Genomic DNA, 72,089 nt, shown 5'->3' on the forward strand with positions numbered 1-72,089 from the left:
AGGCAGACTCTAGAGCAACTGGTTAGAGTAAAATTTTCTCTGAATAAATGATTTTATTCACTTGTTAGAAAAAAAAGTTCTTTGAATATATATACACATATTCAAATATATATACATTAAATTTAATAAAGTATATATATTTAAGTACATTTAAATTTATCAAGTGAACATGAAGAATTATTTGGGAAAGAAGAATTTATTAAACCGGTAAATCAGGAAACAATTTAGTGCCTTCTCTGATTTAAAAACTGACAAACATCCGGCATTTAAGTGCTTATATACCTAGTGTCATTAGAGTGCCAAAGAACAGTACTCAATGAGGAATCTTTCCATAATATTTATATCCGTGCTCCATGTGATTATATAGGAATTTGCCTAGGATGATTTTCAAAATATTCAGGCCAGATGTGGTGGCTCATGCCTGTAATCTCAATATTTTCAGAGGTCGAGGAGGGAACATCACTTGAGCCCAGGAGTTCAGGACCAGCTTGGGCAAAATAGTGGGACCCCCATTTCTCCAAAATTAAAAATGAAAAATTAGCTGGGTGTGGTAGTGCACACTTACAGTCCCAGCTATTCAGGAGACAGAGGCAGGAGGATTGCTTGGGCCCAGGAGGTTGACGCTGCAGTGAGCTGTGACCAATTAGAATGAACATGGGTTAATAACCACTGATGTGTCCACCTTGTTGTGCCCAGGCTAATTGGTCCTGATATAACAGAATCAACAAATAACAAGAGCTAACAAATTTCCTGTACACTTACTATGTGCTGGTGTGCACACTTTTGACACCTTTGTTTACATTAATTGCTTTAATTTTCACCAAAACCCTAAGAATCAGGCACTATTTTCCTCACTGTACAGCTGAAGAGACAAACACAGAGGGGTCAAGAAACTGTCTCAAGGTCACACAGCCCATTAGTGGCAGAACCAGGATTCAATCAGCATCCCCATGATACTGGGCTCCAATCTCAAACATTATGCCTAATACCCTCTCAATCAATGCTTACTTTTATTCCTGACCTATCATTTTGGCTTTGAATTTTCTGACTTAGTAGAAGTAAAGAGGAATTTAAAAACCACTTTTTGATGCTTAGATAGTATATGAAACTTGATTTTTGGTCCAAAGTACTTTATTAAGTCTGAAACAAATATCTTGATGAAAGGTTTGTAACTGCTCTCATGACTTAAAAGAGCTACTACTTTTACTTTCAAATTGTTTACTTCTTATATTAAAAGCTATGATGGATCTTGATATGGTTTGGCGCTGTGTCCCCACCCAAATATCACCTTGAATTATATCTCCCATAATTCCCACATGTTGTAGGAGAGACCCAGTGGGAGATAATTGAATCATGGTGGCAGTTTCCCCCATACTGTTCTCGTGGTAGTGAAACAGTCTCATGAGATCTGATGGTTTTATAGGGGAAGACCCCTTTCATTCGGCTCTCACTCTTCTCCTGCCTGCTGCCATGTAAGACATTCCTTTCACCTTCCACCATGATTGTGAGGCCTCCCCAGCCATGTGGAACCATAAGTCCTCTAAAGTTTTTTCTTTTGTAAATTATACTATCCCAACTATATTAGTTCATTTTCACAGTGCTATAAAGACATACCTGAGACTGGGTAATTATGAAGAAAAGAGAGTTCATTGACTCACAGGTATGCCTTTATCAACAGTGTGAAAACAGACTAAAACAGTAAATTGGTACTGGTAGAGTGGGGCACTGCTGTAAATACCCAAAAATGTGAAAGTAGCTTTGGAACTGGGTAACAGGCAGAGGTTGGAACAAGTTGGAGGGCTCAGAAGAAGACAGGAACATGTGGGAAAGTTTGGAACTTCCTAGAGACTTGTTGAATGTCTTTGACCCAAATGCTAATAGTGATATGGACAATGAAGTCCAGACTGAAGTGGTCTCAGATGGAAATGAGGAACTTATTGGGAACTGGAGCAAAGGTGACACTTGTTATGTTTCAGCAAAGAAACTGGTGGCATTTTGCCCCTGCCCTAGAGATCTGTGGAACTTTGAACTTGAGAGAGATGATTTAGGGTATTTTCTAAGGAGCAAAGCAATCAAGATGTGACTAGGGTGCTGTTAAAGGCATTCAATTTTATAAGGGAAACAGAGCATAAAAATTTGCAACCTGAAGATTTGATAGAAAAGAAAAACCCATTTTCTGAGGAGAAATCCAGGCTGGCTGCAGAAATTTGCATAAGTAACCAGGAGCCAAATGTTAATCCCCACGATAATGGGGAAAATGTCTCCAGGGTATGTCAGAGGTCTTCACAGCAGAGCCTCCCATCACAGGACTGGAGGCCTAGGAGGAAAAGATGGTGTCGTGGGCTGGGCCCAGGGTCCCCATGCTGTGTGCAGCCTAGGGACTTGGTGCCCTGTGTCCCAAATGCTTCAGCCATGGCTGAAAAGGGTCAACATAGAGCTCAGGGCATGGCTTCAGAGGGTGCAAGCCCCAAGCCTTGGTAGCTTCCATGTGGTGTTGAGCCTGCAGGTGCACCGAAGTTAGGAAGTGACGTTTGGAAACTTCCACCTAGATTTCAGAGGACATATGGGAACACCTGGATACCCAGGCAGAAGTTTGCTACAGGGGCAGGGCCCTCATGGAGAACCTCTGCCAGGATAGTGTGGAAGGGAAATGTGGGATCAGAGCCCCCACACAGAGTTCCTACTGGGGCACCACCTAGTGGAGCTATGAGAAGACGGCCAGCGTTCTCCAGCCCCCAGACTGGTAGATCCACTGACAGCTTGCACCATGCACCTGGAAAAGCCACAGACACTCAATGCCAGCCACTGAGAGTAGCCAGGAGGGAGGCTATACCCTGCAAAGCCATAGGGGTGAAGTTCCCCAAGGCTGTGGGAGCCCACCTCTTGCATCATTGTGACCTGGATGTGAAATATGGAGTCAAAAGAGATCATTTTGGGATTTTAAGGTTTAATGACTGTTCTATTAGATTTCAGGTTTGCATGGAGCCTGTGGTCCCTTTGTTTTGGCCAATTTCTCCCATTTGGAATGGCTGTATTTACCCAATGCCTGTACCCTCATTGCATCTAGGAAGTAACTAACGTGCTTTTGATTTTACAGGCTCATAGGCAAAAGAAACTTGCCTTGTCTCAGATGAGACTTTGGACTGTGGACTTTTGAGTTAATGCTGAAATGAGTTAAGACTTTGGGGGACTGTTAGAAAGGCATGATTGGTTTTGAAATGTGAGAACATGAGACTTGGGAGGGGCCAGGGATGGAATGACATGGTTTGGGGCTGTGTCCCCGCCCAAATCTCATCTTGAATTGTAGCTCCCATAATTCCCACATGTTGTGGGAGGAACCAGTGGGAGATAATTGAATCCATGGCAGCAGTTTCCCCCATACTGTTCTGGTGGTAATGAATAAGTCTCACAAGATCTGATGGTTTTATGAGGGAAAACCCCTTTCATTTGGCTCTCACTCCTGTTTTCTGCCGTCACGCCATGTGAGACATGTCTTTCGCCTTCCACCATGAGTGAGGCCTCCCCAGCCAGGTGGAACTGTCAGTCCATTAAACCTCTTTCTCTTGTAAATTGCCCAGTCTCAGGTATGTCTTCAGCAGCATGAAAACAGACTAATACAGACCTAGTTTTATTTTATTTAAATTTGTGGTCTGTATGTACATCATCATCCATTGAGTGGTCTATGAATTCTGAAAGTTTCAGAAACACTGATTTAAGTTAACAATATATTTTCTTATTGGATGATTAAAGGATATTAAGTTTTCACAGCAACTGGAATGAAATAGACTGTAATTATTAATCAGTCACTTACAATGTGGTTTTAAATGCTATTTAATGACCAGCATTAAACTCATTTTAATCACTCATTTTAACAACTAATTTCCAATACTTCCTCACTTCCATTAGAAAAAACTTAAAATTTCAGTTACTATGAACTTTATTCAAATCTAAGCCTAGAGGTTCGTCTTAAAAGAGAGATCTGTATGCTTTGCATCATGGAAACCCTATTCTCCATTTACACTTAGAAGATAAACAACTGATTTTCAGTAAACCAAATGTGGCAATTGTGGCTCACAGTCATAAGCTATTAAAATATCATGCCATCATCTAGGTGACACTTTTAGGTACATGCAAGTTCAAATTGTTTTGTAATACAAAAATTCACAAACTATAAATTTTAAAAAACTATAAAAAACTGTCAGTATAAAGCATTTATCTATCAATGCATTTTCTCAGTTTTTTTTTTCTTTTTTTATTATACTTTAAGTTCTAGGGTACATGTACACAACTTGCAGGGTTATTACATATGTATACATATGTCATGTTGGTGTGCTGCACACATTAACTCATCATTTACATTAGGTATGTCTCCTAATGCTATCCCTCCCCCCACGCCACAACAGGCCCCAGTGTGTGATGTTCCCCTTCCTGTGTCCAAGTTTTCTCATTGTTCAATTCCCACCTACTAGTGAGAACATGCGGTGTTTGGTTTTCTGTTCTTGCGATAGTTTACTGAGAATGATGGTTTCCAGCTGCATTCATGTCCCTACAAAGGACACGAACTCATCCTTTTTTATGGCTGCATAGTATTCCATGGTGTATATGTGCCACATTTTCTTAATCCAGTCTATCATTGATGGGCATTTGGGTTGGTTCCAAGTCTTTGCTATTGTGAATAGTGCCGCAATAAACATACGTGGGCATGTGTCTTTATAGCAGCATGGTTTATAATCCTTTGGGTATATACCCAGTAATGGGATGGCTGGGTCAAATGGTATTTCTAGTTCTAGATCCTTGAGGAATCGCCACACTGTCTTCCACAATGGTTGAACTAGTTTACAGTCTCACCAACAGTGTAAAAGTGTTTCTATTTCTCCACATCCTCTCCAGCACCTCTTGTTTCCTGACTTTTTGATGATCGCCATTCTAACTGGTGTGAGACGGTATTTCACTGTGGTTTTGATTTGCATTTCTCTGATGGCCAGTGATGATGAGCATTTTTTTATGTGTCTGTTGGTTGCATAAATGTCTTCTTTTGAGAAGTGTCTGTTCATATCCTTTGCCCACTTTTTGATGGGGTGGTTTGTTTTTTCTTGTAAATTTGTTTGAGTTCTTTGTAGGTTCTGGATATTAGCCCTTTGTCAGATGAGTAGATTGCAAAAATTTTCTCCCATTCTGTAGGTTGGTAGTTTCTTTGGCTGTGCAGAAGCTTTTTAGTTTAATTAGATCCCATTTGTCAATTTTGGTTTTTGTTGCCATTGCTTTTGGTGTTTTAGACATGAAGTCCTTGCCCATGCCTATGTCCTGAATGATATGGCCTAGGTTTTCTTCTAGGGTTTTGATGGTTTTAGGTCTAACATTTAAGTCTTTAATCCATCTTGAATTAATTTTTGTATAAGGTGTAAGAGAGGGTCCCAGTTTCAGCTTTCTACTTATGGCTAGCCATTTTTCCCAGCACCATTTATTAAATAGAGAATCCTTTCCCCATTTCTTGTTTTTGTTAGCTTTGTCAAAGATCAGATGGTTGTAGATGTGTGGTATTATTTCTGAGGACTCTGTTCTGTCCCATTGGTCTTTATCTCTGTTTGGGTACCAGTACCATGATGTTTTGGTTACTGTAGCCTTGTAGTATAGTTTGAAGTCAGGTAGCGTGATGCCTCCAGCTTTGTTCTTTTGGCTTAGGATTATCTTGGCAGTGCAGGCTCTTTTTTGGTTCCATGTGAACTTTAAAGTAGTTTTTTCCAATTCTGTGAAGAAAGTCATTGGTAGCTTGATGGGGATGACATTGAGTATATAAATTACCTTGGGCAGTATGGCCATTTTCACGATATTGATACTTCCTATCCATGAGCATGGTATGTTCTTCCATTTGTTTGTGTCCTCTTTTATTTCGTTGAGCAGTGGTGTGTAGTTCTCCTTGAAGAGGTCCTTCACATCCCATATAAGTTGGATTCCTAGGTATTGTATTCTCTTTGAAGCAATTATGAATGTGAGTTCACTCATGATTTGGCTCTCTGTTTGTCTGTTATTGGTGTATAAGAATGCCTGTGATTTTTGCACATTGATTTTGTATTCTGAGACTTTACTGAAGTTGCTTATCAGCTTAAGGAGATTTGGGGCTGAGACGATGGGGTTTTCTAAATATGTTATCTGCAAACAGGGACATTTTGACTTCCTCTTTTCCTAATTGAATACCCTTTATTTCTTTCTCCTGCCTCATTACCCTGGCCAGAACTTCCAACACTATGTTGAATAGGAGTGGTGAGAGAGGGCATCCCTGCCTTGTGCCAGTTTTCAAAGGAAATGCTTCCAGTTTTTGCCCATTCAGTATTATATTGGCTGTGGGTTTGTCATAAGTAGCTCTTCTTATTTTGAGATACAGCCCATCAATACCTAGTTTGCTGAGAGTTTTTAGCATGAAGGGCTGTTGAATTTTGTCAAAGGCCTTTTATTCTTCTATTGTGATAATCATGTGGTTTTTGTCTTTGGTTCTGTTTATGTGCTGGATTACATTTATTGATTTACATATGTTGAACCAGCCTTGCATCTCGGAGATGAAGCCCACTTGATCATGGTGGATAAGCTTTTTGATGTGCTGCTGGATTTCGTTTGCCAGTATTTTATTGAGGATTTTTGCATTGGTGTTCATCAGGGATATTGGTCTAAAATTCTCTAGCTCTAGTGATTATTTCTAGTTGACATAACACTAAATTTCAGATGCTGTGGATGTAGAAACTAGAAATACCATGGTTGCCTCTGCTTCACTTCTTGCCTTCTCTTTCCACACTAAGGTATCAGAGCAAGGAGGCCCAGCAATGCTACACCCTGATTACAAACATACTGGAGCTTTTCTGGGGAGAATATATGTTCAGTAAGATCCATTTGAAGTCACGCCATTTTTCTTTTGAAGTACAGACTTCTGTATGACAAATAACAAAGACAAATAAAGTTTTAACACTGCAATAGAAGCAGCAAAGCATTCTAAATATATCTTCTGAGCTGTTACTCTTTTTCACCAAAATGGTTATGATGGAATAAAAGTCTTTGCAGCAGTGTGGTCTTAAATCACCCACACTCTTCCTGTCTCATCATCCTTGGGCTATGGCCATAACACTTTCATGCCTTTACTAGAAAAATATTTTCCTTTCCTAATTCTGTCCCTTAGGCATGATTTCCAAAGCTTCACATTTGCAGAAATGATTCCTTCCAAAAAAGAAATCTAATCAAACCATTTATAACATCCCCCTCACCCCCCAAAGAGTAGAATGACAAATTAACTCTGTGGTCTACCATACGGTTGATCGATGGGAAATAGAGATGTAGAGTCATTTATTTTAGCTGCAAACTTGGGAATGAAACACTGGTTGGGCTACAGGCCAAGAGTTTTCAGAGATGATAGCTTATAGGATGAGGGGAGACCTGGCATTGAAATGTCTACTTCTATGTCCAAAGGGATAGAATTCACTGTCTTCCACCCCTAAATCACACCAATAACCGAGAACTGAGAAATCTAATCTGGTATTATACCACAAAACATATGTTTGATTGGTTTTAAAAGATAAAATGAATGTTGCATATGATGGCAAATTTCATAATCATCTTATTATAAGAAAATGAAATTAGCCAAAAAGTATGACAATAAGCCCATGAAAAATATATGATACAAAGCAATGTAAATTATTTGCTAATTCAGTTAATGTTTATAAATAAAAAACTGAATGCCTTAATTTTCACGTGTTTGCTGGGTTTTATGATTAAATGTGAAGGTAAGTGTTTGGATGACTGATTAAGAAACACAGAAATCTAATTGGTTTCATAGTTTATTGTTCTCTAGAATATAATTCTTATTATTCAAATCACACAGACAAACTTAGTTTCCTTGCCAATAAAGTAACTTTTACATAGTTGTTTAATCAACATTAAAATTCAAAATTCTCCCACTTGCTAGTTTATTTCGAAGTTTAGTTTAGAAATTGTCTTTTCTTATGGAGAAAAGAAAAATATTTTAATCCTTTTAAAAATACAATAAATATACTGAATACAAGCCTGTCTATCATAGGTAAAAATATAAACCAAAATACATGAAAATCCCACAAAAATTATAATAAATGTCAAAAAGTGTTATTATTTGCTAAATAAGTGATGAGGGAACCATCACTAAGGGTTACCCAGGTTGAATTTATATAAGGGAAGAAATTGAACTAGACTTTAAAGGAGGATTGGATGAAAAGGGTAGAAAGAGGAGACTAGATGTGATGAGCAATATAGTGCCAAGAAATTTCAGTGGCTTAGCAGGGAAAAGTTTGCTTCTTGCTCTCATATCACAGTACAAAGTTGGTGTTCTTAGGTGCTTTCCACTGTGGTTATGCAGAGACTAAGGGGTCTTTCACTTATTGCTCTGCTATCCTTTAGGACCTTATAATTGTTTGAAATAGGCAGAATGGTGGGGGGGGGGAAGCACCTACAAAAAGAGGCATAGACTTCTTAAAAACCTTGATTTAGACATGGCACATGTAACTTCTACTCACATTCCGTGAATGAAAACTAGTCATGCAGCCACTCCTAAGTGCGTAGGAAATGTAATCTCTGGCTAGACACTCACTTGCCAGTGACACAGAAAGAGAAAATGCACATATGTGAGTGTAAGCACCTAAATATTGGTGTTACACTGGTCTCTGCCTTTGATTATCTTTCCATTTCTGTCTGCATGCTCTTCCCCAAGAAAGAGAAATTGATTAATCTCCTAAATAAAATAGTCTGTATCCTTTTTAGCTAAGAATTTTCTGGAGATTGAGATCTATAAATCCACTGCTTGCTAAACCTATCTTTCCACTTGGGTATCCTACAGACATCTGAAATACAATTTGTACAAATGGATATCACCAGCTTCTTTCCAAAGTCTGTTCTCAGGCCATATTTTCTATCCACTGAACGGATCCACCATCTTACTAATTGCTCAAGCCATAAATTGTGAAGACATAGTTGATAACTCCCAATCTCTTGCTCTTTTTTGAAACCATGTATCCTATCCTTCTTCTCATCCCTATTTCTTTATTTTTTCCACGGATTACTGCAAGAACATTCTGACTGGCCTCCTTGAAGTCATTCTAGATGCCCTTCAATTCAACCATCATAATTTTCTCAGGGTGATATTTTCAAAATGTCTATCATATCTTGTTAATCTCCTGTTAAATCTCATAAGATAAAATTTAAACACTTAGCTTGGCACACCAAGTTCAGCCTCTACTTATTTTTTTAGTCTCTTTTTCCATTAGGTTCCAATGTGTTCATCTAGCTAGGGTAATTCCTAACTGCATATTTCCATGTATCCTTTCCTCTTTCAATAAAAGCTCTTCCTTCTCCTCCTTCTCCCTGCCTCTGCCAGCTGTTCAAGTGTCCTTCCTTTCCTGCCCATCTCAAGGATCATTTCTCCTAGGAAGAGTTACCCTACCATCCATCCTGAGATTGGGGTAATGTGCTCACCCCAATGCCTACTGACTTTTTCCTTATTGATCTCCTATGACTATGTCATAATTGTTTACTTGCTTGTCTCCTGATTCTGTACCCATTAAAATATCCTAGGAAATTTTAAGAAATACCAATGAGTAACTGTCATTCCACCTCATTGAAATCAGAATCTTCAGAAAGTTTTAAAGGCTTTACTAGTGATTCTAATGTGCAGCCATGGGTAAAAACTACTGCCGAAGGTAATTAAGCATTGGTCACTGCTATAAGGCATTAACTATTGAAAGACTCATGAAAAAGAAGAAGAGAGAACAAAAGAGGGAGGAATGAAGGAAAGAAAGGAGAACATTTATTAAAACTAGATTACAGAAGAGGAAGAATGGAGATACATATTTACTAAATACTCACTTAGTCCCAGGTATTATACTGCATGAATTAAATATGGAACTAAATGATTTGAAGTTTATCACAGCCAATGGCAAAACCCTTCAGTATTTCTTGAACTCCCTTAAATATTACACTGAAATAATCATTTTGATTTTAAAAACACGAATTAGTGATGGTGTAGCAGATGAACTCAAATTACAAATAGATTGAAACTAGCAAAAAGTATTAAAAGCTTAATAGTATTAATTGAATCAGAATGATATCATAGTTTGTTTTTATTAATAAAAAACCAAAATATACATTTTGTTTACATTTACAGTATACATTTCACCAAAGTCTTTTTTAACACCAATTTATATGCATGTCTTTGTCTCACCCAGTTCTTATGTGTAGTGGCACATGCATTTACATTTGTCTCTAAAAGTTTGTAAGCAACTATACAGATTAGGTAGATGGAGTAAAATCATTGTTGCCTCATGTGAGTACATGAGTCATGCAGGTGGAGTAGGTTGGAATGGTATATACTGAGAAAGCAAACACTTGAAATGGAACAATAAAAAAGTAAAAAGAAAAGAAAAGGAAATTTAAAAGTGTTTCCGATTTCAGTAAGACACATGATATTTAAATATTAATTTTAAAATTCCAGAAAGATGATTGGCATTTAATATTTGTCTAGTTGCTATTTCAAATCTTTTCTAATGTTTCAGATTGATTAATTTAAAGGTCAAAAGAAGTCACAGTTGATATGTTCAAACACAAAGCCAGAAGCCTGTATCCAACAAATTATAAAAGTCTAAGTAGATAATAAGAAAATATAAAATATTGATATTATAGGGAAGTGACTATTGGACCTCAACTACAACTTGCTCTTTATTTCAGATTCTCTAACTGATATTAATAAAAACCACAATATTCTACTGTTGAGCCACTGGATCAAAGTTGAAAGCCATCCTACTGCAAGACTTTCCAGATAAGAGATAAGGGAGCATATGACTGCCCTGTTTGTTGAATCTACACTGAGCTATGGTTTTTGACACTTGTTACCCAATTGTTTCCTGCAAATTCTGAACAGATACTACAAATACCTTTTATTCTAGCTCCATGATGGTGTTGATAGTCTCAATAGTCGTATCTAATTATAAAGCTGGATCTCTTTGTACATAAAGGTGGAGGGAGATCTAATAATTCAAATATCAATAACTCTTTCAGTGGTCAGAATGATCAAGGCATGGCTACTTTATTTAAAATAAGTTAATTTGCCAGTTATCATATGCTATACATTTCCCTGTTATTTTTCAAAGTAAAGGTAGAGACATACTTGCTTTTCCCATGGTTGATTCAATTAATGAAATATATAAAATCTTCAACACAAGGAAATAAACAGGTGAACTGTCAGGTCGTACTGGAAATGTAGAAGTATGCTAAACAAATAATAAATATGGTGTATTTACTATCCAACGTATTTGTTTACCAAGGAAAGAGACATATGTATTTGCGTGTATATTACATTCTTCAACTCACAGTCTTATTATTTCCCTAAGTGTGTGATCACCAGTGTTCCTGCAGCAATATCCCAAGAATGCTGAAAGTTATGCTAAATGCTAAAAGATAAATCTGTATATTGGATGGATTTTGAAAAATCAGAGTTTCTGTTGACTTCTGGGTAAGTAAATTCTTTCTAATATTATTCCCAATAAAAATGCCACTTAAATCCTTATTTTTCTTTTTCTACTGTTTGCCGAATTCACACATTACATAACTGACTTCCCTAAATGTTTATACAATATACCCAGACATAGAAATATCTTTTAATTCATTTCCTTCTTTTCTGAAATGACATGACATTTAGGGAAGATATATCTAATTATTATTTATTATGAATACCTTCGTTAAGCCTCAACAAAATATTGTCAAAAATAAGTATAAAATTTCAATTTCGTACATAGTTTTAGGTTATATCTATTAGACAACCTACATAATAGGAAAAGGTGATGCTAGCTTATTTTTTTCTTTTTGGTTACCCGAAAGAAAGATAAAAAAGAATGACCAGTTATGTTTAAAGCAAAAACAAAGTAGCCAGTGATTTGGCTACTTCTGCTCTCTGTCATCTATCCATTACCTGCACTGGACAACCACCTGGGCTCACCAGATGGTCTACTGGAGGAAGCTGTTTAATCAGCTATCCTTTTTATTATGCAAATGCAATGTAAATATATGATGATGTATAGGATTTAATCCAAAATACACTAGAACCTTCCTCAGGCTTAATCATTTATCTCAATACACTTGGGAATAGCTCTCAAGAGGTCTGACTTGGGGGAAGGTGGAGGCTGAAAGAACAGTTTTGTGTGGTAGTGTTGGGTCCCTTCAGAACACAGCAATCTGAGGTTCGCTTGTTTTTTTTTTTTTATTAATTGATGAATTTGTGACTCATCACTGTGCCCAAATAAACAGAATAATGGACTTTTATTCATCATTTGAGTTGGTCTCACTGCAGGGTTTTCCTCTGCCTTGAAAGTTGCTTCTCTAGAGCTTTTCTTTGCTCACTGCTGTCCGTCATCCACAGCCCAGAAACCCCTGGACACCTCAAATGGCAACCCCTGCATCCAGCACTTCTATTCCATTACTCTTCTTGCTTTTTTTACTGTAGTAAGTAGTACCTGAAGTTATTTGACTCATTTTTTTTCCTTGGCTATTGTCTGTCTCCCATGATTAGAATGTGGGCTACAGGGCAGCAAGTATGTTATGTGTTCCAATTTTTAAGAGCTGAAACCCCCACACCTGTAATTTCAGGAGATCTCATATTCCTCCAAAATTCTAGCAATCAAGACCATCTGGGTCTGCCTCTAGCACAATGACTAGAGGCATTCTCTAGTCAGTAGAAAAGCTACCTTCTATGGTAAATTTTTCACAAAGGCATCCCCTTTTGGTGAGATGACCCCATGGACACAAAGTTTGGGAAGTAGCATGAGCTATTGCACAGAGTAGAAAAGTGTACCTCTTCCTCTGGGCATTCCCCATGCTAGGATGCTCCACTGGTTGAGGAATCTGCACAGTCGCATAAGCAGTGGCTGTGGTCCTATGCTTGCTGTAGCTCCCATTATCACCAAGACATTGGGACATTGTGGGGAGTCAGGGAACCACATTCAAACTTAGAGAAGGGAGCCAGTTGTAGTGGTGGGACCTAGGTCCACATTTAACCTCTCCTTCATCCTCCACTCTGATAATGACAAGAACTGTGTCCTATTCATTTCTAATTCTCCACTGCCTAGCACAGCATCCCAAAGTGTTAAATATAAATTGATGTTGGTAAAGGGAGGATCGAGGTGAGGGAAGTAGGGTTGATGCAGAAAACAAAAAGAAAGGAATAGAGAGACAGGAAGAACATGAGTAAAGGTAGAGTCCCATAGACATTGAAAGGACTTGACTTGCTCACAGTGCAATGTATTAGAAGTACTTCAAATAATCACACAGCCACAGGTATCCCTGGTCTTCAGAATCATCAACACAGCGTTATTGAGTGATTCATCAATGGCAGTCTTGCTCTAAGTTCTGGTGATTCCATTCTGATGCTATTCACTCAGGCACCCACACCCCATTTGCCTCTGCATCTGTAAGTTTTTTTAATCCCAAGTCTGAAGACCATTTGGACATATTTCTATCAAATCCTGGCGGTCTCCTTCTAACAGGTATGCAGTTTTCTCTTTAGACCCCTAATACACCGGATAAGACTTGAAGGAATGTATCTGCATTCCCTGATTGGTGTGGATATGGAAGCCCCGCCCTGCATCCCAACACTGAGCACAGCTGCAGCTTTCACTTGTTCATTCATTCAGTAGTTATTATTTTCATGCCTACTCTATGCCAAGCACTGCTCTTCTTTGAAAACACCTTCGCCTCACCTCTCACCAGTCTTCTGATATATGAAAGTGTCTTTATCAATGGCTAACCTCCCTGAGGCTCAGCCCTCACAGCACGTTGTGGACTGCTACTGATCCCCTGAGGATGGTGCTGGCCTGTGTTACCTAGGCCTATTTCTCTGCGCCTGCTTAACTCTGTCTACTCTTTGTCTCATTCCTTAACAGCCTTCATGCAAGGTTTGTATAAAAAAGATGTATTCTTTATACACCCACCATATTATTTCTTTTTTCTGAAAATACTAAGTGCTACTTTTGCTGTGTGTGACCAAAATGTTAGTCAGCACCTCTGTATAGTTACAGATTTGGAAAGAAATATTGTTTTACTTTGGGAAATGAAAATCAGGTTGAAATATTTAGAAGATTTTTTAGCATTTGATATTGACCTGAGCATAAAGATTGGATTGGTGTTGTCTTAAGAAAAGCATCGTTAAAGAAAACCTGAAAATATGTTTAAAAAAAAGGAATACCAATATTAAATTGGAATGCAAGACTATGCTACCCATAAGTATAAACTTTACTTTAAATATTGCTTTGAACTGTACTGCTATCCATGTTTGACGTGAACTGATTTGTCAATCGAATGACATAATGCTTGCTCTTTTATATCAACTTTCACATGGACAGAAGGAAGGAGAACCATACATTTTTTAATTACTCTATTATAGATACATATGATCCAAATGATTGGTATAACTTACGAAGAAATTTTAAGATGTGACACACCTGATACATGATTAGAAGAGTCTCAAAATCCAGAGAAATTGAGGTACTGTGGTGTACCCTGAAGCAGATTTTGAATTTCCTTTAAATGCTGGTAGTGCATAGGAGAAATCAAGAATCACTTTAAAATGAATGTATAAAAGACATTTCAACACATTACACTGAAACAGAAGAAATGCTAACTCCTTTTTCTCCTTTTTTTTTTTTCTTTTAGACAGAGTCTTGTTTGGTCACCCAGGCTGGAGTGCAGTGGTATAATATTGGCTCAGTGCAACCTCTGCCTCCCAGGTTCCAGCAATTCTTGTGCCTCAGTCTCCAGTCTCCTGAGTAGCTGGAACTACGACATGGGTGGTGTGCACCACCACCCCTGACTACTTTTTGTATTTTTAGTAGAGATGGGATTTCACTGTGTTGGTCAGGCTGGTCTCAAACTCCTGACCTCAAGTAATCCACCCGCCTCGGCCTCCCAAAGTGCTGAGATTACAGGTGCAAGTCACTGTGCCCAGCTCAACTCCTTTTATTAAGAGCAATTATGTGTTTAATTATGTCTAATTTTATAAAGACAACAAATTATTCAAAGGAGGACTCATGAGGGAAGGGATTATGTTATTCACCCTCGTACCATCTGCATGCACCCACATGAGTTACATCCCTGGTTCTTTTATTACTCTGTTCTGATGCTGCTATGAAGAAATACCCAAGACTGGGTAATTCATAAAGGAAAAAGATTTAATTGTCTGACAGTTCCCCATGGCTGGGGAGGCCTCAGGAACCTTACAATCATGGCAGAAAGGGAAGAAAACACATTCTTCTTCACATGGCAGAAACAAGAAGTACCTAGCAGGAGGAAAAACTCATAAAACTATCAGATCTCCTGAGAACTCACTCACTATCACTAGAACAGCATGATGATAACCACCCGCGGGTCTCTCCCACGACATGTGGGGATTATGGGAACTATAATTCAAGATGAGATTTGGGTGGGGACACAGCCAAACCATATTATTCTGCCCCGGCCCCTCCCAAATCTCATGTCCTCACATTTCAAAACACAATCATGCCCTACCAACAGTCTTCCAAAGTCTTAACTCATTCCAGCATTATCACAAAAGTTCAAGTCCAAAATCTCATTTGAGACAAGGCAAATCCCTTCTGCTTATGAGCCAATAAAATCAAAAGCAAATTAGTTACTTCCTAGACACAATGGGGACACAAGCATTGGGTAAATACACCCATTTCAAATGGGAGACATTGGCCAAAATAAAGAGGCTACAGGCCCCATGCAAGTCCGAAACCCAATAGGGCAGTCATTAAACCTTAAAGTTCCAAAATGATCCCCTTTGACTCCTTGTCTCACATCCAGGTCATGCTGATGCAGCCTTGGGCAGCTCCACCCCTGTGGCTTTGCAGGGTATAGCCCCTGCTTCAGGCTGCTTTCAAAGGCTGGTGTTGAGTGCCTGGCTTTTGCGGGTGCACAGTGCAAGCTGTCAGTGGGTCTACCATTCTTGGGTCTAGAGAACTTTGGCCCTCCTCTCACAGCTCCATTAGGCAGTGCCCCTGTGGGGACTCTGTGTGGCAGCTCCGACCCCACATTTCCCTTCTGTACTGCACTAGCAGAGGTTCTCCATGAGGACCCTGCCCCTGCATCAAACTTCTTCCTGGACATTCAGGCATTTCCATACATCCTCTGATATCTAGTAGGGGATCTCAAACCTTGATTATTGACTTCTGTGCACCAGCAGTCTCACACCACATGGTAGCTGCCAAGGCTTAGGGCTTGCACACTCTGAAGCCATGGCCTGAGCTGTACCTTGACCCCATTTAGCCATGAATGGAGTGGCTAGGACCCAGGGCTCCAAGTCCCTATGCTGCACAAAGTAGGAGGGCCCTGGGCCTGGCCCACAAAACCATTTTTTTTTCTCCTAGGCCTCCATGCCTGTGATAAGAGGGACTGCCACGTAGGTCTCCGACATGCCTTGGAGATATTTTTCCCCATGTATTGGCAATTAACATTCAGCTGCTCCTTATTTGTGCATATTTTCTGCAGCAGGCTTAAATTTATTCCAAGAAAATGAGTTTTTCTTTTCTGTTGCATTGTCAGGCTGGAAATTTTCCAAACTTTTACACTCTGGTTGCTCTTGAACACCTTTCTGCTTAGAAATTTCTTCCACCAGATACCGTAAATCATCTCTCTCAAGATCAAAGTTCCACAGATCCCTAGGGCAGGGGCAAAATGCTGCCAGTCTCTTTGCTAAAGCATGACAAGAGTCACTTTTGTTCCAGTTCCCAAAAAATTCCTCACTTCCCTCTGAGACCCTTTCAGCCTGGACTTCATTGTCCATATCACTATCAGCATTTTGATCAAAGCCATTCAACAAGTCTCTAGGAAGTTCCAAACATTCCCACATTTTCCTGTCTTCTTCTGAGCCCTCCAAACTGTTCCAACCTCTGCTTGTTACCAAGTTCCAAAGTTGTTTCCACATTTTTGGGTATCCTTATAGCAGCATCACACTCTACCAGCACCAGTTTATTGTATGAGTTCATTCTCACGTTGCTGTAAAGGACTGCCGGAGACTGGGTAATTTATAAAAGAAAGAATTTTAATGGACTCACGGTTTAGCATAGCTTGGCAGATCAACCACTTATCTCTTTGAAATTTAGTTGTTTTAATATGTAAATGAGGCTATACTGAGAATTACCTGAGATAATTATATGTGTGACTAGCTGAAGTCTTGCTACCATAATTATTTCTCAATTATTATGATTGCACATCAATCCTGATATTCTCCCAGTATAAGTTTCAGCCATCTTAGAAGTCTCCAAGAAGATATAGCTTCTTCTCAGAATTTATTCTATGTATGTATTTATTTAGGAAAATTTTGATATCTAAATAGATCCCTGTATAAGGGATGGCATTTGAACTCTATGGAGGCAAATGGCATTTAAACTTTCTTCTTTTTCTCTCTAGTTTTCTTCCAAACTGAAATTCAAATAGAAGACTGTGGGAACTTGGAAATACCTATCAAACATCAACTAGGGTATGTCATACCCCATCAAAGGAAAACTAAACATAAGACAGCAGTGCAGGACCTTAGTACACACCCATCCTTATCAGATTTCGTCCCATATATGCAAATTTCTTAGCAATAAGATTGTCAGTAGTTTGAAACAGCCATTTCAAATGAATTTCTTTGAAACATAAAATATTTGAACTTACCACAGCCAGGAACTTTCTATACACTTTACATAAATATTTATCTCATTTAGTTATCAGAAGAATCTTATGAATAAATACTCCCATATTCCTATTTTATTGATGAGCAGACAAACAAACAAAGAAAAGACAAATAATTTGCTTCAGGTCATTCTTCCATTAAGTAACAGAATAAGAGTTGAAATCTTATTCTGAATTCAGAGACTGATCATATGACCACTACACCAACACATTCAACTGTTTAAAAAAGAAATGTAAGAAATAATAATAGATTTATTATACCACTGAATTAGTTTGTAGGCAATTACATTTTTTAAACAAACTAGAAACCATTTAATTTGGTTTGGCTGTATCCCCACCCAAATCTCACCTCAAATTGTAATAATCTCCATGTGTCAAGGGTGGGACCAGGTGGATATAATTGAATTACAGGGGCAGTTTCCCCCACAATGTTCTCATGGTAGTGAATAAGTATCATAAGATCTGATGGTTTTATAAAGGGGGCTCCCCTACACATACTCTGTTGCCTGCCACCATGTAAGATGTGACTTTGCTCCTCCTTCACCTTCCACCATGATTGTGAGGCCTCCCCAGCCACGTAGATCTACCAGTCCATTAAACCTCTCTCCTCTATAAATTACCCAGTCTCAGGTATGTCTTTATTAGCAGCATCAGAACAGATTAATACACCATCTTACTGTGCATATACAAATATTCAATCCCATTGGTAGAGATGAAAAAAGTTACTTTTAAACATTATATATATATTTTTTATTTAGAAATATCTAGCACTGACTCCTGTGCTTTGAGTTACCACAAGTTTTTGTTGCTCTTTCTTTCTTTTTTTTTTTTTTTTTTTTTTTTAAACCTCACTTTCTTTATCAAAACTAAGGGAACCATAAAGATGTTAGAGAATTAAATAGTAAGTGTAACTTACTATTTAAGTAGTGTGTCTGGGACATTTTCCATTTGGATTAATTCACCTTGAATTGAAACAGCAACTAAAAGCCATCTGAGGATTCAGTGTTTATTCAATTTGCATTTAGTTCTAAAGCAATTAATTTTCAAAAATATCAGTTATAGAAGGGAGCACTATCAAGTAGACATGCTGCCTAGGATGGTGTCTTCATTAGAAGGCACTGAATAAACATTTAATGCATGAATACATGCATTCTGAAGTTATAGTTGAAGAGACTTCAGTTTTGTGAAATAAAGTATTATAATATGGTGGCTCCATATGTTAGGTTGAAATTCCTGACTTAGCTATATGCTGTGTATAATCTTGAATGTTTGCTTAACCTCTTTAAGCTGCAGGTCCTCATCTGTAAAATAAAGTTAAAAATTTAAGTACTGCTTAGGAATTTTTGTTTTTGAGGAGTAAGTAGGTAGCCCATAATAAATAATTTGCATTGTTTTTGGTCAGTAGTAGGCTTTAGGAATCAACTATTATTATTATTAAGTAGTAAAATTATGTAAATCTGTGTGCTGTTAACTGCATGCTTCGATTCATTTTATTTTGTAATATTTGGATTTTAGTGTATCAACTAGTCCCCAAATGAGTGGAATGCAAAATATGAAGTCTTCTTTGAATAAATGAACTATATAAATCTCAATGCCAAATTTATTTTAAAAGTTGAATTTCTGTATGACCAAGAAATATGTTTGATATCTTTCAGTTTTTTTCCCCACTTTCAGTTTTTCACTCCCTCTTCTCTTGTTTCATTTACACAGATTTTAAGAAGTAAAGTCATAGATGAAATATTATTCTTACAACCTAATTTACCATTTTCTGAGTCAACTAAAGTCCAGCGTTTATTGACAATAGCACATAAACATCCTTTCCCCAACTAAAAATAGAAAAATATGTAGCTGCTTATCTTGTTCACCCTCATAATTGCTGCAGTAGCCGAGTTTTTGTAGTATGGATGAAATTTTCCACCAAAACAGACTGTCATTGAATCCTCAAATTTGGAAAATGTTTTAAATTATTTTCTTTTAGGATATAATTATAACTATTTGAATGTTGCTGAGGTAAACAGTTGTTTTTCTTGGCTATGCCTCCTATGCTTTTAAGCTATATTCTTTGCTAGCTGCTTCTACCTTTTCTACTTCAGCCTCAATTTCCTAGGAAGCTGAGTTAGATTCATGGTGTTGAATGCCATTCTTTCACTTAACAACCTTTAGGAAAACAACCTGTCTGCCAGACACCACACTGTGTAAGATTACCTCCATGATCTTCAGACTTTTCTAGTTACTACTTGTAATAGTTAATTTTAGATGTCGATGTGTTGGTCAGTTTTGCATTACTATAAAGGAATACCTGAGGCTGGGTAATTTATAAAGAAGAAAGGTTTATTTGGCTCATGGTTCTGCAGGCTGTACAAGCATAGCACCCACAACTGCTCAGTGTCTGGTGAGGCCACAGCTACCTTTTATTCATGGTGGAAGGTGAAGGCGGAGCAGGCATGGCACATGGTGAGGGAGGGAGCAGGAGAGTGAGCGGGGAGGTCCCAGACTGTTTTTAACAACCAGATCTTCCAGTAACTCATTATCATGAGTGGAGCACCAAGTCATTAATGAGGGATCCGCCTTCATGACTCGAACACCTCCCACTTGGCCCACCTTCAACATTGAGGATCACATTTCAACATGAGATTCGGCAGGAACACACATCCAAACCATCCAAAATATCCATCAACTTGAGTAGATTAAGGAAGACCTAGAGAACTGATAAAGAATTACCTCTGAGTGTGTCTGTGAGAGTGTTTCCAGAGAAGGTTGGCATGTGAGTCAGTGAACTGAGTGGGGAAGATCCTCACTCAAAATGAGTGGGCACCGTTCAGTCAGCTGGGACAGTAGGTAGAACAAAACGGAGAGAAAGGATTTCTCTCTCTCTCTCTCTATCTCTCTCTCTCTCTCTGTCTCCTGGAGATGGAAAACTCTCCTCCTTCTTCCCTTGGACATCAGAACTCTAGGCTCTCTGGCCTTGGTACTCCAGGACTGACACCAGAGGACCTCTAGTTTCTCAGGCCTTTGACCTTAAACTGAGAATTACACCATCGCTTTCCCTGATTCTGAGGTCTTTAGACTGAGACTGAGCCACACTACCAACATCCTAGAGCCTGAAACTTGTAGACAGACTGTTGTGGGATGTCTCAGCCTCTATAATCAAATGAGCCAACTTTCTTAATAAATATCCTCTTATATATTTATGCAGTAGTCCCTCCTTATTCCAAGAGAATATGTTCCAAGACCACTAGTGGATGCCTGAGACCCCAAACAGTATCAAATTCTATATATACCACCTTTTTTCCCCTATAAATCATACCTATGATAAAATTTAATTTATAGTCATAGTAAAATATTAACATTAACAAATAATAAAATAGAAACATTACAACAATATAGTGTAATGAAAGTTGTGAATGTAGTCTCTCCCTCTCAAAATATCTTGTTGTACTCTACCTCAGATAATTGAAATCACAGAAAGCAAAACTGTTGATAGGGTGAAATTATGTGTGCATGTTTATGTGTGTATGTGTGTGTGTATTGGTTCTGTCTCTCTGGAGAACCATGACTAATACATTATCTAAGGTTTATTAGTCTGTGCAATCAATGGAACTGTGGTGTGTAGGATATAACAATATCACAATCATAGAACTATAGGACTGAAGATGTTATGATTTAAAAATCTCACTTTCAGGCAGGACCATAACCAATGCCAGATAATTGAGATTCTGTATAAAACTTTCAGGAAAAGTGATTTCATGACTCCTCTCAATAGTTTACTAATATTTGGGAAAAAACAGATGATATTAGGATTTTTCATGTATGTTTTAAAACATATGTAAAATTAAAATGTAAATATTTCAAAAGAACATCATTTAGAAAGTTAGGAATTCTACAAAGATGACCATTTTTGTCAGCTTGATGGACATTTTCTCATCTTCACTTCAATTAATCCCATTTTTTCCACTTTAACACAGAATTTAGAGTGAACGAAGCTTTATTTATCTTTATCTTACTTCTAAGTAATAGCTAACATTTCCACGTCTTCCTTATGTTGAATCAATAAGAATGAAATGTTTCGACCTTGGGCAAAGTGACCCTGTGTTTTATCCTCTTAGCAAGTACCTGTCCTGTAGAGACAAAATATTTTAAAAAGATAAAACTTTCATTTTAAAAATTCACAAATTTCCTTATAAAATTCTGTATATTTTATGAAGAACTTTGAACTCATCATGTCCTATTCATATTTTTTATCCCTAATGCCTAGTGATATTCAACAATGTGTGTTAAACATATAAGTGAATGAATGAATGGTTTGTGAATTGTTATGTCTAAATTGACATGGTTCTTGAAAAATGAACATGATGTTATTATTTCAGATTATTATTTTAATTGACCACTAATATAAATACTTAAAATATAAAATCATTCATTCATACAATATTCTGTAGATATTATTAATCCCATTGGAAAAATGAGAAAATTGAGGCCTAGAGACTTTATGTAAGCAGTGCTAGTTTATTCAGATAGTAACAGGGGAACCTGGAAGTCGATTGTATATCTGACTCCAAAGTACATGATCTTTGCCATGTCACAAATGGTGATACATGTGTTTGGTCGTAAAAACTCACAACAATGAGCATATTTACTTCCTATCATCAACTTCTACCCAGACAGATCTGTGGGATAGAGACACTATAATTTTAGGGGTTTTACTTGGATTTATCTTCTAGAGAGAACCATTCAGTTTTCTCTATGCATGGTGTACTATAGTGGTATGAAAAATGGGTCTTCAAGTAGGTTTTTTCTTGGAAAAAATAGAACTATATTTTAACACATTTAAGTACTAGTATTAGCTTATCATGCTAAAAATGTTGTAACTGAGTCAGAAACAATTCTATGTAAGCACAATATAAAAACTTGATAATAACCAAATAGTTGTCTGACCCCAAATATTTAACTCTAAGAAATCTAATTCTGGCTTTATTCCAAGGTGCTTTGGGAAGAGCTCACCCTGAATTATGCTATTAACCAATAGTCATTTTTTTTTTTCTGAAGTACACCATAGAACACCATCTTAATCTGGGACTTCAGGGCAACTTGACAATGAAAAAAAGCATACACAGGCAACTTTCTGATCATTCAATGGCCTTCCTGTGACCTAGCCACAACCACTCTATTAATCTACTTTATCATAGGGATTAGTGGCGAAAAATCCTCATCCTTCCAGCGGGCACATCTGTTCCTAACTTTTCTTATCTCTCCATGTTCATTCCATGCGGTACATCTATGCTTCAATAGTCATGAATGTCTCTGCTTTTGAGAAAAAATTATTTTCTGTCATTTTATTTCCATAGAAATTTTTTAAATAAAAAAATTGCTATTCTGTCCTTTCCTGTCTTATATATACTTCCAAATACATAGCATATTTGAGTTTCCTCAAATACCACAACATACTGCTTTTCTGAGCAAGTTTTACAGCTGTGCAGCATTTACCAAGAGAAATCTGCTGTTTAAAGCCATGAATGATGCCCACCAGAGCACCACTTTTATATATGCTCTAAATAAATGCATGAATGTTTCTTCCTAGCATCCTAAGATCAATGAAGTGTTTCACAAAATAATTCATGCTAGAGGCAATCTCTTTACCTCTGACTCAGGCACACTTAAAGCAAGAAGGAGGTGTGTTGGGTCTGGTTGATGGGGTGCCTGTCTTCTTCTGGCAGCCTGACTCAGACTGGGAACTGTGGTATAGGGAGCAAGGCCGTCTCATCGACACACTCCCTTCTCCCAAGTTTAGTCTAGGGATCACGCAAAAGGAAGGAGCTCCATGTTTCTCCTTCTTCTCTGGCCTCTGAACACAGGTAAAAGTCTTCTAACTTCAATTATAGTGACAAACAGAAAATACACCAAAAAAAACACTAACCACTTCTGAATGACATATTTAATTTTAAGATTCATTTTTTAAAATTAAATACTTATTTTTACTAGTTTCCAAGATGTTTGAGTGAGATAGAATATTATTTACTTACGTTTTAATTTTTTTTAAATTAGGAATGTGGTGTTCTCTACATTTAAAAATTGTATAAAAAAGGAGAAAGTCATTATTGAAGACATCTATGCTTTCATGGTTCAGAGTTTTATATTCTTATAAATAGCTAAAAATAAGGTTATAATGGAAATACCGGTGACTTTTTGGCTAAGCACTTCATGTGATATTTGAGATTACATATATGTGTGTGGGTGTGAACGTATATATGTGTGTATGTGTGCATATATGTATACACACATGCACATATTTAATACATTCATATATACACTAAAATATCAGCTACAAAGTAGCTTTTGATTATTTGTTTGTTTAAATGGCCAATAACTAATAAAAGGTTTTATATGACCAAGGCGCTCTTTTACAAATGTGCAGGTTTATCACAAAGACACCAAAGTACTCCGTGGTCAGTGTCTTCTACAGCAAGGCAGGCTCACAGCTGAAATTGGTTTGAAGTTTGTTGGGCTGGAATATTTTGATAAATGGAGATAAACGATTAAAATTGTTCAGTCTTTCCAAGCCTTAGCAAAATATGACAGCATATATGTCTCCAAGAGATTTATGTTTACTCTTACAGCTGGCTGTTCATAGCTGCACCATTCCTTCGGGAGGTCTGCAGATCTACAGAGGATGAGAGTGTTTCACAGCTGCAAGAGATTTAGATCCCTTTAAAGTACTGCTGGAGCTCCAGCAAACCAATGTTTCAAAAGAAAGTAAGGCTATGTGGTATTCATAAGCTTCCCAGCCTTAACCTGGGGAAGCTCACCTGTCAAAGCCTGCTTACTAAAAACTTCGCTGAATTGTTAGCTGACATTACAAAATGTCTAAAATGTCATCATGTGTAGCAAACAAATCCCTGCATTTCCACATGTTGTTCCTGGGGCAAGTGAACAGCAAAACGCAACAACATACTGAATAAAAGCATGTTCATCAAAAAATTCAGTTGTCTATGAGGAAGATGTGATGTGGGAGGAAGTGGCTATATCATTGTTACAGGAGGGGAAGGCTGGGGGAGGAATGAGGGAAGGAGGCAACTGTCTGTTGGATGTCTCTTATGCACCAGCAAGGTGGACTCCCTGTCCCATACCCTGCTCTGTGGTGGGTCCAGCACTCTGTGGTGAGAACAAACAAAAAAGAAAGGAGAGATGGCCAAGCAACAGGCTGCCAGGATTCATTATACTTCTACAAAACCAGAAGAGGAAAGAGCATCTACACATTCCTAGCCCTGGTTCGTTTCTGGGATTTCCTTTCAAGCAGAGAGGCAACTGCAGGGACCAGGCAACTTGGCTATATTACTACACAGTTTGCAGTTTAACATTGACACTGACTGGGGTTAGCAAAAGAAAAGACAAAGCAGGCAACCAGTAGGACTCATTTCTTCTGTAGAAGGCAATTTAATCAATGTATACACATCACATTTTTGCTTCATGATCTCATTCTTAATCTATATCACAAGTGATTCCCAAACTTATATTAGAACTTCTTCCTTTTTAATGTTATAATAATTTATTGTTTGGAAGCAACAATAGCTTCCAAACACTGAGTCCCTGAATTACGAGTGTTTAATCACCAGGCAGTTTGAAGGAGGACTGCCGGCTTCTGTTGCTGTGGAAGAACCTTAGCCTCGCCACTGACAGCATGGCTAAGAGCAGAAAAGAGTACACACTCTATGCAGGCAAGCAGATTCCAAAGGAAAGGGGCCACAGCTTACCTGCTTGTCACCATGCATTAACCATTCCTACAAGATATTCTTCTTTCTGTGAAGGTAGGTAAATAAAGGAAACATCAGCAATTACTCCATGCCACCCATATCCAAGTACAATCTCTATAGTAGATACAATTAAACTAAAATTACACAGAAAGACTGAGTATAAAGTGTTGAACGTTACTATATAAAATAACTACAAAAAACTAAGGTGATAATGTTAATACTCAAAAAAGAAAAACTAGAGGAAAAGAACTTTATCTGAAACAGGGGAATTTTATGTCACAAAGTACCCTGTTCAAAATAAGATAGTTAATACTGCCACCTACTAAATAGTATAGATCACAATCCATTATAAAAAAAAAAAAAAACCAAACAAAAAAAAAAACAGATTAAAATAGAAGGACAATTGCCAAGAACACAATGACAATATCAAATATCATGTGGGTCAATTATCAACTAACTATATATGCAAAATAAATTAGAGGACATCAAATGCCATAAACGAATGATTCAATAGATTCTCAACAAAGAATATGGCTTATTTTCAAATATCCACAATATAGCTATAATTTTTTAAAAACTTCATTGAGTACATCATTAAAACATCAACAAATTTTCATACTAGTAATAGCCTAGGCCACATTCCCTGAGAAATTAATACAGTAAAATTAGGAATTAGCATAATAAATGTTTTCACAAGGAAAACAACAGTAATAACACAACTATTTAAAATTTTTTCTAAAGAAGAAAAACATGTTGCAAAAGAACCCCTGGGTTCAAAAGAATATGAAAGGATGTCATGGAAATTGAAGGCTAGTTAGAAAATAACAGTGAGAGTACCAGAGAATGGCACTGGGGGTCAAGGGAGGGGACATGAACTGGGAAAAATGTATGGCCTTAAATGTTTGCATTTTTGTTCAAGAAATAACTAAAATAAATGAAGCGATAACTCAAGAAATCAGGGGTAAAAACACAAAACAAATGCCAGGACCACAGGAAGAAGGATATAATAGAAATAAAGATAAGAAAGGATTGAGACCCTGGGAACAAAATGCAATGAGTCTTTTAGGGAGCAAAAGGAGTTTTTAAAATTAGTATATTTTCTAAAACTGAAAACTAAATATTAAAAACATTAAGATTATTCTTATCCACAAGGTGCCTGATAATCCTATTAGTAAAATTTCTTCAATATTAAGTGATGTTCTGCCATTGTGTGTGTGTGTGTGTGTGTATGTGGTGTTCATATGTGTGAGCATGTGTGTGTATATTCCAAAATGCAAATTAACATCAGGAAAATGTACTTTTATTCCTATAATGCACTTTTAAGATTATATGGTTCAATAAGAACTAGTAATTTGGCTGAGTGCAGTAGCTCGCGCCTATAATCCCAGCACTTTGGGAGGACGAGGCAAGCGGATCACCTGAGGTCAGGAGTTTGAAAGCAGCCTGACCAACATGGAGAAACCCTGTCTCTACTAAAAATACAAAATTAGCCAGGCGTGGTGACTCATGGCTGTAATCCCAGCTACTCAGGAAGCTGAAGCAGGAGAATTACTTGAACCCAAGAGGTGGAGGTTGGGGTGAGCCAAGATGGCGTTATTGCACTCCAGCCTGGACAACAAGAGTGAAACTCCGTCCAAAAAAAAAAAAAAGAAGAACCAGTAATTCTCAGTGTTTAATAGATGTTTGGGTTTCATGCTGAGTTGAGAATGGCAATAAAAGGTAATAATTCATTTTAACTCAAAGCAAGACCATCAAAAATAACTTAGTTCTGAAAACAATGATTATTTGTGTTTTTGTTTATTATTTGTGTTGCTAGAAGAATATTTAAAAAGTTTATTGTTTACACCAAATCAAATTTTTAGTGCCTATAATATTATTCCTTCAACACCTGTCTGTGGAAGAGCTGCTATGAGAAAAGTACTGGGTAAGCAATGATGAACAAAAGCTGACATGGGGCCGGGCGCGGTGGCTCAAGCCTGTAATCCCAGCACTTTGGGAGGCCGAGGCGGGCGGATCACAAGGTCAGGAGATCGAGACCACAGTGAAACCCCGTCTCTACTAAAAATACAAAAAATTAGCCGGGCGCGGTGGCGGGCGCCTGTAGTCCCAGCTACTCAGGAGGCTGAGGCAGGAGAATGGCGGGAACCCGGGAGGCGGAGCTTGCAGTGAGCCGAGATCGCGCCACTGCACTCCAGCCTGGGCAACAGCGTGAGACTCCGTCTCAAAAAAAAAAAAAAAAAAAAAAAAAGCTGACATGGTTCCGGACCTCATGGAACTTACAGCCTATAGGACAAGAAATCTATTCATCAAACATTGCATAAACAAATACAAAAATATTACATGAATAGTTACTATTCAAAATCATAAGATTATGTAAAAAGGAGATTTGATATAGTCAGGCAAATCAGGGAAGTCTTTCCTAAGGAAGCAACAGTCTTGCAGAGATTTGGGAATTAATGATATCAAGTCAATCAGCAGGTACAAAGAACTCCAGGACTCCAGGCAGAGTAATTATCATATTCATAGGCACCGTGGCAAGGAGGGACTAGACCTTTCTGTAACTAGAGAGTGTGGCTGGTGTCCACTGAGGGAGTCAGAAAGTATCTGGTATATAGTGAGGGAAAAGAAAGACTCTGAAGTCTCTGCCAGGGTCTTAGCTTCTTACAGAAGAGCCATGGAGATTAAATAAACTTTAGAAACAGAGTGTGTGTGGGTTTGAGAGAGAGAGAGAGATTGATCAGATTTGATCAATTAAAAATGTTAATTAAAAATGTTAAATTAAATGTTAATTAAAATGTTCTGGCTACAGTGTTTGCATAGAGATTGTGGGGAAGAAACTGTGGGGCTAGAGAGACCAGTTAGGAGACTGTTTTGTGAGTCCTCGTGCCAGCTGATGGCGACATGGCTGGAGCACTGGAGACAGAGTTCAAGAAATGTCCATCAGCATCATCTAGCCAATGTTCCAATTCCGTACAACCTGTTTATTTACAGTTTTGTAGAATAAAACAAGGAATTATTCACTCCTAGAAATTTATGATGAATACAAGTAAAAAGATGAGTCAAAGAGAATAGATGCAATTTGAATTTCTTTTTCTTTTTCTTTGTATTTATTTATTTTTTTTGAGATGGAGTCTCACTCTGTCACCCAGGCTGGAGTGCAGAGGCACCATCTCGATTCACTGCAACCTCCGCCTCCCACGTTGAAGCGATTATCCTGCCTCATCCTCCTGAGAAGCTGGGATTACAGGCACACACCACCATGCCTGGCTAATTTTTGTATTTTTAGTAGAGACGGGGTTTCACCATGTTGGTCAGGCTGGTCTCAAACTCCTGACTTCATGATCTGCCCACCTCAGTCTCCTAAAGTGCTGGGATTACAAGCATGAGCCACCAGGCCTGGCCCTGAAATTTGAATTTTAAGTGATCATCTCCAGAGATACTTTTCAAAATGTTGTTTTAGGATAAGACTTCTGAAAAGAGCTTAGGAGTCATTTGATTTATTTATTTACTTATTTAATTACTTTGTAGATATAGGGTCTCATTTTGTTGCCCAGGCTGGTTTCAAACTCTTGGCTTCAAGCGATCTTCCTGCCTTGGTCTCTCTAAGTGCTGGGATTACAGACCTGAGCCTCTGTGCCTGGCCAGGAGCCTCATTATTAAATCATACCATGTGAAAGGGAGGCAAAGCAAGATGGTAGATTAGAAGGCTGCATCAATCTTATTCCTCATACCCACCCCCTGCCATGAGGACACCAAGTTAACCTACACAGAAAATAAAAACACCTTCATAAGCTTCATCAGGTAAGCACTCACAGTACTTGGTTTTAACTTCATATCACTGAAAGAGGCACTAAAGAGAGAAAAAACAGCCCTGAATCACCAATGCCAACCCACCTTGCTTTCCCCACCCCCAACAGCAGCTCTAGAGTAGAAAGGAAACCCAGACCAAACTAGCTGATGCCTGCCCAAGGAGGGAGCATTTAAACCAGCCCTAGCCAGGAGGGAATTGTAGATGCCAGTGGTCCGAACTTGAGTTCCTGCAAACCTCGCCACCAAGGGCCACATCACTCTGTGTCTCCAAGTAAACTTAAAAGGCAGTATAGGCTATAAGGACTGCAACTCTTAGGCAAGTCCTAGTGCTAAACTAGGCCCAGAGATAGTGCACTGAGGAGGGTATGTTACACACTGAGAAACCACCTGGGGCAGCTATGGGAGTGCTGGCATCACCCCTCCCTCAACCCCAGGCTGCGCAGCTGAAGACTCCAAAAGAGAACGCTTCCTTCTGCTTGAGGAAAGGAGAGGGAAGAGTGGAAAGAACTTTGCCTTGTATCTAGGATACCAGCTCAGCCACAACAGGATAGAGCCCTGGTCAGAGTCTTGAGGTCCCTATTGCAGGCCCCAGCTCACAGACGACATTTCTAAACATACCCTGGACCAGAAGGAAAGGATCCAATCCTGTTGGCATTCATCACCTGCTAATTGAAGAGCCCTTGGTCCCTGAATAACCAGCAGTGATACCCAGGTACTACACTGAGTCCTTTGGATAGGCCTTGAAGACTTACTGCCTTCCTGCGAGACTCAGCACATTACCAGCTCTGGTGGCTACTGGGCAAAACTTCTGCTTAAGAAAAGCAGAGGGAAAAGTAAAGGGAACTTTGTCTTGAGCATTAGGTACCAACACTGCCACAGTGGGGGAGAGTACCAGTTGGGCTCTTTGGGGGTCCATGATTTCAGATATTGACTCTTGGACAGTATTTCTGAACCTGCCTGGGTCATAGGGGAGCCCATTGCCCTGATGAGTGAATCCCAGGCAAGGCAGCATTCACCACAAGCTCAGTTAAGAGACCTTGACCTTAAAGTAACATCTGTGGTAGTCTGGCAGTACTCTTTATGGCCTGCGGTGGCGGTGTCCACAGAGTGAGACTCCTCTGCCTTTGGAAAGGAAGAGAAGCGTGGGAAGGGCTGCATCTTATGGCATGAATGCAAGTTCAGTCGCAATATGATGTAATACCTGGTAGACTTATAAGGTTTTTGACTTTAGTCCCTGACTCCTGGACAGTACTTCTGAACACACCTGTGTCCTGAGGGACCTTACTGCCCTAAAGGGAAGGACACAGGCCTGGCTACCTTTGACACCTGCTGATTGTAGAGACCTACAGCCTTGAGTGAACGTAGGCAGCAGCCAGGGAGTAATTACAGCAGGCCATGGTTGAGACCCAGTGCTGTGTTAGCTTCAAGTCTGACCCAGCACAGTCACAGTAGTGGTGGCCACAGAGGTGCTTGTGTCACTCCCTCCACCAAGTTTTAGGTGGTCCAGAACAGACAGAAAGAGAGAGAGAGAGAGAAAGAGAGAGAGACAGAGAAAGAGAGAGAGACTGTTTGAAAAGAAGTTAGGAAAGAGACCAAGAGTCCTCCAGGTAACCCAGAGAATTCTCATGGGTCTGGTCCAAGACCATCAAAGCAGTATATCTATGAGTCTATAAGAACCACAGAATTACTGGGCTTGGGGTTCCCCCTAAAGCAAATACAGCTTAAATTATTTTTTTTTTTTTTTTTTTTTTTTTTTTTTTTTGAGACGGAGTCTTGCTCTGTCGCCCAGGCTGGAGTGCAGTGGCCAGATCTCAGCTCACTGCAAGCTCCGCCTCCCGGGTTCACGCCATTCTCCTGCCTCAGCCTCCCGAGTAGCTGGGACCACAGGCGCCGCCACCTCGCCCGGCTAATTTTTTGTGTTTTTAGTAGAGACGGGGTTTCGCCGTGTTAGCCAGGATGGTCTCGATCTCCTGACCTTGTGATCCGCCCGTCTCGGCCTCCCAAAGTGCTGGGATTACAGGCTTGAGCCACCGCGCCCGGCCCAGCTTAAATTAATATCATAACACCAAAGTCCTTTCAAATATCTGAAAAGATTTCCCAAGAAAGTATAAATAAGCCCAAACAGTAAAGACTACAATAAATACTTAACCATTTGGTGTATCTACAAGCATCAACACCATCCAGAAAAACATGACCTCACCAAATGAACTAAATAAGGTACCAGGGACCAATCCTGGAGAAACAGAGATAGGTGACTTTTCAGACAGAGAATTCAAAATAGCTGTAATGAAGAAACTTAAAGCAATTCAAGATAACACAGACAAGAAATTCAGAATTCTATCAGATAAATTTAACAAGAATTTGAAATAATTTAAAATAATAAAGCAAAAATTCTGGAGCTGAAAAATGCAGTAGGCCTACAGAAGAATGCATCTGAGTTCTTTAGTAGCAGAATGGGTCAAGCAGAAAAATAAATTAGTGAGCTGAAAGACAGGCTATTTAAAAATACCCCGTTAGAGGAGACAAAAGAATAAAAAACAATGAAGCACAAACCTATAGGACCTAGAAAATAGCCTCGAATGGGCAAATCCAAGAGTTATTGTCCTTAAAAGAAGATAGAGAAAGAGATAGAGGTAGAAAGTATGTTCAAAGACATAATAACAGAGAACTTCCCAAACTTAGAGAAAGACATCAGTATCTATGTACAATAAAGTTGTAGAACACCAAACAGATTTAACCCAAAGAAGACTACTTGAAGTCATTTAATAATCAAACTCCCAAAAGTCAAGGATAAAGAAAGGACTCTAAAAGGAGCAAGATAAAATAAACAAATGCAATGAAGCTTCAATACATCTGGCAGCAGGCTTTTCAGTGGAAATCTTACAGGCCAGGAGAGAGTGGCATGACAAAAAGTGATAAAAGAAAAAAGCCTTTTTACCCTAGTATAGGGTATCTTGTGAAAATATGAAGGAGAAATGAAAATTTTACCAGACAAAGGTTGCTTCATCAACACCAGCACTATCCTATAAGAAATGCTAAAGGGAATACTTCAATCAGAAAGAAAAGGACATTAATGAGCAATAAGTAATCATCTGAAGGTACAAAACTCACTGGTAATAGTAAGTACACAGAAAAACAGAATATTATAACACTGTAACTGTGATGTGTACTCTTACCCTAAGTAGGAAGACTAAATGATGAACCAATCAAAAATAATAACTACAACTTTTCAAGACAAAGTAAGTACAATAAGATATAAATAGAAACAATAAAAGATTAAAAAGAGGGTGGACTAAATTAAGGTATTCTTAACCTTAGAGTTAAGAATAGATTTCTTATTAGTTTTCTTTCCCTTTGTTTATGTGAATAGTGTTATCAGGTTATAACAATGAGTTATAAGATAGTATTTTTAAGCCTCATGTTAATATCAAACCAAAAAGTGTACAATGGATACACAAAAAGTAAAAACAAGATACTAAATTGTATCACCAGAGAAAATCATCTTCACTAGTGGAAGGCAGAAAGATAAGACCATAAAACAAACAGATAACAAATTTTAAAATGATAGAAGTAGGTCCTTACTGATAAATAATAACACTGGATGTAAATGGGCTAAACTCTCCAATCAAAAGACAGACTGGTTGAATAGACAAAAACAAAAAAGGTCCATTGATATGTTGCCTAGAAGAAACACATATCACCTATAAAGACACACACAGACCGAAAATAAAGGGATGGAAAAAGATATTCCATGCCAATGGAAACCAAAAAAGAGCAGGAGTTACTATACTTAGATCAAATTAAATAGATTTCAAGGCAAAAACTACAGAAAGAGACAAAAAAGGGCTACCATATACTGATAAACTGGTAAGTTCAGCAAAAGGATGTAACAATTATAAATATATATGCACCCAACACTTGAGCACCCAGATATATAAAGCAAATACTGTTAGAGCTAAACAGATAGATAGGTCCCAATACAATAATAGCTGGACTTCAACACCCCGCTTTCAGCACTGGATGAATCTTCCAGATAGAAAATCCACAAAGAAATATCAGGCTTAATCTGCAGTATAGACCAAATGTGTATATCTAATAGATATACACAAAACACTTTATCCAACAGCAGAAGAATATACATTCTTCTCCTCAGCATAAGGAACATTCTCAAGGATAGACCATATGTAATGTCATAAAGCAAGTATAAAAATATTCAAAAACATTGAATTAATATCAAGTATCTTCTGTGAACACATTGGAATAAAACTAGAAATTGTTTACAAGAGGAATTCTGGAAAATACACAAATAAATGGAAATTAAACAATATTCTCTTGAATGACCAGTGGGTCAATGAAGAATTTAACAAGTAAATTGAAAAATGTCTTGAAGCAAATGATAACAAAAATACATTATACCAAAACCTGTGGGATACAGCAAAAGCAGTACTAAGAGGGAAGTTTATGACTATAAGTGTCTACATCAGAAAAGAGGAAAAACTTCAAATGAACAATCTAATGACGCATCTTAAAGAACTAGAAAAGCAAGAGCAAACCAAACCCAAAATTAGTGGAAGAAAAGAAATAATAAAAATCAGAGAAGGAATAAATGAAATTGAAATGAAAAAAAATACAAAACACAAATGAAAAAAATAGTAGTTTTTTGAAGCTAAACAAAGTTGAAAAACTGCTTGCCAGGCTAACAAAAAAGAGAGAAGATTCAAATAAATAAAATTGGAAATGAAAAAGGAGAGACACTGTGACTAATTCTGCAGAAACTTAAATGATCATTAGTGGCAACTATGAGCAAGTATATGCCAATAAAATGGAATATCTAGAAGAAATAGACAAATTCATAGATACATACAATATAGCAAAATTGGACTGGGAACAAATCCAGAACCTGAACAAACCAATAACAAGTAACCAGATTTAAGCCATATAAAAATCTCCCAGTATAGAAAAGGCAGGACCTGATTGTTTCACTGATGAATTCCCCCAAACATTTAAAGAATTAATATCAATTCTACTCAAACTATTCCAAAAAACAGAGGAGGAGGGAGTACTTTCAAAGTCATTCTACAAGACCAGTAATACCCTGATACCAAAACAAGATGAAGACACATCAAAGAAAAAGAAAACTACAGGCAAATATCTCTGACGAATATTGATGCAAAAATCCTCAATAAAACACCAGCAAACCAAATTTAACAATACATTAGAAAGACCATTCATCATAACCAAGTGGGATTTATCTCAAGGATGCAAGTATGGTTCAACATATGCAAATCAAAATATGTACTAGATCATAACAGCAGAATAAAGGAAAAAAAACACATGAACATTTCAACTGATGCCAAAAAAGCATTTGATAAAATTCAACATCCCTTTGTGATAAGCAACCTCAAAAAACTGCAGAAAGAAAGAACATACATACCACAACATAATAAAAGCCATATATGACACTGACAAGTAGTAACATACTGAATGGGGAAATGCTGAATGTCTTTTTTCTAAGACCTGGAATACAATAAGGATGTCCATTGTCACCACTGTTATTCAACATAGTCCTGGAAGTCTTGGCTAGAGCAATCAAACAATAGAAAGATATAAAGGGCATGCAAATTGGAAGGCAGCTATGCTCACCACTATAACACCAACATATCTAGGGCATCCAAATTGGAGAGGAAGAGGTAAAATTATACTTGTTTGCAGATAATATGATCTTATATTTGGAAAAACCTAGAGACTCCACAAGAAAACTATTAAAACTGATAAATTAAGTAAAGTTTCAGGATGCAAAGTCAACATGCAAAAATCAGTGGCATTTCTACATGCCAACAGTGAACAATGTGAGAATAAAAGTAATCCCATTTAGAATAACCACACAGAAAATTAAATACCTAGGAATTAACCAAAGAAGTGAAAGATCTCTATAGTGAAAATTATAAAATACTGATGAAAGAAATTGAAGATAACAGCAAAAAATGTTTAAAAACAGTTCATGCTTGGAAGAATCAATATTTTTAAAATATCCGTGCTACTCAAAGCAATGTACAGATTCAATGCAATCCCTATCAAAATACCGATGACATTCTTCACAGAAGTAGAAAAGAAAGCTATCCTAAAATTTATATGAAATCACAATAGACCCAGAATAGCCAAATATATCCTAAACAAAAAGAACAAAACTGGAAAAATCACATTACCTAATTTCAAATTATATTGCATTGCTATAGTAATCAAAATGGCATGGTACTGAAATAAAAACAGATACATAGACCAATGGAACAGAATAGAGAACCCAGAAACAAATTCACACACCTACAGTGAACTCATTTTTAACAAAGGTGTCAAGAACACACACTGGGGAAAACAGAGTCTTTTCAATAAATGATGTTGGGAAAGCTGGATATCCATATGCAGAAGAATGAAAGCAGACCCCTATCTCTCATCATAGACAAAAATCAAAATGAATTACAGATTTAAACCTAAGACTAAGACCTCAGATTATGAAACTGCTACAAGAAAACATTGGGGGGAATCTCCAGGATATTGGCCTGGGCAAAAACTTCTTCAGCAATACCTTGCAAGTACAGGCAACTAAAGCAAAAATGGACAAATGGGGTCACATCTAGTTATAAAGCTTCTGCACAACAAAGGATACAGTCAGCAAAGTGAAGAGACAACCTGCAGAATGGGAGAAAATATTTGCAAACTACCCCATCTGACAAGGGATTAATGGCCAGAATATATAAGGAGCTCAAACAACTCTATGGGAAAAATCTAATAATCTGATTTTAAAAAAATGGGCCAAAGATTTAAATACAGATTTCTCAAAAGAAGACATACAAATGGTAAGCAGGCATATGAAAAGGTGCTCAACATCATTGGTCACCAGAGAAACATAAATCAAAACTTCAATTATATATCATCTCACCCCAGTTAAAATGGCTTATGCCCAAAAGACCGTGAAATGGTTACACTTTGTGTCCCCGCCCAAATCTCATCTTGAATTAGCACCTTTATCCCCATGTGTGAAAAGAGAAACCAGGTAGAGGTAATTGGATCATGGTAAGGTTTCCCCATGCTGTTCTCTTGATAGTAAGTGAGTTCTCATGAAATCTGATGGTTTTATAAGGGACTCTTCCCCCTTCACTACTCACTCTTCTCTCTCCTGCCACCATGTGAAGAAGGTCCTTTCCTCTCCTTTGCTTTCCCCATGATTGTGAGTTTCCTGAGGCCTCACCAGCCCTGCAGCACTGTGAGTCCATTAAACTTCCTTTTTAAATAAATTACCCAGTCTTGGGTATGTATTTATAGCAGTGTGAAAACAAACTAATACAGACAAACAATAACAAATGCTAGCAAGGATGTGGAGAAAAGGGAACCCTTGCACATCATTGATGGGAATGTAAATTAGTACAACCACTCTGGAGAAGAGTTTGGAGGTTCCTCAAAAAGCTAAAAATTGAGCTACTATATGGTACAGCAATCCCACTCCTGGGTATATACCCAAAAGAAAGGAAATCAGTATATCAACGAGATAGCTGCACTCTTCTATTTCTTGCAGCACTGTTTACAATAGCTAAGATTTGAAAACAACTACATATTCATCAACAAATGAATTAATAAAGAAAATGCAGTTCATGTACACAATAAAGTACTATTCAGCCATGAAAAGAATTAGATCTAGCCAGCTGCAATGACATGGACAGATCATTATGTTAAGTAAAATAAGCTAGGCACAGAAAGACAAACATTGCATCCCACTTATTTGTGGGATCTAAAATTAGAAAAATTAAACTTATGGACAGAGAGAGTAGAAGAATTGTTGCCAGAGGTTTAAAAGAGTAACGGTGGACTGGAGGGAAGGTGGAGAAGGTTAATGGGTACCAAAAAATTTACAGAGAATAATATATGTAGTCTTCCACATGTTAAAAACAATCTTGTACAAATGTTTTAATTACACTTTTGACTTATTAGGTAATAATTATTAATTTTTTAGTTTATTTGTAGTGTGATAACATTGATAAGTAAGCAGAAGTAGAAAGGAAAAACTTCTGACACATTTATGGAAAAAATTAAATTAAGAAAATTCTACCTATTGATATGTTTTCTTTCAAATAATCATACAAAAATAAAATTTCAATCCTATAGTCAAAACAGTTGACCTATCATTGTCTAATTCCAGATTTTCTCAGAAAATAGTTTGAGGCCCACTGTTTTTAGGAAAATCACAAAAAGTGTTATATGAACACATGGTGTTAACAACTCTTCAGCAGATTTAAGTGAGAATTAATGGTTAGTCACACCATCCTTGCCTTCAAATTGAATGCATGCTGTTCTTATCACTGGTTTCAAAATAAGAAAAAAAACAGGTATCTTAAGCCAATCTTTTCCCACAATGAAATATGAAAGTTCTCTTTAACATGTTAAATTTGTGGTTAATCTATTTGCAATGTCTGCTATCCCACTGCTTTTGTCAGTTTTGCTGATTTGCCTAGTTACATGTTTAATTGAAAAAGATCATTTTCTCAAACTGCAGAAATTGTATTGTCAAAAATATATCACCTAGGAATAATGTCTTTCTAATATATGTACTTACTTCAGTTAGGTTTTTAAAAAATTTACTCTTGCTCGCCTATAAGTTATTTCAAGTAATGTGTTATTCAAATAATAAAGTACAAGTGCACCTGTTTTAGTGAATAAAACACGACTGATCGTAGATCTATTCATATTCATGTACACTTAGTAAGGTTACAGAGTAGTATATATCAGTTTTATTTCTAAACAGTTCCTAGCAAACTATTAAGAGGCAAGGTTCATACAAGTATGCTCGTTGTTATACTTTATTTATACCTTTGCTATCTTGTATTATTATTTGTTTGTTTATTTTGTTTTAATTTGCCTAATTATTTTAATTGTACTTATGTCTTTGAATTTACTATATGCTCATTTTATTAACATTTGAAAATCTTTTTTTTTGTAGATTTTATGAAGGATTTCAAAAATTTGAAATGGAGACTGTATAGAAATCTGAGGGCCTATTTTGTACCTCTGTTCCTTATCCCAAACTCTTCCCAATACAAATACCTACCTTACTAAAGAAGAGATCTTAATAGGGGAGAAGAGGAAGCATTGAGAGATATAACAGATAAGTTGGCACAGGGTGTCAGATCTGGCCAAAGGAAAGAGCTAAAGCAACAATATTATGTATTTACATATTAGAAAGTATACTATTTCTTACTAAAGGCCATGTAACTATTTTTCTAATTATTTAAAAACCTTTAAATGTGTCCCAGAGATTCTGGTATGTTGTATCTTTGTTCTCATTCAAGTTGATGGGTGCAGCACACCAACATGGCACAAGTATACATATGTAACAAACCTGCACGTTATGCACATGTACCCTACAACTTAAAGTATAATAATAATAATAAATTAATTAAAAAAAAAAAACCTTAAGAATCTAAATAGAACCTGCAAATTTGCATATACTTAACATTTCATGTGTTTAGTAAATACCAACCATGGTTTAGTTTATCTGTTTTTCAGCTCACATTAATATTATGTCAGAGTCAGCTTTACTTACACACACACACACGCACACACACACATATAAATGAATAAACAAAAATGAAAAGGTAACTATTGCTTCTTGTATTAATTACTAATTATTTCTGGCTGCACATAGATCTTAAAACAGTGGCCTATGTAAATTAGGTTTTCCCTTTTTTCTCATGTGAAAAATAGTACAGAGAGGCAATCCAGGGCAAGTATAATTGATGTGCACTGTCACTATAGTCCCCAGACTCCCTATTTTTTAACTCTGCCATCCGTAGAACTTGGTTTCCATTCTCAAAATGCCTTATGAGTTACAGGATAGACACAGCAGCACCAGCAATCATATCTGCATTGAGGGAACAAAGAAGGAAGATAAGGGGCTGAAATGGAGGCTGGGGAATAACATTTTAGTTAAGTACTTTGCTGCTGCTCTGAACAATATATAAATTTTGTTAATTAAGATACGGAGTAAATGGATTTTGAGTGGGCAACTAGCAGTCTTTGTCACATCTTTCCTTCATATATCTCTAAAAATTTTGTAGTTTTCAAATATTTTTAGCCATAAAACTTTCTTCATAAAAATTTTATTATGTGAAACCAACTATACATAACAGTCAAAAGGTGGAGCTTCTGTGGTTGGAGTAAACTAAAGGATATGAAGTCCCTTTATTCAGTGCCTCTCTCTTGCCTGCATGATGACACCTTTGTCTCTAGGGACCCTCTGAACACAGTGCTCAAACCACCAGTCCTTAAACTCCACATACAGAATATCCATGTTCTCCTGGATATTTCTGGTTCTCTCTGCTGCCCTATGAGATTTGGGTTATATACAATCCTGGTTGGTGATAGAGATTTGGTTGAGGTGATGCTAGAATTTCTCACAAGACCAAGTCAGTACAGTAACAAACTCAATCCGTATGCTGATTCAGCTAGTTGAAATCATGGTTGTGCATATACTTTTAAATACAGATTAAACCAGTGATATGGTTAGGCTTGGTATCCCCACCCACACAAATCTCATCTGAATTATAAGCCCCATAATCCCCATGTGTCAAGGGAGAGACCAGGTGAAGGTAATTAAATCCTGGGGATGGTTTCTCCCGTGCTGTTCTCATAATAGTGAGTTCTCATGAGATCTGTTGGTTTTATAAGGAGCTCTTCTCCCTAGGCTTAGCACTTCTCCTTCCTGCTTCCTTGTGAAGAAGGTGCCTTGCTTCCCCTTCTCCTTCCACCATGGGTGTAAGTTTCCTGAGGCCTCCACAGCCATGCTGAACTGTGAGTCTATGAAACCTCTTTCCTTTATAAATTACCCAGTCTCAGATAGTCCTTTTTAGCAGTATGAAAACAGATTAATACAGTAAATTGCTATCACAGAGAGTGGAATGCTGCTGTAATGATACCCCAAAATGTGGAAGTGACCTTGGAACTGTTTAACAGGCAGAGGTTGGAACTGTTGGGAAGGGTCAGAAGTAGACAGGAAGATGTGGGAAAGTTTGGAACTTTCTGGAGACTTGTTGAATGGCTTTGACCAAAATGCTGATAGTGATATGAACAATGAAGTCCAGGCTGAGGTGGTCTCAGATGAGATGAGGAACTTGTTGGGAACTGGAATAAGCGTGACTCTTGCTATGCTTTAGAAAAGAGACTGGTGATATTTTGCTGTTGCCCTAGAGATCTATGGAACATTGACCTTGAAAGGAATGATTTAGGGTATCTGGCAAAAAAAAAATTTCTAAGCAGTAATGCGTTCAAGAGGTAATATGGGTGCTCTTAAAAGTGTTCAGTCTTACACATTCACAAAGAGATGGTTTGGAATTGAAACTTATGTTTAAATGGGAAGCAGAGCATAAAAGTTCAGAAAATTTGCAGCCTTACAATGTGATACAAAAGAAAAACCCATTTTCTGAGGAGAAATTCAAACCTGCTTCAGAAATTTGCATAAGTAATGAGGGACCAAATATTAATCACCAAGACAATGAAGAAAATGTCTCTAGCTCATGTCAGAGGTCTTCATGGCAGACCCTCTCATCACAGGCCTTGAGGCCCAGGGGGGAAAAAATGATTTCTTGGGCTGGGCCCAGGGCCTTGCTGCTTGTACAATCTTGAAACTTGGTGCTCTGCACTCCAACTATGGCTAAAAGGGGCCAACATACAGCTCAGGCCGTTGCTTCAGAGGGTGCAAACCCCAAGCCTTGGCAGCTTACCTGTGGTGCTGGGTCTGTGGGTGCACAGAAGTCAGGAACTAAGGTTTGGGAACCTCCACCTAGATTTCAGAGGATGTATGGAAATGACTGGATGTTCAGGCAGAAGTTTGCTGCAGGGCTGGAGCCTTCATGAAGAACCTCTGCTGGGGCAGTATGTAAGGGAAATGTGGGGTCAAAGCCCCCACGCAGAATCGCCACTTGGGCACTGCTAAGTGGAGCTATGAGAAGAGGGCCACTGCTCTCTAGACCCCAGAATGGTGTATCCACCAACCACTTGCACCATGCACCTGGAAAAGCTGCAGACACTCAAGGCCAGCCCATGAAAGCAGCCACAAGGTGGGATGTACCCTGCAAAGCCACAGGGGTGAAGTTGCCCAAGACCATGGGAACCCACCTCTTGGATCAATGTGACCTGGATGTGAGATATGGAGTCAAAGGAGATTGTTTTAGAGCTCTTATATTTAACTGCCTCCCTGGGTTTTGGATTTACATGGGACCTATAACTCCTTTGTTTTGGCCAATCTCTCTCATTTGGAGTGGATGTACTTACCCAATCCTTGTACCTCCATTGTACCTAGGAAGTAACTTTCTTGCTTTTGATCATACAGGCTCATAGGCGAAAGGGACTTGCCTTGTCTCAGATGAGACTTTGGACTTGGAGTTTTGGGTGAATGCTGGAATGAATTAAGACTTTAGGGAACTGTTGGGAAGGAATGATTGGTTTTGAAATGTGAAAAGGAAATAAGATTTGGAAGCAGCCAGGTGCAGAATAATGCAGTTAGGCTTTGTGTCACCACATATAATCTTGGATTATAATCCCCATAATCCCTACATGTCAAGGGAGAGACCAAGTAGAGGTAGTTGAATCACAGGGACAATTCCCCCATGTTGTTCCCATGATAATGAGTGAATTCTCATGAGATCTGATGGTTTTATAAGGGACTCTTCTCCTTTTGCTTGGCACTTCTCCTTCCTGCCTCGTTGTGAAGAGGTGCTTTGCTTCCCCTTTACTTTCCACCATGATTGTAAGTTTCCTGAGGCCTCCCTAGCCATGCTGAACTGAGTCTATTAAACCTCTTTTCTTTTTAAATTACTCAGTCTTGGGCAGTTCTTTTTAGCAGTATGAAAACTGACTAATACAACTGGAATCCAAAAGCAGGCACATATACCCTTGAATAGGGATAAAAATAGTCATCAAAAGAATTATACAGCACTTGAAAAAGGGGGGTGCAAAGAAAATGTATCCCAGAGATAATATGGCTACTGTCACAGGAATATCCAGGTGCAAAGTGTGCTTAGTTTACAATTTTTTTGTTTCTCTTTACATCTGGTTAAACAGACACATGTTTATTTGTATTGTGTTTGGGAAAAGAATCAAAACCATTCCAATATTTCTGTTTGGGATTTTTTCCCCAAAAAACATTCTCTGAAGCTTTATTGTTGGATTGGCAATATGCATTAAATAAAATTCATTTGAAACAGTACCTTTGCATCATTCTGGTGGTGTTTATCAAACAAGTTAATACTATTTTTTATTGTTAACATAATTTTGATTGAAATGTGACCTTTTATTTTTGCTTTATAACATTGCAGTGAAAGGCAGCACAGCATAGTGTATGAGAACATGGCTTTTGGAGATTGTCAGACATAAATTTAAAAGGCTGAATCTTCCACTACCAACTGTGTGTGACCCGGGCAAGTTAAACAATAATTTCTGTCAGTTTTATTTGTAACATAGAGATGAATCTAATCTCAAAATAGAATCATATTAATAAGATGACATTGACAGAAAACAGCTCTTGATAGATTTAAATTAGTAAGTGAATGTAGTGTTCAGCAGAGTGCATGGCAATAGTGGATAATCAACAGAGTATTATTCTTTCTGCTATTACTCCTATCTTTCTCATATATGTCATTAAACATTAAGCCTCTGTTGGTATCAGACTTTTTATTAAGATTAAAATTTCATCTCAACTCTAATCACTCTCAAGAAATAACTTTTTTTAATGTAAGGGCTTTAGTTTGGATCTTACCATATTTTATGAAAATTTAGTATCTGATATTTTGCCTTCTCTGTTCCAGGAATATGGTTGTGATTCAGCCAGTGGAGGCACACCTGTATCATGTTATTACTGCTGGCAACCAATCTCATTACCTCTGTATAAAATCTGATAGATTACTTCTTCTACGACAGTTGTTGGTTAATATTTGGAATCATACTCTCATTCAGAAATATTACTTTAGAATTTCTGATTAGGACTAAAAACAAAAATGGGTAATATACTGTTTTGGATGAATTCCTAAGAAAATAAGCAGCTTTAAAAATGTAAACAAATCCAGAATAATCTTGGGGAAATGTGATATCTATTAGGCAGGGCCAGAGACTATTCCTACCATTTATTTGACCTCCTACTATATTTTAGGTACTAACCTATACTAGATGCTTTTAAGTACATGCCAATTTATCTTCAGAACTATCCATAGAAGTTAGTATTATTTACTCTATTTTCCAGGCAAGAAAGGTGACTTGCAGGTAAGTATTTGACTAAATTCACCTGACTAATAAACATTGAAGATAGAATTTAAATTCCTACTCTATCTGATTAAAAACTATTTTCTTAACTACAACAGAATATTGATATTTTTTAAAAGATGAGGTGGGGAGAAATTTGGAGTAGATCTGATAAGAAAATGGTGAAATTGTTTTCTCATTCTGAAGATGTGGATTAATTATCTTATGAAAATCCAGTGAATATTCTGCTTTCTCACACTTTGACCCTTGGCTCTACCTCCACAGACCTTCTTCAAGTGAGCTTGGTAATCCTCCTAAATAATAACGTAGAAATTTTTTTTTACATTTAGATGGACATGGACTTATAAGAAGAGATAGATAATTCAGTACTTTTGAATTCTGTTTTTACTCTTAGAAAATGCATATTTATATCTGATTTCTCATATACATTTTTGCTTTTTTCTTCTCTTAAAATACTCTCTCTAAATCTGTTGCCCATAATTATTGGTCCAGATAAACTGTCACTTTTCCTAAAATCTTCCCATGGAGGGTTGCTAGATTAAACAAATAAAAATGTAGGATGGCGAGTTAAATTTGAATTTCAGATAAACAACCAAAAATTTTTTCATATAAGTATGTCCTGTGCAATATTCGGGACATACTTATACTAAAAGAAACTCTTCGCTGTTCACCTGAAATTCATAACGGGCCATCCTACATTTTATGTGGCAACTCTAAGTGGAAGCAACATTGTGAAACAATCATCCACAACAATAGCAACAAAAAGATAACATCTTTGAGTTCAGAGAAATTACCAGTCAAATGATGCCTTTACCACCTAAGAAAATGACAAAGCAGTGCATCATGAAGCATGCTGGGCATGCAGATAAATACAGACCTCCACTTACCCTTGGGGAGAGAATGCCCTAAAGAAGTGGCTCACAAACTCTGGTATTTTAAATACTTAGGGATCCCTGGAATGCACACTGGATCTGTAGGATAGGCAGACCCATATGGATGGTCTGGAAGATTATATTTTTAAAAATATTTCCATGTTTTCAAATGATTTGGAAACAATTGATTTGTTCTGCAGAGGAATTGACACTTTTGTGGCTGCTTCCTTTTTGCCATGACACAGGGCAAAAAGAAGCAGAATAAAAATGTGGAGCATATTGATTAATTTCATGGGGTGCAGTCTTTTATAATAGAGTCTCAAGATTAATGATGAACTATATGTTGAAATAAAAGAATTACTGCATTCCTGTTTTGCTAACTGTGAGGAAAATGGTTAGAACAACATTTATGAAACTACAAATCACAGAAATGCATTAAAATGCATTAACATTCTTGTTTTTTCTTATAGATGCTTGAATGATTGACTACTGGACCAGGCAGCAAATCTCAGCATGCCTATAATATTTACTAATTACTGAAGTGTAGTTAGGGCAACAGAAGGACATGAAAATACTTTGGAATGCCATTAAGCAAACAGGGTCATTGTTCAAAAGCCAGATGCTACGTTGTCTCTGCTTTTTAAGTTTCTAGTTCATACTCTGTATATTATTTCTTAAGTGTTTTGTTTTAGAAAGCCTGTGTAGTCAAGATTTTTTTTTTCCAGAAAGTTATAAATTCTGATTTACTTCTTTTTTTTGGGGGGGGGGCAGCCTTGCCACTCAAAAGCTGTCCATGGCCTTAAATACTGGCATTAACTGGTAGCTGGTTAAAAATACAGAATCTCAGGTCCCACCCAGACCTATTGTATTAGTCCATTTTCATGCTGCTGAAAAAGACATACCTGAGACTGGGTAATTTATACAGGAAAAAGCGTTTAATGGACTTACAGTTCCATGTGGCTGGGGAAGCCTCACAATCAAGGTGGAAAGCAAGGAGTTCAATGAATTAGTCACAGCAGATGAAGACTTTTAACGTTACCATTACTATTGTCCTTCGAGTCTAGATGGAAACACATGGGCCAGCATAATATAAGTTCATACTGAATATAAGATACACAGAGGACTTCAGATATAGATGTGGAGCAGTGGTTCCTAGTGCTTGTGAAAATCACGTGGGGAGCTTTTAATATGCACTAGTGCTGCAGCTCCACCCTATATATTCTAACACAATTGTTCCAGAATAGAGACCTGGCATTGGTCTCATGCAGATGTGTGTGTGTGTGTGTGTGTGTACACACTATATATGTATCTATATTCATATATATATGTATACAATGCCTATGTGTATGTAATCATCTATATTCAGTACATATGTGTATGTGTTCATATTTTTACAGTACATATCATTATCTCATTACTTTATATTTATAGTTGTAGTTCTATCTTAGTAGTATATTTATATATAAATTCATGTATAGAGAGACAATGATGGCTATTTATTTGGACAAAGACTCTGAACCATTTGTGCTTAGCTTTTTAAAAAGGACTCTGGTATAAAACTGCACATAATTTTGATGTCTGATAACTTAGCTCCTAGATTGCTGAGGTTACAAGGTACAGTTTACAAAGAGCTTCTTAGTCTGGTTCTCCATAATGCTAAACAGCAATTTAAAAATCTGTCAGAAGTGTAGCTATTTTGTATATAAGTGATGATACGTGTATGTGCTCTGCAATCCAGATTATTGACTAAATATTTTAGTTCCCAGTTGGATTTTTGGCATCAAGTCAGACACAAAAAAATCTGTTAAAAAGTTAAAAATCAATATGATAGAAATGACATAATTTACTAATGTTAAGTAAACAAAATTGGCCAAAAAATATTACAACCTTGTAACAGAAAGATCATAACCCACAATAAGATGCTCTTTAGCCTGCAAACATATCTTTATTCATAATCTTACTTATTTCTAATTAACTCCTTTGAGGTTTGCCTTATTTTGACTTTACTATTGCAGCAACTCAGGTTGTGAGAAGCGATTGGTAATTTGGGGTAACAGGCTGGCAGAGTCAGAATTGGAGTTGAGAATCTCTGACTCCAGTATCAGTGCCCCTCACATCACTCACAGCTGCCATCAGTATAAGGGTCTCAGCCACGTCTCTAACCATGGAGGCACAAGCAAAGCTCTGGCCTTTGTAGTAGGCACTATGTTTAAAGTACTTTCTCTTTCAGATTGCTATATGCCTTAAACTATGTTGTCCTTAACATTAAAAACCAAACATGGAGGCCCTTTCTTCATCTTCTCTAAGGGAATACTGCATCTGCTGTTACTTAAAGTGGCAAGTGATAAGGCTTACTCGACACACTAAAAAACGGCATGTTGGGGATTTTACTATGGCAAACAAAATAAATATTGGTAGAAATTTAGCATTTGGTACAGAACAGCTTGAGTTCCTTCCATCTGCCACACTGATTTCCTCACACTTAACCAAAATCATAAAGCAAACTCAGCTCAGAGAAGATGAAATATGGAAACAAGTGTGAAGAGACCAGGTTAAAGGAGCCCAGTGACTCAGGGATTAGTTACTGGCGTCTCACTTCTGGGATCCTGGACATCATGAAAGCTTCCCTGTTGCAATTTATAAGCCAACCAAAGATTTAAAGCCTCCTGTCAACGTCCAGAGCATTACCTTAAGGAGGCTGAGCCATGACCGGGCCTGAAAATGAAATACACCACTGCTATTTATGTCCCTCTGGGTTACATGCTAAGAGACTAAGAGCAGATTTGCATTCAAAGCCTTGAACAAACTTGTTTCTTTAAGATAATACAAATATTTTTTCATATCATAAATTCTAGTCTTTTTTGTAAAACAGTTCTTAAAAAAAAATTCTATCTTCAAAGGAAATCCCAAAGGACATGGGGAATTTGGAATTTGTGACTTTAAGTAGTGTCAGAACCGAGATAGATGTATTCTTTGACAAAATTATGGAATGATTTATATTTAATTTATATTTAATTATTTTAAGACTGCTTCTATGTGAACAAATATATATTATTTTCTGTTCATGGTCTTGATTTTTTTTTATTCAAAGAAACAACCTGGCTTAAAGTACTATGGGTTTTCAATTACTTGCTTATGCATCCATAAATGTGGCTAGTATACCAAATGGATCACTGTTTGGGAATGTATAAACTTATAGGAAAATAGCTTGGGGCAGTGTTAATTGTAGACGATTTGTACAGGAAGAAATGTTAGGTAGTAAAGCACTTTAAAAAGGATAATTTGGCTAAAAGACCATGTCATGGGCTTCTGGGAAACTCTTTATAACCCCTCTGCTGATTCACTCTGTCTAGTATTTGTAATGCCTGTAGCAGGTAATAATGTTCCGGATGTCTACTGTCTTCAAGTTCTGTGCAGTTCTCAAGACTGTACAACTATCTGTAAGTCGAAAATCGTTTGATAAGATGAGTGGACGGTCCTGATTAGAAGAGTGATCCTTTATATTGAAGAAGTATACATCATCAAGATTTCTTAGTGGAAATAGAATATGAGAAGTCATTGATTTCAGGAAGACATACAAGTAAATAAAACCTTGAGAATAAACAGGCCAAATAAGAAGGTGGAAGCTGTGGAATGTTAATATTTTTGCAGTCACAAATATGAAATGAACTGAAAACATAGTAAGAATTGAGCAAAATAGAGTTAACATCTCATTAACAGTGAAAATATACATGCACCATTTTTGGTTATACTGCAAATAAGATGCTCACTGTTACGCTAATGAGATTATCACAAAAATAATACATGTAAATCAAAGGAAGCATAATTGGAGTAATTAGAAAGAGTAATTGATTAGCTCCATTTGGTGGAAAGGCTAGAAAGAAGGTGAGAAGGATTTATGTCACAGAAGAAAGATTAGGTAACATTCTCATGGGTGTGTGTGCTAGAGAGAATGTCTAGTTACAGCACTTACCTGCTGTTCTTCCAATGACCTTGGTCAAAGTCAATGCAAGCACTAAGCTATGTAGTTTAATGTCCTCATCGTCTCACCTCTTTCAAAAATTCACCTCACTAAAAATACTGGGGAATAGATAGAAACATATTCTGGTTCAGGCATTAGCATAACCAAGGCAGCCTGTTATTAAAGTTTGCTCTCTTTCTCTCTAACTATGAACCTTACTCCAATGGTTTACTCAGAGGAGAGAGTGATAAGAGAAGAGGAGGTCAACACAAAGGACTCAGTTTGTTTAGACAAATGTATGTAAGTCTAATAGTTTCCTCTACAGTAAATATTACTGTAACTTGGAAAAGTTCTATATGGAAAGAGTGGTGTGGTACAGCAGGCTGGTCTAGGTGCAGGAACCATTTCCATCAGTTTCACCTGTTTTGAACATATAGCTCATATGTTTTTACTCCCTTACTCTGTAACTTATATTTATTTTAGAACTTATACTGAATGAGAAGATTATAGAATGAGAAGATATTTGTAATGCATATAATTGGTGGGTATATTTCTGACTTTATTCCTATTGGTTACATGTCTGGGTCTGTGTTGTTTGTGTCTTATCAAGGCAATAAGGAAGAGCCCAATTATAAGTATTAAACTTGTGCATCACTACAACCAGACTTTTAATAAATCACTGTGGGGGTAATATTCTCATGTCACCGGTATAAAATAATGACATCTTTATGCAATATTGGAAAAGATCAGATTGGTTCATCCTTTTTTGTCCTTACCAGAAGGACTCATCTTCCTTTAATCTTTTCTTAGACCTAATTTCTAAGAATTTTTTGACATTTTTTCCTTTTTAATTGAGGTAAATTACATATAATGAAATTTCCCATTTTCACCATTTTCAGTACAGTTAAGGATAGTCACATTGTTGGGCAACCAATCTCCAGAACTTTTTAATTTTGCAAAATTGAAACTCTATATCCATTAAACAACTTCCCCTTTCTCCTTCCCCATCTCCCCTGCCAACCACCATTCTACTTTCTGTTTCTGTGAGTTTTACTACTATATATTCCTCATGTAAATGGAGTCATACAGCATTTGTCTGTGCGTGACTGGGTTATTTCACTTAGCATAATGTCCTCAAAGTTCATCTATTGATGAACCTTTATGATTTAGACCACGGGACTTGTTCAAACTTCCCTTGTGGTAGACATTGTCTTTTGCTTGTTAGTTATTAAAATGATCTTAATTTAAATTACTCTATAATAAGCAATTTGAATTGTTAGAATTTCCTTCTTTTTTAAGGCTAATATTCCATTGTATGTATATGCCATGTGTAGCTTATCCATCCATCTGTTGACAGGCACTTGGGATGCTTTCATCTTTTGTCTACTATGAATAGTATTGCTATGAACATGGGTGTACAGATATCTCTTTAAAACTCTAAGTATCTTTAAAATAATTTAGCCCTCAAATTATATAACAAGTTAAAAAAACTATTTTTACTCTGACTCAACTTGTCCATTCACAGTTTAAGAACACAGGTTTTAAGGATTAAGTTTTTGAATTTGAAAAATTTGTGAGAGGAAAAAAGAGGCATTATTAGAGTAGGTGATGCAATATGAAATATGTCTATGGATTGAATGACTGTATCTTATCAATGTTACTTTCCCAATTGGGATGATTGAATGGCAGTAGTATTTGAAGGGTATCCTTGTTTGGAGAACGTAATCAAGCTTTCCTAGATTTGAATTCTGGCTGTACTCTTTCATGCCATTATTTTATTGGGTGAGTTGAATAATCTTTCTTCAACCTTAACTTCCTTATCTGGAAAATTCAGACAGCAATGATTAAATGAGGTAATGCACATAATAGTCTTAGCATGTTGTACAACACAGAAACACTTTTTGTATATTTGGTTGTCATCATTATTATCATTTTCTCTCCCCATTGATTCTCAGGACATGTTTCTCTCTCTCGTTTTAGACTCTTCTCAAGCCAAGTGGCACTTTTATTTGTCTCTTTATGTGCAGTGAGTCACACAAGCTCTGGCACCTGTTAGGTACTTATCCATCTTATCAGAGTGAATTGATTCATCACTGATTGATATTTTCTGCTGGGAAAAGCCTATGAACCAGGATACTTATGAAGAATACGAATGCAAAACTATGCTGGACATTGTTTGGATTTTTATCTTAAATCTCTGTCCATTTAGAATCATAAGGGAAATCATGGAAGAACAAAATTTTCTGTATGCCGTCTACTGCCTGCCTTTCAGCTCCCTGCCAAAAAATGTCATAAGGGCAGCATTTCCTAAGAAAGTTTGGCACTTAGGCCTCTGGTGTGGCTGGAAACCATCAGTGGAAAATAGTCTTTGAAAAAAATCTCCTATGCGCTTGTGTAAAGACATAAGTTTTAGTTTAGAGGAAAGGATAGAAAGAAAAAAAAATAACGTGACACATCTGAGAATTTCTGGATCACCTGAATTCTGTTCCAATGACAAATTACTTCCGTGTAAAAGGAGAAGCCGGAAACTAAATCTGTTTGGTTGGATTTACTTAAAATTTAAAATGAAAAATAAACTAAGGGAATAGTAACTTCCTCCATCCTGTTTTTGCACTTTGCTCCCCGGCTAGGCTAGTATGCATAAAATTGCACAGAAACTTCTTCTGATTTAGACCACAGGGCTTGTTCAAACTCCCCTTATAGTAGACTTTGTGTGTTGTTTGTTAGTTATGAAAATGATCTCAACTTAAATAAATCTATAATAAATGATTTGATGTTATCTGAAATTTTTGAATACATAAGAACTAAGCATCATTAAAACATTTAAATCCTAACATCAAAACTACTCTACATAAAAAATAAATAACATTATGTAGCAGCAATGGACTGCTTGGTGCTTTGATGGCTTTGTATCTGTGTGAAAGCTATTTTGAATAAAACAAACATAAAGGGTTTTCACCTAAGTTCTCAACTTGAAATAAACCACTTCACCTCCCACTGGCCAAAAGCAGATTACAAATGCTGACACACTGAGCATTTGATAGCATCTCTTTCTGCTATCAGGCAGATGTGTTAGCTCTAACTGTTTTTAAATGAGGAAAAGAAATCTCAAAACAGTCAATATTTAGATTAAGGTGGAAAAAAGTTTCTTGGGAAGAGTTTACAATTTTTAGGGCTCTCTCTAGATTAACTTAATTCTGCACATATTTAGTATTCTTATATGTTCTCTATTTTGTAAGAGTTTCTTGGGAGGTGGATATATGGCTATATTTTCATTTTTGCATTCTGATATTCTTCAAGTAGAGAAATTACTGTTGGTTGATTAATATATGCAGAGTGTGTATAGAATATCACTTGATGTCTGAGATGCTCTCTTGGTACTCTTTTAGGAGCCTATATGAATTATTTAGTAGAGAGGAATGAACACTTAGCTAGCAATTAAGAGGGCTGGGTACCAGTCCCAGTTTCGCCACTAATACACCTTGTGGAAATTACCCAGTTCCTATACCTCCGTAGGGAGTCTCAGTTTCCTTCTATAAAGAAAGGAAGTGAGTCTTGGTAGTTTCTCAGGCCCCACTGCTGTGTAAAATTTTAATATTCAGTATTTAAAGACCAATGTGTAACATTTACCAGTCTTCATTTTCAGGAATACAGGATATTTTTGGTTGATTTCCTTCTTCCTTTATTATAGCATTTACTATATTATTTCGTAGTAGCTTAGTGTGGATCTGCTCAGAGAAACTGGAAGCCACTTGAGAGCAAGGGTTGTATTCACTTTCCCAATCCATCTTTACACATTGGCACAAGTACACATCATGGTGGAATAGACAGAGCTCAGGTGTTGAAGTCAGAGAGATCTGGGTTTTAATCACGACATTACTCCTCTGTCTGTAAGGTCATAGCAGACACTAAAAAGTTTAATGAGGAGGTGATTCATAAAGGTGTGTTCAGAATCAAGGGAGCCAGAAGACTCTGAGGCACCAGAAACGAAAAACAGCCAGGAAATCATTTTTATCCTTAGAGCAGAAAAGGAGATGAGAGGAAGTGAGTGGTATTACCAGAACCCTGAGAGAACCTGGGCTGCTGGGAAAGGAACCCCAAACCAGACCTGTAATTGTTGAGAAGCACAACAATGACCAGAAGCACTATAAAGCAGGGAGAAAGCAGAGGGAATAAATATCCCACACAGTGTCTCTTCCCACCCTCTGATCTGCTGGTGCATTCCATTGGCTGAACTCAACCAGAAACCAGAGGGAAAAAGAATCTGGGTGATGGGATCTGTAGAATTCAGATCCTCCGGGGAGACAGCAAGGCAGAGAAATATGGAGGATACATCTGGGAGAAAAAATGTTGTGTAATAGTCTCCTAGCTTTACACCTTGAGAACATTTATAAATCCCTGAGCTTAAAGCCCTAGTTTACAATAAAACATCAATACAAATATCTCTCAGGGCAATATGCGATTTAAAAAAGGAAATGTCTATGAAAGTGACTGCTTTTGTGGAGATGCTCAATAAATAAATAGCACTTCCATTTACTTGTTGAATAAATGGCCAAACAAATGACTAAAACAGAGAAGACTCACTTTTGTCTATGGGCATGGCACAATTGAGCTGTTAGTATACACATATTATACAGTGTGCTCAGTAATCATTTTGCTCATTGAATCATACAATGTTCTCTGAATGGAAGGGCCATGGATCTTCTATATGAATAGCTTGAAACTCATGAATATGGAGCTGAGCTATTATCGGCATGATGTGGGATAATACAGGCTGCTCCATTACACCGTGCAGTCGGCTGGACTATTTATACACTGTAACTCGCCTGAGGATGGCTTCCTGTGTAAGAGTTCTGCCTTTTTTTTTAAAGCTTTCTTATTACTAGACACTTGAATATAGTAACTAACAAGAGAAGCAAAATAATGTCATAATCAGGTTGGGAATCACTGTCTAATTAATAGGAATAGTTATACAAAGAAGGGAGAAGATACTTGAGTAACATCAAGAAAATTCATTGGCTCCACTGGTGGAAAAGGGGCATGAAAATGAGATTTACAGAATAATCAACCGGATCTAACATTTATGTGGGAACATTTCTCAGCTGTCTGACTAGTTAGTAATGTTTCATGAAATCTTTCATTTTGAAGCTTTCATTAATTGACACATAAAAATATAGCAACAATAAAAACATTTTAAGTGAATGACTATAAAAAAACTACTCATAAAATTGATTCAAACCATCTTTTATATTGCATTTAGTCACTGCAGTAAGAAAGAGTTGTTCTATAAGCTTATTTTGATTTAATTTCTATGTCTTTAAATAATTATCACTGTATTTAAAATAATTCAATGATCTAAGCTACAGCTTCTCAACTTTAGTGATATATAATGTGTGTGTGTATATATATATTTGTGTGTGTGTATATATTATTTTTTTTTTTTTGAGACAGTGTCCCACTCTGTCGCTCAGGCTGAAGTGCAGTGGCATGATCTCAGTTCACTGCACCCACTGCCTCCCAAGTTCAATGATTCTCCTGCCTCAGCATGCCAAGTAGCTGAGATTACAGGCATGTGCCACCATGCCCTGCTAATTTTTTTATTTTTAATAGAGACGAGGTTTCACCACGTTGGCCAGGCTGGTCTCGAACTCCTGACTTCAGGTGATTCGCCCACCTCGGCCCCTCAAAGTACTGGGATTACAGGCATAAGCTATGGAACCTGGCTGATATTTTAGACAAGACAATTCTTTTCTGTGGGTGCTGTCCTGCACATAGGATAGTTAGAAGCATCTCTGACCTCTACCAGTGAGATGCTAATAGCATGCTTTATTCCAGCTGTGACAGCCAAAAATGCCTCCAGATGTTGCCAAATGTCACCTGGTAGAAAAATGTTTCCTCTTTAGGAGGCACTAGACTGCTCTATTGATAAGTTCTTTCAAGGTCCATTCGTTCAAAATATGCCCATTCATTATAGGAAAGAAATAGTGCATTTTGCAAAGTTTCCTTGTTAATGTCTCCATGATCATTGCTTTAAGAACTAATAAGAAAGGATGCATGATATAAGAACTGGTGCCAGGGCATGTTAATACAACTTTGTGGTCAGGTTCCAGTAGGGAAGGTTATAGCCACTGCTTCTAAGTATAATTTTTAGTGTACTGAATTTTACCTAATTTTTTATTTCTTTCCAAAGCAGAGTGGAAAGATTTTTCTAAAATATTATGATTGATGGAATTTCTCTCTGTTATTTTATTTTGATTATTCCATCTAGAATAAAATGAGATAAAGAGATCATCTAGGGAGTTGACTGCTGCTCAGGCAGCTTTTTACAGGATGACACAAGAGTTATGAATTGACCATGATCCATAATTACTTCTGGAGCATTTCAAACTCATATTTTGAGTGCCTTGATCACCCAGAGTTGAGTAGATTCAGAAGATTGCTTTATGTTAACCAAGTCCAGATGAGTCTGATAGATAAACCAGAAAGCCAGTTTTAAAATTCACAGCATATATCTTTACAAACACATAAATGTATAAGGTAATTAATAGACCCTAATAAATGCCAAAGTCCTAGGCACAGAAACTTCCATTTTAGTAAGCTCCTTTGGGAAATAGACATGGGAAGGCAATTGCTTCCTCTGATGGCTCCTTGTTGAGGAAGGAATCACAACAAGAACCATGAAATGACCTATTGATGGGCATGAAATTACAAGTGTCATTTTGAGACTTCTGCTTTCAAATGGAACATGGATCTCTTCAGTTGTCTGCATTTAGCACATATTCCCCTTGAAAGTGCTGGGTTAAAATGGTATACTCTAGATCCATGACTATCTTTTTTTTTTTTTTTTCTGAGCACCATGTACTGCAGTAAGCACATTGTATCTTTACATATATAACATCTTTGTTTCAGATACACATACCGTAATGAGATTTTCTCACCCTGCTCTTCCAGCTTTTGACCTGGATGGTACTCTGTCATTTAAGATACCTTCCACAGATTTCTGATATAAGTCCTTTTGTGGCTAGTTTGTTACTTAATGTCATAGAATTATGGGAGGAGTCTTCTCTTATTCCAAAGTTTCACTTACAGTATTACAGAGTAAACATAAAGAAGTAATGCAGAACTTGAGGGCAAAATATTAATTTTTTAGTAGGCAATTGTATCTAACCCCTCATTTTTGAGAAAAAATATGAAGTCTAAGAAAGTAATATATATATGTCAGTCAATAATACATATAACTTTAAGTTAACTAATTGAATAACTTTAAAACAAAAAGTAAGGTATTAAATGCAGACTTTGTGACTTGTAAACAGTTCTTTTACGGAAATATTTTAGGGAATGTTATTTCTACCTCTTTAAAATGAGTTTTATAAACACAGATGAAATGTCAGTTTTGCAGCACAATTTTATACCCTATGTATTTATTTACCTATTACAGTAAAATATCATTTATCTGTATTTATTGTTTGTATACTAAATGTATTTAATGCAGTTTTACCTTTTCTGTATTTAAAATGTACAAAATTCTATTTTTAAAAAATATGGAAAAATTCATTAAAGTCAAAGGCATATTAAACTCTGTTGCTGATGACTTGCTTTTCCTTCCAATATCATTAATAACCTCATAATTCAGCATAGCCCTAGACCACCACCTGCAGCTCATTACAAACCCATTAAGGGAAACCTACTCCATGGCAGGGCTTTTCTTCCAAGAAGCATTGGTGCTGTTAGATACATTCTCTATCATTCTGTAAGTTTTTTGTCAAGTTTCAGAAGACTAATTTTGCAAAAAAAATCTCCACTAAATTTTTCTTAAGTGTACTGGCTATCTATGAACATGCAACTTTTCACCACATATACTTCAATTGGTGCCATAAATTTGTTTATGTAATTGCTGCTTTTGGCATCCATTTTTAAGCTTGACAGAAGATGTTTGAAACCCAGTTATACTCCATCACCTCTGGCTTAGTTAAAACTTTACCTCTCTGTGTGGTTGTTTGCGATATGCCATTTGTTCCTCATCCCACACCCCAAACCCAACACACTCCACAATTGCTAACTACAGTGAAACTCAATGGTCAACATAAGACTCAGTACATAAGTTTCCCCTTCATGTGTGTTTTTTTAATATATCATTTATGTATATTTATTTGTTTGTATACTAAATATATACAATCCACAAACCTTCAGGCAGTCTAAGGGATAACACCCATGGACTTTAATAAAGGCATAGTCCCACAGGTCCTGTCTGTCTCTCTTCCAACCTGCTGGTTGAGCTCTCGGTCACTTCTAGACTTCCCCTCAGTCTCCCATAAACACCCGTAACCTCTCTGGTACCTGTGAATAACAAATTTCTTCTATTTTATACATTTTGGGTTCACATCCTCGTAATGTCTCATCTGACTCACACACCTGAACATAACATTTCCCTAGTCAGGGCTCTCCTAGAGAGTGTTATCTTGAAGAGTGATATCTAAAACAAATTTTTAAAAATCATAATAGAAATTACAACAATTTGTTATTGTTTATTAATGAGCATACATACATTTGAGAATTGTCAAATAAGGAAGTTAAAAGAGATTTATCAAACAAGGAAAAGAGACTTGGGCCTTGCTATAGCTTACATGTGTTTCCCCAAATTCATGTGTTGGAAACTTAAGACCCAATGCAACAGTGTAGGGAAGTAGGTTTTAGTGGGAGGTGTCTAGGACATGAAGGCAGAGAAGGGCTTTAAGGAGTGGACTCGCTTACCTTTCTGCCTTCTGCCATGTGGGAATGCGTGTGCAAGGTGCCTTCTTGGAAGAGGGGAACAGCCTCTCTAGACACCAAAACTGCAAGCTCCTCACCTTACACTTTAGACTTCCCAGCTTGCAGAACTGTGAGCCAGTAAATTCCTGTTCATTAGAAATTAGAATCTCAGGTGTTCCGTCATAGCAGCACAAAATGGACTAAGATAGACCTTTTAACTCTTTTTTAATCTGTCTGTGACTTGGTGCTCTTTGCTACTTTATATATTATGATATTAAATTCCCCAACAAACACGTGGTAGATTTGAAACAGAAACATGAGAGGAAAATGTCTTGCTCCTTAGCAAATGTGCTAGTCAAGTAGAAACAGGTGGGGTGACCTACTTTGCATTTTGCATGGATGAAAAGATTTCAAATTTATTTTTCTTGTCTTAGGGATTTGTATTCCCAAAATTGAAAACAGTTTAAAATAGGAAAGGTGTGAGCTTATTAGCACAGTAATACCCTCTAAATTCTCACTCCCTGGTGAAAGTAGAAAAGTGCTAATTAATCAATTGCTCAATTAAGATAGGCTCTTAAGAGCACATTTGTCCTGGGAAAATATAAGCAGCTGATAATCTGCTTTGAGAAAAATGCATCTTACAGGAATTACGTTCAAAGTAGAGTATTTGGGGTACAACCCTCCCGATAAAAATGTATTTATTACTTAGAGATTAACTCTCACTTGAAGTCCTTACTTTTGAGGATGAATGTTCTCCAATGAGACAATATTATACATAGAAAAAATGAACATAAAGTTTATGCTTCTTTATTTACTCATTTTAGTAGTTATTTGTTGGATATCTACACACCTCCATAGGATTTTGTGAGCCTTTGATAATCTACACAAAGTGCTTGGAGATTGTGATGTAAAGGAAAGATAATATTCAGATGAGTGAATGTCATCCAAGCAGTATCTATCTTCAATACTACAAGTGCAGTAGTAGATACAGCCATGTATTTTCCATGACCTTATTAACAAGCAGGGTGCTGTGCTAGAGATGAAAGAGATGGAGATCTTGATCACAGAGGACAAGCTGGGGCATGTGTAGGAAGGGAGGCTGCATAGGTAGCAAAAGCCAGATCATCAGAAGACTTTGTGGGCTATGTGAAGAAATTTAAACTCTATTATGGGAAACCATAAATTGTTTTAAATTATGAATTACTATGATCAGTCCTGGTTTTTAGAATAAGTCTGAGGCCAACGTGGAGGAATAACAAGAGTAAGACTTAAGACTGAGACAACAGACATATGCAAATCACAGTGAAATCTCAGGAGAAAATCTGGAGACTTAAGTTAGAATACTAGAATTCCCATTAACTAGCCATGTGATCTGATGAATAAACAAACTTCCCTGAATTGTCATTTTCTAATCTAGAAAAGGTTATGATAAGAAGGATCTGTTCCACAGACATGAAGTTCAAGCTCACTGGGCGCCCTTCAGTGTTCTATTTCACAGCTGAATAGGCAGGTTCCTGACACAGCTGGACTCAAGAGGCCCCAGGAATCTGCACATACCCCATGTGCATCCTTTTGCTTTCATACTCGTCCTCTGGTTGGTTTTCATGCTTTCTCTGACATTTTGCCTTCTACCTGAATCCTGTTCCCCTTTCTAGCCAGTTGCAAAGAAGCTGGTTAGACTGCATATTGGCTCTTAACGTCAGAATCTCTCTTTTTAATCATCCTCTGTTCCATGAGCAGTAACCGCCTCACCAGCCTGCTCTGCCCTGAGGACCAGTCCACTTCTCCAGAGACCCTATCTTTACCTGTTCTTCTGAACTCCAGGAATAATGAAAACTAAAATAATTTTTTAATGTTATATTTTATTAAGGTTATATATGTCAAGAAAAAGAGTAAACAAAAGATATAAATTTTCCTCTGATTTCACTAAAGTGATGCTAATAAATGTCACACAGCTAATATCAGTCAGTTGTCCAAGTGAATTACACAAAATAACATGGCCAAATAACTATTTTTTCCACTTACGGTTTTTGTAGTATTCTTTAGAGCTAGAACGAATTAATTATCTTGCCCTAAAAGTCATACTTGCCATCAGCTTTTCTCTCTTTGATGTTAAGTAAATTGGTGACCAACCAGGCCAGCTATAATGCAATTCATAATCAATAAAATAATTAAGTACTTGTCATGTGTCTGTTATTGCAAGTAAATATTCTATCCCCCCTCCTGGTGTTTTCTTCCAAAGACAAGGAGCTCAATTAGCATAACACTCCTGGGTTTTCTCTCCCTTTTTGCTTGTTGTACTCTCGGTGCTGAAGCACATTAGTGGTATACCTACATCGAAGTTGGCAAGAATTTCAAGTACATGGCTTTTAAGACTAATGATCCAGTGTTGTGTGTATATGAAATATGAAATAAATGTGTCAAATAGAGATCAAAACCAAGTAGAAAAGCAAAGAGAAGTAAATAGGTACTAGCTCAGCAGGAATATGATGCCCTGGCAAATATCAATTCACACCCTGGAATTACCGTGAATGTCTCCAGTGATGCCACATGTGCTCCTGACATGAGGCAAGAAGTTCCTCTGACTGGGCCAGGTGACAGGAAAGATCACAGACCACTATGGCAAGTTCAGCTATGTCTTTTGAAATCCTAATATGTGTTCAGCATTATGCTGTTGATGAGGACACAAGGAAGATTGTTCATTCATGTTTTTAAATACTACTGAGAAGAAAAAAAAGGTTGAAATCCTGGTAAGTTTTTTTCTTTTTTTAAAAATTTTTCACTTCCTCTTTTATGTAGGATATTGTAAATAGTATAACACAATCACATCTACACATCTAAAGTGAAAAAGATGTTTAGCATAGTGCTGACTATGGCAAAGAGTAGAGAGGGACATAGGTACCTAGCAAGGAGCAATCCCTTGTATCTGTAAACGAAAAAGACATATATTTTATAAGTTAACACACATTTCTTCCTAATAATTTTGCAATATTTTCACTAGCTTTTCATCACATATTTAAAATACTCATCTTTACTTTCCAATCTAAAATGAACTCTAATCTTTGATTTCCAAGATAATTCAACAAAAACAACACATACACTGACACAAAAACAACACATACACTGAAGATAAACTATCTGGTGAGATATACACTTACGTATTTATATAAAGAATCTAGGAAATAAAATGACATAAAGATGACATGAAATAATTTGATGAATATCAAAGGTAATATTGAAAAAGTAAATAGTAGGCAACAATTGTGGTAAGTTGGTCAAGTGGAAGCAAATGTAAAACTAAATAATTACTAAATGTGATTACAGACTACTAGGGCAGAGAGTAAAAGGTGGATTGGCTACGGATAATGGATGCTATGTGACTAATGACAAAGATCTCTGTTTCTTTAGCTTCTAAGAACAATGTTGGTCCCATAACCTGGATGGAACAGAGCTTGCATATGGACACTAAGTAATGCCAGCTGTGAGGATTAGAGGGCTATAGGGACGCAAACCAAGGAAGATATTACAAATTCCTTGAAAATTTTGTTGGCACAGCTTCCTGCAGTCAGACTGCTCATATAGCATAACTGCCTTAAAAATGTTTAAAGTTCCATCATAAAAGCCGACACTTTTTGTTGATAAGATAGGTTTAATGCAGTGAGTCTCACACTTGGCTAAACATTAGAATCACCTGGGGAGCTTTAACAAAATACCAAGGTTCAGATCCCAAGAGATTATGATTTCATTGGTCAGAGATGGGGCCCAGGCATTGGTATTTTTAAGCTGCCCTAGAGATTTGAATGTACAGTCAAAATTGACAAGTCTCGGATTCCTGGTTAATAGCTCAGAATATAGAGTCATACTGATTGGGTTAAACATGTCCCTGCTCAGCCTCTTCCTAGCTGCATAACCTTGGAAAAGTTATTTTACATAGTATTACTCTGTATTTATCTCTTTCTCTCTGCAGTGTGGATAAAACAGCACCTATCTAAGGACTGATCTAAATTTTGTGGAGTCAGAATCTATTGCAATTTTGAAAGCTCTCTTTGAGGAACAGAATATGTAACATTAATGTAAACAGGTACAGAGTAAATTTTTCTTTAGAATGATAAAATATCACATTTACCCATTTTTAAAAGCTGACACGTTCAGAAAACTAACATACATCAATTTAAATTAATTACCTGTGTTTTCTAATATTTTTTCTTATTTTTTTGCCTGCATACTCTTTACCTCTTCACATGACAATTATTTTTCATGTCTTTTTCTGTAAAGAGTTTAAAAGACTTCATTTTTATAATAGCACAATTCATCAAAAACTATGTTTTATTACTGATAATTTAGTACAGTTTCCTACACCATCACAACTCTTTATTGTCAGTCACAGGTAAATATTGAGGATTGCTGTCATAATTGGGACTACATCTTTCAAAGTTCTGTCATATGGGAGATGTTAAGAGTTGGGAGCATTTCAAGTTTTCAAGTATTGTAACTAATTGTTAAAACTCTTTTAATAGATGAGTCTTTTTAACTTGTTTTCAGAGTTTTAGGTTGTCGTTGTTGATATCAGTACTTCTTGGCAAATCTGAAGTGATTAGCAAAGACCAGTACCACCATGAGTAGTTAAACCCATTTAAGACTGAGAGAAGAGCATGAGCAAAGATCTTGTCTAGCAAAGGCTGGCAGTCGAATTTACAGAGTATAGTGCACAGCCAGGGCAACAATGAGCCCTTTACTGAGCAGCAAGCTCAGTAAAGCTCAATAAAGTTTTGGAGCCAGAGATGGAGGTGAAAAGTAGTGTCAAATGCTGTCACAGGGCTAAGGATAGAATATCTGCCTTAAAAAAAATCAAATGCCTATGCTATATATAATGGCTGTGCTATATATAAATACCTATATATATAAATGCCTATTCTATATATAAATATATACATATAGCATATTCCTAGATTTGAATTCATACATATGTATGTGTATATACACATAAATATATGTATATATTTATATATAGAATAGGCATTTGATATAGATATATGTATATATACATATATAAATAAATATATATACGTATGTACATATGCACATATATTTATATATAGCATAGGCATTTGATATAGATATATATGTGTATATATAAGTTTCTGTGATATCAGTTGTATATCTTTTCTTAATCTCTTATTTATTTGAGTCTTTTCTCTTTTTCCTTAGTCTAGCTAAAGGTTTGTTGATTTTGTTCAGTTTTTAAAACCCAATTATTCATTTCGTTGATCTTCTGAATTGTTTTTTTCAGTCTCCATCTCATTTATTTTTGCTCTGAGCTTTATTATTGCCTTTCTTCTACCCATTTTGGATTTAATTTTTTTAAATTTTCTTGAGGTGCATGGTTAGATTGTTTGTTAGAAATCTTTCTTTTTTGATACAAGCATTTATTGCTATGAACTTCCCTCTTAGAGCTGTGCTCCATAGTTTTCGATATGATGTGTCTCCATTCTCATTCATCTTAAAGAATTTTTAAATTTCTCTTTAAATTTATTCATTGGCCGATTGATAGACTTGGGAGCATGTTTTTTAATTTCCATGTATTTCTAAGGTTTCCAAAGTTTTTCCTGTTGATTTCTAGTTTTATACTATTGTAGTCTAAAAAAATACTTAATGTAATTCTCTCTCTACCTTCTTAAATTTGTTAAGACTTATTTTGTGGCCTGACATTCTCTCTGTCCTGGAGAATGTCCAATGTGCCGTTGAGATGAATGTGTATTCTGCAGCTGTTGGATGAAATGTTCTGTAGATGTCTGTTAGGTTGCATTTGGTATAAAGTGCAGTTTAAGTCCAGTGTTTCTTTTCTTTTCTTTTTTTTTTTTCTTGGAAACAGAGTCTTGCTCTGTCACCCAGGTTGGAGTGTGGTGGCATGATCTCGGCTCACTGCAACCTCCGCCTCCTGGGTTCAAGCGATTCTCCTGCCTCAGCCTCCTGAGTAGCTGGGATTACAGGCCTGCACCACCACACCCAGCTAATTTTTGTGTTTTTAGTAGAGATGAGGTTTCACCATGTTGGTCAGGCTGGTCTCAAACTCCTAACCTTGTGATCCGGCCTCCTCGGACCTCCCAAAGTGCTGGGATTACAGGTGTGAGCCACTGCTCCTGGCCTCCAATGTTTCTTTGAATTTCTGCCTAGATGATCTGTACATTGTTGAAAGTGGGGTGTTGAAGTTCCCTTCTATCATTGTATTGTAGTCTACCTCTCTCTCTTTAGCTGTATTAATATTTGCCTTATATAATGGGTGCTCCAGTTTGGGTGCATATACACTTACAATTATTATATTCTCTTGTTGAGTTGATTCCTTTATGATTATATAACAATCTTCTTTGTCTCGTTTTACAATTGTTTATTTAAAGTCTATTTTATCAGGCATATGTTGCTACCCGTGTTTGCTTTTGGTTTCTGTTTGCATGGCGTAACTTTTTTCATTCCTTCACTTTCAATTTATGTTTGTCTTTAACAGTAAGCAGTAAGGTGAGTCATATAGTTAGCACTCATTTTTTTTTAATTTGTTTGCTTTTTTAGCCATTCTGTCTTTTAATGAGATAATTTAATCCATTTACCTACAAGGTTATTATTGATAAGTTAGGACTCACTCCTACCTTTTGGTTAATTGTTTTTTGGTGGTTTTGTAGACTTTTTTTTTTTTTTTTTTTTTTCATTTTCTCCTCTCTTGTTTTATCCTCTATGGTTTGGTGGTTTTCTGTGTTGCTAAGTTTTGTTTGTTTTGTTTTTTTCTTTCTCATTTGTGTATCTGCTGTAATATTTTTCCTTGTGGTTACTATGTGGCTAACATGAAGATTGTTGCGTTATGTTATGAACTATATACATAGTAGGGACATAGGATGATATATCTATGTAGTAGGGATGGGGAAAGAGAGATCTTGATCAAAAGGTACAGTTTCAGTAATAGTGGAGGAATAAGTTCTAGTCATCTATTATCAGGCATGATGACCACAGTTAATAATAATGTATTATGTATTTCAAAATTGCTAAAAGGATACATTTTTAACATTATCACCACACACACAAAAATGATAAATTGGTAAGGTGATGGATTGAATCCAATTGATTGAATCTCTCTACAATGTATACAAAGATCAAAACTTCACATTACATCACACAAATATAAAATTGCTATTTGTAAATTAAAAGTAAATAAATGAATAAATAAATAAATAAAGATTTCAACCCTGGGGATCGAGCACCAAAGATATGAAAGGTCGTATAGCATAAGGGTAAGGTTAACGTCTTGAAACACACAGACTTAAATCTTAACTCTACCACTTACTAGCATGTAAAACCTTGACAGAAATAACCCCACAAAGAGGTAACTGCAAACCACATAAGCCCATCCAACGGGACCCAAATATGCCAACTCAACTTTTCCTTAGCCAGATCCCAAAAATATATATTGGAGTGGAAACAAGCAACTTTAGTAAATTAGTGTTATTTCATATTCCATATAATGTGTGCTTCTATCAAATTATCTGCCTATGGAGAGAGATAGTTGAGTAAAGTAGTGTATAACATTTTTATTATATAAATATACCCCCAAAAGTTTCTATTTTATTTTAAACATTTTTCACTATTTATTTTCCTAAAGTTTTATTTGCTTAAATTATCAAAGAATTTTTAAAATTCTTTTCATTGAAGGAAAGGAATCAACTTGCTTCAGGTTCGCATTATATTGAGTTTATAGAACATATCTATACCCATCACAGGGATTCCACACAGAGAAGAACAATCCTGTGATTCTACAATTTGCACACACATTTACAGTGAGCTTATACTCTGCAGTGTATGTTTTTTGGGCATTCAGTCTATCTATACACAGTTAAACAGGACACAATGGAAAACATCTTACAGTTTAAGTAAGAGTAAGGCAGCACATAGTGGCCAATAAGACTTCTGCCTTCATGACTCAAAGGGGAAAATGCATCTTCCTCTGTATGCTTTCTAAACTGGAACATTAGCTGAGGAACGCCAGCTCGGTAGATAGGTATGAAACACAGTGTGAAACCTTTGCTTCATTCTTCTCCTTATCTTCCCATTTTTATATATCGGCTGTTGTTGAGTCAGTGTTTCTCCACTTAACAAAGCAAATGAATAAAATGAGATGTCTCCACTCCTTTCCATAGAAACACATTGAAAACAAATAAATATTAAATGTTTTCTTTCACAAATTTACGCACATATATTACCATAATATATTTATACTCTTTCAAACTCCCTTGATCCAAGGGAGAAAAAAATAGATTTTTCCTCTTTATTTCTGTAACGTATTCAGTGCCAAGTTTAGCAGCTCATCCAAACCGTAAAGCCACACTTGAAGCCAAAAATGTCATAAGCAATGGGATCAAATTAAGAACACAATGGGAAGCAGTATTTTCAGATGAAATCAGGAAGGTTAAGAGTCCACTGAATTGTTTAAATTTGAAATATCCACTGTCTAATTCTCATTTGAGACTTCCTGTATTGGTGATGGGTAGATTATGTTCATTATCAGTATGTTTCAAAGATAATTAACATAACTATCTCCTTCTATACATTTTAAAACAGAAAAATTCTGAATTAGAGTCTTTCCACAAACTTCCAAAGTGCAGAAGTATTGTCATTTTACTTGGCTAATGAGAAAGCAGGTAGAGAGACAAGTAAAGGATTATCAAATTGCAATTTGTTAAAAAAAAAAACGATGGGGGACTTTCTCATCTATTTTTTTCCATGTGTGTCCAGATAGCATTCTGTGAACAAAATTCCCTAAAAAGAGGAAGAACTTTTCATGATAGGTTTTAGAGGCAATGTGGAAAGGATCAGAAAAATTGTAAAGGGGCAGCTTTCGATGATGTCACTGAAGCTGTTTTATGAATCTTCGCGAGACATTCCAAAAATTAAGATACAGCTATATAAATGCACTAAGAACACATCAGTCGTTCTTTAACTTCATTCTCTTTTTAAGAACTGAGATTGCAAAGAAAATTTTATGCATATAATTGTCTTTTTTAACACAATTGTGAACAAATTGAATCATACTTTACACCGAAAAAGCATTATTTCCCCCATCTCTGAGGCTTTTATTGTCTTTTAAAGCGTATTAACTTTAAATAAGTTTCTTTCCCAGCACCCCAACCGACATACAGAGCATGTTGATGCAAATAGGGATGACAGTAGCAATCAGATGGAGTTGAAAACAAAACCTCAACTTTTTCTGTGTTTTCTTCACTACATGCACTTTGTTTTTAAACAAAACTATTTAAAATTTAAAAAGAGAACCCAGCAAACCCAGCAAACAGCATTAGCTTGTGAACTCAGAAATTCCTTTATACTTAGTGAGAACTCCAAACAAGCCGAAAAAGTAGCTTATACTGGAAGGAATGATTTCGTTGGGGCATAGAGGGAAACAGTATAAATTCCTGCAAATAACCTGTGAGACCCTGGCTTGAACATCAATCTCAAAATGATTTAGAATCTAGAGAAAGTACCAAAAGTATGACTGAGGATGTGACCCCTGCTAAAAATGTCTTCGTAAATTCGATTGCATTTCCAGCCTATTCTAGATCCAACGCTCCCTACAATATGTCACGTCAACCTCCTCTTGCCTTTCCTCTGAGCTTTTCCTCCCACTTCTAACAACCTTTCCACTCTCTTGCCCCATCAAAATTCTACCAGTCTTTCATAAAGGCTTTTAAAAATGTTCCCAGTTGTTTATAATCATTGTCTCCTTTGAAACCTCATGGTATTTTGCCTCTGCTTACATAGATGTAATGCTTGTTGTAGAGCTAGTGACTATAGATCTATAGATCTGAGGACTCCGCTACCAGATAGGATCCCTGAGGACAAGGTTGAAGCATCATTATATTTGTGCTTTTAAAACCTTGCCCTGTGTGTAGTACGTGCTCAGTAAAGGAACATTTAAGTGAATAAATTTCTTGAAACTACAGCAATTCCACAATGCTGGCAAGCATCTATCTGTTCTATCATTCTGCAGAAGAAATAGGTTTCTCAAAATACTGGCTAGTATGAGTCTACTTACAGCTTATAATAACTCCAGTTTAAAGAAACAGCTGTGCATAAAAGTAGCAATCAGAAAAGGTAAATAAAGGAAGGAATGAGAGGCAGGGGAATGAAGAAATTGACAAAAGGGAGAGAGAGAACATGCACAAACTGTTGAATATGTAGTCATGTTGAGAAAATAAGTTATAAAGGAAAAAGTAACCACTTCATTTCCAATACTACCCTTTTCTGTCCTGGCTAAACTTTCCCTGTAATTCAGCAAAGTTTTTCCCGAGTATCTGTGCCTCAGGAATCATAACTGTTAAGAGCTTCAGAGATCTGGCTCCCAGTAGATTCAGTATCATGGAATCAGTAGTTCAATTAATGATCAACTAATGTTATTGAGGCTTATCAAGTATGGCAGCTGGCATTCTGAAATTTTACTAATTCAAAACTTTTTAAAAATTTGCCTTAATTCTGCATGTATAATTACAGTGCTAAGATAGAAATATAATTATGTTATCTCTATCACTAGTGAACTTACAATTTGGGAAAATTAAATCATTAAATATCAAACAGAAATGGTCAAGAAATAGTCAAATGCAAAAGAATTAAATAAACAAAATATATAGTAAATGTGTCTAATTTTGTATGGTAAAAAATGAGATATAATGTAACCCAACTCTCTCTCTCCAGATATGCAGAATGCAGAATGTTACATCGAAGGTCACATAGCCAATGACAGATTCAGAACTAGGCCCAGCTATCCTGAGAGAGTGAGATTATCATGGGCCAGGATGATCAGGGAGGACTTCACAGCAGAAATAACGGTTCATTACAACCTGGAAAGTTGGGTAGGAACCAAGCAGTTTATAAAAGAAGCAATGCAAAACGGGAAGTACAATAACTAGATATACTCAGGGAACAATATCAATAACACGAGGGCCTGAAAAACAGTTTTTGTTTAATACTAGAAAGCGATTAGTTTGGAACGTTTTTAATTTTTCCCATAGAATCAAGAGTTTTTCCAAGAATATATTTGTGTAAATTCTGATCACAAAATTGGCATGATTAAAGTCATGCGTTTTTAAAAAACAAATTGGACTCAACTTTTGGTGGTAGTTAAGAGAAGAAAAGCAAAATAGTTACCAATGATTATAACAATATAGGCAGAGAAGATAAGGATGAGAATATGTACAAATGAATGTTGGAGGGGAATAAGAGCTACAGGAATAATTACTCAGGAAAAATTCGTTGAAATTTAAAAGTATTTGTAAAGGAGAGAGATGTTTCAGTCCAAAATAAACGTAAGTAAATCAGGACACACCTTTCTTTCTTCCTTTCTTTCTTTTTCAGTAAATGGAGGAGGAGATAGGTGTGGGGTAAGCATGGATTCTGCTAAGTTTGCAGTGATACACTGGTTCCCAGATGGAAATGCCCTGTAGGCAATTAGAAATGTGTTACTGGAGTTCATGAGAGCGGTCAAGATTAAAGAAATAGATTGGGGAATTATACAAATAGAGGTGATAATTGAAGCCATGAGACTTGATAAGGTTTGTGTAAAAGAGAAAGAAGGGAATTATAGATCCTGTCATTATAGTTTCTTATTAAAAATTCAAGAATTAACTTTAGTTACCCTCAAAGAGACACAGGAAATGAAAGAATCAATTTCTTTTGTATAAGCTGTGGATCAGGTTACTTTTACTAAATTTGACCCAATTTTGCACGCACATCTTCATATATACATATACATACTTATTTTGATACACTATCCCTATGATGACTGCTTCCTACTCTTATCAATACTACTGATTCTTAAATTAGTGCACTTAAATTGAGTACCATACATTATAATTTTTACATTGAAAGCATTTAAATTGTTTCATTCTTTTAATGATTGTTAGGTGTTGAAACATACTATAGTGGAGACAATTTAATGTGAGATTAAATTCTAAAGTCAGCATATAAGAAACATAATATAAAAGGCAAAATTGGTGCATCTCTTAAATGGCCCAAAGTGGATAAATTGTGTATGTGAGTGAGTGTGTGTGTGTGTTTATGTGTGTGTGTGTGTTGGGGGGTGTTGTATCGAACACAACATCAGGGTATGTATACTTTACATGATAGGATTAAAATGTGAAAAATATTTTTATACTCTTTCTATTGTTTTGGGGTGAATATTAATGCACTTATTAATTCAAATATTTACTGTATACTTGTGGAAATTACATTCAAAATCAGGGAGAAAGGCAAATGAAATAATTGATATATGAATATAGCAGATTAAATTATGGTTAGAGTTAGAGAGAAATTTGCATGGGGAAAAGAAATGAGGAAGCATTGCTAGGACTGCATTTCTAAATAACATTATCAGGGGATATTCTACTAAAAAGGCAGTATTAAAGAAAGAACTGAAGGACCTGAGAGAGTGGATCATCAATCTCTAGGGAAAGAGTGTTCCTTTAGACTGTCATAAACCATGCCTTTTCTCAGAGTAAGAAGGGGCCGCTGAGGTTTTCAGGCAAAGGTATGATAGGATTTGACTTGCACTGTGCAGGGGCTCTCCAGGGCTGTGTTGAGAAGTGTTAACTATGTATTGGTGTGCCTCCACTGTACCAAACAAAGGTGAAAATATTTCTTAAAAGTTGTAAAAGAAGAAGAAAGAAGAGGAGACCAAGGAAGAGAGGGAGGTGAAAGAGGGGAATGTAGAGGAGAGGGAAAAGAAGGAGGGAAGGTTGGAATAGGAGGAGAAGGAAAAGAATCTGGAAGAGGAAAGGAAGAATAACTTTGCCGTGAGAAAAGAAAATGCTGCCTAGGACATTAAAGCATCATATCCTTTGAATACAAGAAGTTAGTTGGAACACTTTCTTTATCCCTAGAAGTATGTGATGAACAGAAATATGAAAGACCTTTTAGTATGATATTTTCTAATGAGACTAGGACTAAAGCTGGGCTTGGAGACTCTAATATGCAGAGGCAGAATTGAGTGTTTGATTGTAAAGTCTGTTTAACAACAGTAATTTGGCAAACCATCTTTTCTGTGAAGAAACTCAGCAAACTGGCATCATCATTAAGTGCAGTCATATGTGAATGTGTATAGCTGAAGCAGCACAAGTAACATGCATCTGGGTCGCTTCAAACAAAAACCATCAGTTTTATTTTAGAGGAAAGTCAGAGTAAACAATTGCCATATAGCAATTTAATTACGCAAAGCCATCGTGGTGAGTTGTTCAAAGTGGAGAAACAACAGACCTGTGTCTCTTCATATGGAAAAATTGAACAGAGTTGGACTAAACCAAGTCTTTGTGCTTTTTAAATTAGTTTTCCTTCTATGCCAGTTTTAATTTTAGCATTATTTGGATGCATGTGTGTCTCATTGATGCTCTTGAAGCAGTCAAAATACTGTTGTGTTCTTCTATAATGGGACTCCTGCTTGGTGAACTACCATGCATTCTTTAATTGATGTGAAGTTAACATAACATAAAATGAATGACACATTTTTGTCCTATTTCATTTAGGTAATATTTGAATCATTCTGACATGCAAAAAGTAACTATTTCTTTTAAAAAAAAATCTTGTATCCTGTGGAAAACATTTAGTGTTCCCAAAAGAATAGAATATCATGATATAAAGCAGAAATTATTCCTTCAAGTATTTTTGTGAACTTTTCTAAAAATCATGTTTCATTGTTAAAAAATATAATATATAGTGGATCCATATAAGCCCTGTATGATGCACTAGTATTATAGTTAATTTGAATTATAAATTCATAAAACCTTAGAAGTCAATAGAAACTTAAAGCCAACCCCATACCTAAAGTCATATGGGTAACGCCGCATATACATCTGTACACATATTTACAGAGTGTGGTATAGGTTGTTAAATTGCCAAATCAATGATATTTGGAGACATTACAAGATGGGCATATTTATTTCATTCATTCAGTGTACACTATTTATTGTATGCCTTCTGTGTTTCAGCACTATGTGGGTGCAGATGATGCAGAGATAAATAAAATATAACCTTGGGTCCTTCTAGATGAGCCTTTTAACAGCTTAAAGAATAACATGCATTAAAATATTTAGGCATTGATTATCTTCTTGGACATGGAAATAATAATTTCTTTTAGAAACAGCATTTCCCCCCACCAAACATGTTTCCTAACTATGTAAGTAAGAATACAAAATGTCACCAAAAATTTCCAGTAAGAGAACTGTATGTGGTTTGATTTGATCATACTTTTGGTAATAAATACGAAAAAATTAAAAGTCATGGATTTTTAAAATGTAAAGTCACACTCAAGTCTAGAGTTTGGAGAACTTTTTCAAAAGTAAGAAATAAATATTTGGGAGAGTCCAGTGTATTTGTTAAATTATTTACTGAAGTAACATTCTTGTCCTTTGCCTCACCTAGATACATGCAGAATGATGGACCTTCCCAGACATCCCTTTCTCACTTTTCTAATTGTGTACTGCAAACAACTGCTGGGTGAATTTTCTATGAATATCATTCTCTCATGTTACTCCCATGCTCGAAATCCTCCAATGTTTACTTACTACTGACAAACTAAACTCCTTCAAAATCTGGCTCCAACCAAATTTATAACCTCACTTCACTCCTTTCCCAAACCTACTAAGGGCTCCAACCAAGCAGTTTTTCCAGTTGTTCTGTAGACAAAGACATTTGTTCTTGATTCTTACTCTACCCAGGGAAGATCAGAGAGATGTTGTGTTAGTATGTGCCAATGCATCAAAGAAAGAAATGCTTAAATGACTAGTGTTTACTTTTAATTTGTTGCTATGGAAATGAGAGGTGATGCCCTTCAATATTTATGTTCTAAGTCAATGTCGCATGAAAATAATCATTCAATTAATAACAACATAGTTTTAT

General features: G+C 36.6%; 1 long non-coding RNA gene across 1 annotated transcript; it reads left to right on the forward strand.

The window, feature by feature from the left end:
- Positions 1–10,914: 10,914 nt before the first annotated feature.
- On the forward strand, positions 10,915–24,679 carry LOC144340922 (uncharacterized). Its single transcript, XR_013417469.1, has 3 exons — positions 10,915–11,515; positions 17,461–17,530; positions 24,342–24,679. It is a non-coding gene; the product is annotated as an uncharacterized LOC144340922 (long non-coding RNA).
- Positions 24,680–72,089: the final 47,410 nt, after the last annotated feature.

This window comes from Macaca mulatta, chromosome 5 (assembly GCF_049350105.2).
Source record: "Macaca mulatta isolate MMU2019108-1 chromosome 5, T2T-MMU8v2.0, whole genome shotgun sequence".
NCBI classification, from domain to species: Eukaryota; Metazoa; Chordata; class Mammalia; order Primates; family Cercopithecidae; genus Macaca; species Macaca mulatta.